Source organism: Neomonachus schauinslandi, chromosome 1, assembly GCF_002201575.2.
Source record: "Neomonachus schauinslandi chromosome 1, ASM220157v2, whole genome shotgun sequence".
Lineage (NCBI taxonomy): Eukaryota > Metazoa > Chordata > Mammalia > Carnivora > Phocidae > Neomonachus > Neomonachus schauinslandi.
Window position 1 is genome coordinate 198,394,323 of NC_058403.1, and position 57,139 is coordinate 198,451,461.

At 47.5% G+C, this 57,139-nt stretch overlaps 1 protein-coding gene across 1 annotated transcript; it reads right to left on the reverse strand.

Moving 5' to 3' along the window:
* Positions 1-4,647: 4,647 nt before the first annotated feature.
* KLHL18 (kelch like family member 18) lies at positions 4,648-52,696 on the reverse strand. The gene is made up of 10 exons (XM_021687068.1): positions 52,568-52,696; positions 23,680-23,810; positions 21,112-21,252; positions 16,934-17,132; positions 14,343-14,503; positions 12,967-13,103; positions 11,344-11,566; positions 7,672-7,776; positions 6,078-6,189; positions 4,648-5,165 (listed from the first exon to the last, which is right to left on the reverse strand). Exons 1-10 carry the CDS (start codon positions 52,694-52,696, stop codon positions 4,779-4,781), a joined length of 1,725 nt encoding a protein of 574 aa, XP_021542743.1. The 3' UTR covers positions 4,648-4,778.
* Between the last annotated feature and the right edge of the window lie 4,443 nt (positions 52,697-57,139).

The window sequence follows — 57,139 nt, forward strand, 5'->3', positions numbered from 1 at the left end:
ATTTTCAAAATGATGAAAATATTCTAAGATGGGACAGTGGTCATGGCTGCACAATTCCATTTACCAAAAATCTTTGAGCACTTAAAATGGGTGAATGTTAAGGTGCATAATGCAAATTATGCCTCAATAAAACTATTAAAAAATCAGCGATGCCAACTGGAGGAAGAGTAGAGAAGCACGATTAGGCAACCTTTGCATCTGATATACCTGAGTGTCCTCAGGTTCAAGTAACATAGTTGTTACACCTCCTCTATGTGCCCGGTGATGGGTACATGACAAAAGACACTATGTATCAGGTAAAGACAGGCAAAAAGGCCGTTCCCTGGTGGGATCCAGTGAGGATATGCATAGAGATGGGGCACCAGGCTGACCAGAGATGCTTTCCTGCAGGAGTAACATCTACACCGACACCCTGAAGAACTATTTCAGAGAGGCCAAGTGGGGACAAATGCCAGGTCACAGTGGCCTTCTATGCCATGCTACAGAGTTTGGGTTTTTATCCTGAACTGCAAAGCTTGGAAAAGAGAACAGGGAACCGGGGCTCAGCTCCGTTAGAGAGAAAAACATCTGTGTACCACTAGAGATGAAACTGGGAACAGCAAGTCTGGGCTAATCACTATGAGAACAGTTTTCGGTTGTACAATGTTACGTCATCATGAGCAGGAGTAGAGAACAGTAGTGCTCACCTTTGGGGTGAAGAGGAGTGGGCTCTGCTGTTGGTTGTGGAGAGCAATCCACGGGACCACAACAAAAGGACATGGGAAGTCAAGCAGATGAGTCTAGCTGAATAAAGCTCACAGTCCACTCTGCATGCATGGGCTCTTTGGTTCTGAGGACGAGGGTGTAGATTACAAGGAAAGAGCTGTTCTTACTTTACAGGCAAATGACCCTTCTCCCACAGCACAAAGCCCGCAGATAATCTGGCTCCCTCTGCTTTGGCACAAAGGGGCTTGCTTCTATGATGCAAGGTCCGTCACAGTACTGGGCAGCAGCCCTGCACACACCGGACACGAGGCTGGATGGACCAGACACTGCTCCTGTCCAGCGAGCTGGACTGAGTGTGGAAATCTGGTCTCAATTCTTGACAACACTACCAGTTAGCTGGTGAATCAGGTCAGCTGGCCCTTCTGAGGCTGTTTCCTTATACTAAAATGAACCATGCTAACTACCCGGTGGGGAGTCCTGAGAGGCCCTGGTGAGAATCAACAGTGTTTATGTGTGAAACATGTGCTAGTGGGATGTTATGTGGGAGAGACACACCCTTCCAAAGACTTGAAAAATAACGCTGTCATTCAGGTATAATCATCACCCAGTGGATAAGACTGATCATGGCTGACTTTTGGAAAAATGTGAATGAAGAGTTTCTTGACATTCCAAACCACAGTAACCAGCGTGCAATCTTAGGAAGGCAGCTCTGCAATGTGGCTGTATTTGGAGAAGTAGAAACTAAACACAGGAGTCGGGTTCTCTCACATTTTGAGGAGCAGACAAACCACCACGGGAATTTGCCTGCACTGCACCCCGAGCTGCACCCCAGCCCGTAGGTCCCCAAGGAGGCATCTATGAATGAATGTGTGGTTTAAGAATTTTCTAGTGACTTTTATGTGCACCGAAGTTAAGCACCTCTGGCCAAGAGTTTTAGAAAGGAGCTGGACATTTTGGTTCTAGATGGTCAACAGGCCAGCCGCATTCCATCAGGGAACTTGTGTTCTACGGCACTGAGTGAAGAAAAGGGGAAATCCAAGAGGAGTGATTTGGAAAGCAGCAAGTACGTAACATGCATGTTTTTTCACCCAAACCCGTTCTTATAAAATACACACACGTCTCTCCGAAGACTGCTTTTGCTATACATCTGGCTCCTCTCTTATTTTCACAGGAATATTTTACTTTGTACAATGTATTTTTTCACTGGAAGGCAATAAAAAGATGATTTACTTCTCATATTTAAAAAATAAAACAAGAAAGGATAAGATATTAGGAGTGTACTCTTTATTTCTCTTTGGTCTCTTAACACAAAAGACATGCGTTCTATAAATAAAAGGAAGATTTGCTGGGGGACAATGACTTTGGGGGGGTGGGAGGAGCAGAATTTCTACCTACGCCCAGCTCTGTGGCCGAGTCAAAAGGCTGGTCTTCAGCTCCCATCCTGGCTTTGATCTCAGGTGAAACCCGGAAGACAAGGCTGTGTGTGTTATCTGGGAAGGGGAATGGCCCAGGACAGCAGTCCTGTGCTCAGAGCTGGTCCACTGAGCACGACATCTCCCCCACCCACTGGTTATACCCTTTTCACAGTATCCTTGGGTGAGAACTCTCCTTTTCACAGGGCTCCTGGAAAGGCTCGAACACCAAAGAGCCAGCCCAGCCATTTGCAAACATCCCCCTCGGACTGAGGAGCCGACTGCTGAAGACTGTGAAAATGCTGGTGTTGGCCCGCTTGTGCTGAGCCCCCCCAGATCAAAACACTGGCCTCAGGTGCGGCGGCGTAACTTCCACACCAGGAGGTGGCAGCGGACTTAGGAAGGTTACTACGAGAGCAGCAGATCATGAGGGAAATGATCTATCAGCCTCAATGGCAAAGTCTGTGCCACCGTCCTGAGGACCTGGGAGGCCCAATCGTTAGCCCACTGACTGATCCTTAACCCCTCCATGACCTAGGCTGGCCAGGACTGCTTCTAGTTCACAGAAGGGCTTATAACAAGACGGGCATGGACACACTTCTCTCTAACAGGAAACACAGACCCCACCGCCTTCCGAGTCTACCTCTGTAGGCAAACCGAGAGGGAGTGAGAAATGCTAGGGCTCCACCACGAGCCCAGGCTCAACTGCATCAGATTGTTGAGTCTTTTAAAATAAAAACATAATTTTCAAGTGCTTGTAGCAGAGGCCCAGCTCCTAAGTGGCAGCTAACAAAGGTACTTCCCTCCGGATACATGGCGATTGCACACACTCGTAAACCTTGTGGTACTGGGGTGGGAAAGACGTCTCAGGCTCCACACTGTGCCTTTCTGAACATGCTTCCAGGACACCCCAGGCAGGCAGCAAGGGACAGGAGACCAGCCAGGTGGAGAAGGGGGCCCTAAGACCGAGTCTTGCATGAAAGGAACTGTATCCTCTTTGAGTCTGTACTGGAAGCATTTTAGAAAACCAGATTTTGGCAGCAGCTGTTGAAGGACAGCCCCACTGCCCAGTGCACTGGTAACAGAAGTGTCCTCCTGTTCGGGTCCCGCTGTGCGACATTGAGATCCCATCCAGGGAAGAGGAAGGAGCATGGAGTCTCTTCAAGAGGTCATTTGCTAATATTGGAGGAAGAAATACAAAATCTGTTCTTTGCAGCAGCAAGAGATTCTTTCGGCCTCAAGTTCTCTGCCATAAAGTCAGCTTTGCTCGAATTTAAGGCCCACCTTGCTGATCGTTCTACTGAGGGCTGGAGGGAGGCCAGGCCCCTGGAATTGGCGAGGGGATGGAGAAGCAGTGGACTGGCAGGGTAGACGAGGTTACTGGACCAAGCCAGCCATGGCTGGTGGAAGGACCATGTCCCTGGTTAGGTTCTAGAGGTACCAACGGTCAATGTACCCTAGAAGCATCACAATGAGGAAAATGATCCAAGAATGACAGATGGGCGAGAATCTGGCCGGACCTGCTGTTTCCTTGCTGGTCAGGTGAGGAATGAAAGTGGGGGTGGGGAATCTGAGTGAGCGCCCTGGTGGCCGTGGGAGGTAACCACAGGGGCACCCGGAGCCTCCAGTGACCGGCTGGGAACTCCCACCTAGAAGAGCGGCCCGCCGTAACTCAGCCCACTCGCTAAGCCTACGGTTAAAAAAAGTCCTCTGATGGCGGGTGTGAATACAAACCCCGTGAGCACCTTGCTAGAGGACCAGTTGAGAGTGCACTGATCCCGGACACGCGAGGGCTCAGAGGCGACCCCGAGTGCTGTGCGAGGCCTCAGGACCCTGGGACCCGAACGTGGGAGCAGACGCCGCCTTTCTCGTGGTGGGCGGTTTGCCACTGAAACACTGAAACACGCCTTTAGTGTCTTTGAACGTTTTCTTCTCCCAAAGAATGTTCACTTAAAAAAAAAGTACTTTTCTTTCCAGTTTCTTTCAAGTGTTTCTTTGTTTCAATTTCGGTCTGTTTCTTTCAAGTATCTTTTTTTCCTTCTTCTTCTGTTACTCCTCAACAAGATGAAAAGACCTCACTGAAATCCCAAAAGTCTACACGGGAAGAGCTTCTGTTCTCCCTGGTTGCCCAGCGTGAGGACCAAGTCCTCTGTGCCCTTGGATGGAAGAGGGAGGTGCACGGCGCTGTGGGGGCACCACCACGGACAACGAGGACACCCCGAGCGCGTCCTTCCTCCCCCAGCCGCACCCCCGCTGCCACCAGGCTGGGTCATGGCAGCCACCCCATTGCAGACTGGCCACACACGGCTGGAGAGCAGCAGGCGAGGAGGAGCGTCAGACGGCAGGCCTTCTGCAGGTGGCAGGTGGGAGGTGGGCTTGGATGGAGCCTGTGTACGTGAGGACCAGCAAAGCAGTCCCGTGTCACCAGCTGCGGAACCCAGAGGGGCTCTGCCCCACGCGGTGCCCCTTGGTGACCTAGGCTTGAAGGTCCCGAGCGCAGCGCGGTGAGGGAGGATGTAAGCACCTGGAAAAGCTGTACCCCCAGTGAGCTCACATTCACCCCATCTTCTGGTCTCCCACCTCTCCCAAGAGGGCCTGTCCCTGGAAGGGAGTGCCTATGTTTGTACCAGATCCCTACCCCGCCACAGCCCCCCCTCTGCCTTAGATGGTGAGGAGAGGGATGCAGCCCACACCAACCCCTCCCTCGTGACATGCCATGGGGGCCATAAACGTCCAGCAGTCCGTCTCTGGGTCATACATCTCCACCGAGCTGAGGTTCGACTGTCCGTCATAGCCCCCCACGGCGTAGAGGCGCCCACAGCTGGCCACCAGGGAGACCCGGCTCCGGCGTGTGTGCATGGGGACGATCAGGCACCACTGGTCGGCCACGGAGCTGTACATCTCCGCGATGCTGAGGAAGCCAGAGCCGTCGTAGCCCCCACAGACGAACATCTTGCTTCCCAGGGAGGCGGCTCCGTGCCGACAGCGCTTGTTGAGCATGCCGGCGGCTGGGTGCCAGGTGGCCGTGTGGTGGTTGTAGTGCTCCACCTGCAGCAGGGAGAGAGGCACAGGTCCGGCGGGCGGAGCCAAAGCTCGGCCGCTCGGGGGCTCGCGGCGCACGGCGGCCCACGCGAGTCAGACTCCAGCGAGAGCCCCACGTTCCGCAGCGGCACACCTGCTCTCGGGCTGATTGAGGGACCCCGCCCACTCTGACCTCTCTGTTCTTCGTCCCAGGAAACAAAGGCGTTGCCCGAGGATGCACTGCTATAGAGTGGCAGAGGCGGGAGGAGAGCAGGGTCTCCTGAAATCTGTCCAGAGCGCGGCACTGACTGATGCCATGGATCTACCACCAGATGGCGGTTGAGGTTTTTTAAAGAATAAATGCAATTTCCAACAAATTATCCAGAATACAACTATTTGCAAATTCGCACTGTCTATAGTTGAGCTTACTCTGCGCAGGGATTTTGCCAGCTCTCATGCAGCGTTCAGCGGAGAACTGAGCGGGGCGGGGTGAGGGTGGCATGGCTATACTCTACCCCTCCTCTGTGCCCACTGGCTCCAGTCTGGGAAGAATCTCCGAGCACGTGGCAGATGGCCTGAAACCTCTTTAGATGACGCGTTGTCCAGTTATGGCAAGGCTGAAGTTTCTTCGGAAGAACTGCCTTTCAAAATTATACTCAAAGGTGGGGGCGGTGCCTGAGTGGCTCAGCTGGTTAAGTGTCTGACTCTTGATTTCAGCTTAGGTCAAGATCTTAGGGTTGTGAGACTGAGCCTTGTGTTGGGCTCCACATTCGGTGGGGTGTCTGCTTCTCTCCTTCTCCCTCTCCCCCTGCCCCTCACTCACCCCACTTGTGCTCTCTCTCTCTCTCTCCAAAATAAATACATCTTTCCTTAAAAACAAAACTATTCTCCAAGATGGAAGGAGTGAGTGCCCTTAGCCCCGGGGGAGCCCAGACTCACGCTGCTGAAGATCTGCAGACCGTCGTGGCCACCCGACACATATATCCTGCCCTCAAACACCGTCACCCCAGCAGCACTGCGACTTGAGCTCATCGGGGTCACCACTGTCCACCTGCAGGAAAGAGCCAGAGGAGGGAGCCATGAGATGCAGAGCTGCCGTCCTCCCAGGACAGCTCAGGAGGGGCGGGGCAAACCGTGCAGTGTTCCTTCTCATCCTGGACAATCTCCCCACCTCTGTAGGCACTCAAAATTAGCATGTCCTAAACAAGGCTCCTCTCTCTTACAGACGTGCTCCTACCCGGTCCTGTGGATGGGACCACTGGCCATCTAGTTGTCCTACTCAGATTCAGTGTTTTCATGGCCTCTCTTCTCCCTCATCTTCAACATTCCTGTGGTCATCAAGTCCGCCTGGCCTGCCTTCTAGTCATTGCCTGCTCCAATCCCACTACCTCTGGCCTAGCTCGGGCCTCCCCCCGGGACAGCCTGCCGCAGCCTCTGCACAGGCCACCCGGCTTTCAGACCCTGCCCATCCCGACCCCGTGCAGCACGCCCCTCAGGGGGCTCCTCACTGTTTCCTCCAAGGCAGAGTCCGAGTTCCCTATGTGGTTCTTTATCTCTCAGGCCTCATCTATTTCCACTTTCACCTCCTGCCATGTGCCACCCACACTGACTCCTCACGAGCACTTTCCTTCTTCTGGGCCTCTCCTCGTGCTGTCTCCCTGCCTATGATGCGCATCTCCCACTATCTGTGATGGGTCACCTCTCAGAAGTCTTCCCTGCCACCCTGCCTCTCCCTGCCAGCTGTGGTAAAGATGAAGGTGCTCCCCACCCTGCACCCAAGAGCTCCAGACAGAGGCCCCCAGGGTAGGACAATCACGATGTACCCGCGGCCCCAGCGGACCAGCTGCTACTTAAGCATCTCAGACACCCAGCTTGATACACAGTCAGTTGGTTAAGTGAATGGAATGTTGGCTGAAAAGCATTCTGATGAATCCATTCAATGAACTGGCTTATGAGAAGATTCAAATACTGAAATGAAAAATTTGGGCTAACCTTGCCAGCTGTTTTCCAAAGAGTATTCCACAAAATAAGATGGTGACAGGCATTATGTCACCGGAGAATTTTTCAGTCCTTAAAATGTTACTATGTTTGATGGAAATTAAGAACTCTGGCAGTACGGACATCAATGTCTTCCAAGCTTACCCAACCACGTAACATTTCTTGCCTCTCTAAATCACATCCTACCCAAATCATACCTCTCCTACTTTGGAAAGTGTTGTTCATTTATTTCTCATCCCTTTCCACCTGCACTCCCATTAAAGTGGGCTGATTTAACAAAGAGGTACAGAGCATTAAATAAACATCTCCAACTACCTAGGTAGACTACTATTTATTTTTAAAATTTATTCAATCCTTCATCCATTGAACCAAAAGTTATTAAATACCTATTATACGCAAGGTACGACAGGGGCTGAAACGGTGAGTAAGATACTCTCTATCCTTGAGAAGTTTAAATAAAACACTGCTGTTGTTCTCATTCTCATACTGTCTGTTTAACCAGTTCCAGTTTTCCCAGGGGAGCTGGAGTCCTTACTTGTCTGTCTCAGGTGAGTAGGTCTCCACAGAGCTGAGAGAAGAGTTGCCATCATAGCCCCCACAGACGTAGATCTGCCCATCCAGCACGACTGTCCCCATGGCGCTGAAAAAGACAGAGCTGTCATGCAGCCGGGCCTCAGACCTCCTAGGCCAGCCTTGCACGCTCCCTGGGAGATCCACCTGACCACCAGCTGCCTCTTTCTAGAGCAGACCCAAGCCCCACGTGTGAGACTAAGTGTAAAAGTAAGGAGAAAGCAGCTGCTCTGCAGTGCCCCCTGCCGGGGTTCCCTCGGGGGGCCCCCTCTCCACCCTAGCTGTGTCTGAAACGCTCACCTTCCACCTGGCTGTGCTCAAGGTGTCATTATGTCAAAGTCCTCTCCTGCTCACAAAGCCATCCCGGACCCCTCAGCAAGAATCAGTCCCTCCTGGCCCCACGCTGCCAGAGCAGCTTCTTTATCCCAGCACTTGTCGTCATCGTGGTCACTCATTCACCCCTCAGATCCCATGAGGCACTCAGGAGGAGGTGTGCCGTCCCAGGCCCTAGATCCACAGTGCCGAGGCGAGCCGAAGCTCCTGCCCACCGGGGCTCGTTCTGGCACCTGGGGGTGTCGGGAAGCCACCTGTCGCCTCGTAACAAGTGGGGACCTCCTGGAAGACAGGGGTCTTCCTCCATGTGACTCTGACCATGCTTCGTGTCGTGCTTTGTACGGGTTTGTTGTGTTAGCCTGATTTCCCTATTTAATTCACTGTGAAGTTTGACAGATGTCTTTTCTTTTTTCTTTTTTTTTTTTTAAAGATTTTATTTATTTATTTGAGAGAGAGAGAATGAGAGACAGAGAGCATGAGAGGGAGGAAGGTCAGAGGGAGAAGCAGACCCCCTGCTGAGCAGGGAGCCCGATGCGGGACTCGATCCCGGGACTCCAGGATCATGACCTGAGCCGAAGGCAGTCGCTTAACCAACTGAGCCACCCAGGCGCCCGACAGATGTCTTTTCATGACAGATGTGGCTCGACGGCCCCTACTTCGCTCCGTGGGTGATGCTATGCTCCCGCTGTGCACTGATGGAGGTCCTCTGCGCTTGCCATTTGCCCCCCTCACCCCACCCACCAAGGAAGCAGCACCATCTTCATGGCACAGATGAGCAGCTGCAGCTGGGGAGGTTGGGTCCTTCTCCGGGCTGCCTGAGAGGCAGGCCTTGGATTTAAATGAGACGAGCTGACTCCCATGCTGCCCACCGTGCCCCCCTCTCCTCAGATCAAAGACCCCACAGTCCGGCATAATCGTATAATCTGTTCTACACCATGCCTCATGAGAAATTAAACATGCCTGCCAGGCTGCCCAATTCACTGTTCTCAAATCTGATGCTGAAGAGTCAAAATGAATCTGGGTGGCCGACAAACAGGAAAATAAAATATACCAGGCTTACTGCCACCTTTCAAATGTACACAGCAAACCAAACTGATCTGTGCAATGTCCCTTTAGGGACACCGTAACAGATCCCCTCAACTGGCCCAGAAGAGGAAAAGGACTTTGGCCTCAGGCAAGGACTGTGGGAAGACCACAAATTCACTAGACACTGTCACTATCCTTCCAGAAGTGGACAGAAGTAACAACACAGGAGTTCAACAACAATACGAGAGAGAAGAGATGCCACAAAACTGAGTGAGGTTAACTATTAACTAAGTGGTAAAGGCCAGTGTGAAGAGGGGAGGGGGCCTGGCATGGAACACTGCAGGCAAGGGGAAGGATGATGGCAGGAAGGAGCTTGTCAGCACGGGCATGACAGAGAGCCATGTGGGACGGCAGGAGAGAAGTGACTCAGAACATTGTTCGGCAGCCTGTAATTTCAAAGGGATGAAATGGAGCTGGGTCCATGCTACTAATAACAGGGCATTAACCACAGTGAGGGAAGGGGGTGCCCAGAGGACTTTCCTCCCAGACAACACTCCAAACTCTGTGACATCAAAGCAAGGAAGTTGCCCAGAGCAGACACCCCAGGAAGAACAACGGGTTGCAGTGAAAGCAAAAAGGGCACTCATGGCTGGAGAAATGGAGTAATGAGTCATCCGAGGCCACAGAAGGTTGCAAGGCACCCAAGGAGCAGAAAAGGGAAGCTCTGAGGTAGGGAGAGGGGCGGGGGAAGGAACCACAAGACTGTTAGCTCAGGGAAGAGCAGATCATGTATACAAATTCTTTTCTTCCCAAACGAACCTACTGTGACCCTTTGTGAATCTAGTCTTATTGGTACGTACAAAGGCAGACTCCTCCTGGCCCGAGGCCACACACTAACACTGCAGAACGTGGTCTGTGTACCTCCTGGCCTGACACTTCTTCTTCCTCGCCACACAGGCAGTTGCTTGATCTTACACACAGAAAACCCACAGCGGATCCAGACAAAGGGGCCTGTCAGGCAAATGCCTGGGCCACAGAATTTACAAAACAGAAAGGCCCTCGAAGAGCATCTGCCCCAGTGGTTTTCAAACTGCCCCTTTCAAAAACAACTCATGTAACTTTCCCCCTAAAGTTGGGCATCTGTGAAGGAAGCTCAATTCGTGAGAGAGAAATGCAGAACTGTTCTGGTTATAGGGGTACAGACCACTTCCTCTCCTCTGTCAGCCCCGGAAGAGAAAGCTGAGCGCCACTTGAAACTGCTGATCCAGCGTGGCCCCACTGAGGGCAGAAGAAGAGAAGACCTTGTCCAGCGATCCCCCCCGCTCCAGAGCCCAGCCGTGCACATGCTCCACACATGTCTGACGGAAGGGAAGACTCAAGCACTTCAGCACTGAGAAGGCTGAATGGAGGCGCCATTCGGATGCCCTCTAACTCTTCTTCAGGAAATCTGAGCAGGCAAGGGATGGAGGAGACAAGTATCTGAGTGTGTTAAGAGACATAAACTTGGGGGTGCCTGGGTGGCTCAGTCGTTAAGTGCCTGCCTTCGGCTCAGGTCATGATACCAGCGTCCTGGGATCGAGCCCGCATCGGGCTCCCTGCTCCACGGGAAGCCTGCTTCTCCCTCTTTCACTCCCCCTGCTTGTGTTCCCTCTCTCGCTGTGTCTCTCTCTGTCAAATAAATAAATAAAATCTTTAAAAAAAAAGAGCCATAAACTTGGTCCACCGATGTGCTCACATCTGGTGGGGGGAGAGGGGGTGACTGAAGTGAAGCATGTTGCTATGGCTCACATACTCCCAGGGTGGCAGAAGCACATGTGTGGCAGAGATCCGGGGGGTGGCGTGGGGGTGGGGAAGAGAGTATAAAGGACAACACTTCTCATGTCCTTTCATCACTAATAAAGTTAAATCCTCCTTATTCTTCAAGTTTCAACTTTAATCCCACCTCTTCCCTGAAATCTTCCAGATGTTTCCATCCAGTTTCTTTGCCTTCTAGAATCTTCCGTAACATACGTTTTCCATTCTTATCTGATACTTAAATAACAATACAACTTCCACATGTCCATGTCTCATCTCCCCAAGCTCCTCAAAGGACAAGGCAAGGATTTTACTTTTGAGCAGACGGGGCTGAACTCCCGGGAGTGGCAGTGGCTGGCCTGACTGCAGGAAATTCCCAGGCCGGCTTGTGTTTTGTATTATTATGTGCCCCTGCCTGTCTAGTGTGGCGCTCCCCAGATGCTCAGTGTGTATGCTCAGGCTGCACGAGTGGCTTCCAGAATACCTTCTCTTGCTATTCATGCTCCGCACTCTGGTCCACGTGTCCGTCTCTGGGTTGTAGACCTCCACAGTGCTTAGCCGTAGTTGGCCATCATAACCCCCGATGGCATAGAGAAGCCCGTTCACCACAGCCACACCGACGCGGCTGCGGGCTGTTGTCATGGGATGGCACTTCTCCCAGCGATTGGCGATGGGGTCGAACACTTCCACCACATTCAGGGAATCACCTGCATAAAAATTTGCTACTCAAATTAAAACAAATGAGACCACGTGTTTAGATCACAGCTGTTGGGCATTGATTACATGGAATGTTCGACTTGACTCTATCGGTTCTTCCCACAGAAATACTCAAGCCAGATGGGCCCACTAAGATGCTTCAGCCGTGCTAACCTCAAACTGAATTCTTCAAGGAAAATCAGAATCAGACAGGAGGCATTCACTTTCTAGAGGGCAGTTTTAAACTGCAATGAGGTATGCCGCCCACTTAAGGCCAAAGCCGAAGGGAGATGGAACACTATTTCCCCAGTGCAGGAGGCACGCCCACAGGGAAGGGCATGGATCCCCCCGCCGACTTTCACTTACTAGCGTGTGACCCTGGGCAAGGTGCTTTGTATCCCCATCTTCTGTTCTCACATGTGACATGGAGATAATCTCTATGGCAGAGTTGTCGTCAGGATTAAACGACAGAATAGGCAAAGCAACTAGCATAGTTCTAGAACACACTAAGTGCCAAATAAATAGTAGTTACAGTAGCCAGGAATGATGATTCCAACCCTACCATTTACAACAGGGTTTTTTTTTTTTTTTTTTTGATCAAATAAAATAATCCCCCCTCCCTGTTTTATTCTATTGTGGGGCACTTCGCACCTACCACACTTCAGTGTTTACTAGCTGAGGACACCCCCTTTCCAGGACACATGGTTAACAAGCATATGGTAAACAGACTGGTAAACAGACCCATCTCTCATTAAGCTTCCATTAAAAATGAGACTGCCCAGGACTGCCCACCACCTGCCCCCCTCCATGAGCCTGGACTAACCCAGAGAAAAAGCCGGCCTTCACGTGGGAGGTGACTCCACCCTTTGCCATTATGCCACCAAGATTCAGGAGTCCACACTGTCCTCCCCATGAAATCTCCACTGCTCTGCAGTGGTGCCTGGGCGGCCAGGAGGGCAGGGGGCCTCATGAGCTTGCCTGAAAACTTGGCTGGGTAAGAGCTGCCGAGAACATGCCGACTCTAAAGCATGTGTGCACTGCGTGGGAGGCAGCAGGTGGAGAGAAAGCAGTATTATGGATAGTGATAACCGTGTATTTGGAGAATTTTCCTTCTTATGGTGACGACATACAGTCTAACCCCAGAGATCCATATGACCAAACGTGATTAGCCTGGTAACAGCTGGGTCCTGGACTGCATTCTCTCCAGGGCTGGTATTTAGCTCTGATATTCTGATTTGATGGTATTCATACCTGACATGCTTTCACTGCATAGCATAATAGCTGTATCAAATCAAGAGGGACCAGGGTGTGACACACAAAGGAGGGGACCAGAGGACCAGGTCAGGTTGTTTGGTGCCTTTTTATCCACAAAATCCCAGACAGGGCCCTGCAAAGGGGAGGTGCAAGATACCTGCTGAGTTGAGGCCCCCCACGGCATAGATAAGGCCCGTGATGGACGTGCAGCAGCGAGGCCGAGTTCTGAAAGCCGGCAGGTGGGGCCGGCGCTCCGGCATGAGGTGATAGTCCTTTGCTTCGTCTACCAGGTCCCTGGAATAAGGTGTCGCATGTTACGACAAGGAGGTATTCTCCCCACGTGGTCTACATTTGTATTTCTGAGTCTGGCTGCCCCACCCCCAACTGGAAGGGAAACATGGGAGGAAAAGCCTTCTGGAAGGTTTGGTCTTGAACCCAAGTGAGTCCAGGGGGAACCACACACAGCTACTGAAACATGCTCAGGATCGGAGGGGCAGATGAGCAGAGCCCACCTCAGCTAGAGTAATCAGAATGAGTATCTTCTAACAGGCACACACCTAGCAGGAGGAGAACAGGGTGGTGGCTACAACAGCTGGTGTTGGGGAGGTTCGACAAGCAGCCTGCACCCTGTCACCACTGAGACCCAGCTCTTTCTTCCATCTGGCCCACACCCTGCAATGCACCATTTCTCACCCAGACCGTGGCAGCAGAAGCTGACTGCTGCTGACGGATGGCCCTGCCTCCAGTCCTGCCTCTCCAGTCCTCCAATTCACCCTCCACACTACAGCCCAAGCTGTCTAAGAACCTTTGATAGCTACCCACTGCCTACAGAATGAAGTTCAAACTCCAAAAGCCCCCTTGAGACTGCTTGTCACGGGGTCCCCCTACCTGCAGCCGCACCTCCACCCCCTCCTGCCACACACCTTCATACAGCTCACACACAGCCACTGACTTCCTCTGAACCTGCTGTGAATATGGTAAGCCGTTTGGAGGAAGGTGAACATTTTCCTTTGCTGTTCTACTTTTATAATGATCCTCCTATACGGCTACCGCCTTCTGAGCTGTTTTGGGAGCTCTGCTGTGCCGCGTCATCACTGATTTACCCTGGGTAAAAGTTTCCCATGCTGGTAAACATGTCCCCCCTTGCCCATCACTGTGGACGGGCCCAAACCCACCTGAGGCCCAGTGCACTGACTAATGTTTACTGGAGAGGACAAGGAGCCCCAGGGAGTCACCACTAAGTCAGCTCCTGGAGAAGCTAGGAATCCTCAGGGAGTGTAGGGAAGGAAGCCCCTTCTGCCTCGATGCTCCCTCATGGCATACTTCTTTGCCCAAGGGGTCAGACTCGGGCTCTTCCAGGCTCTAGACACAAGGCAGATCAATCTGCGTGCCGTGAATTAGGACTGACCACTCCAAATCCTTCTGCCCCTGAGCTGGAACACAAACAGCCTAAGTGGCCAAGTTCTCTTCTCTGCCTGCCCGCCCCCCCCCCACCCCCCCGGCAGCGTCCTGTGCAGGCCGGCCCTCGCTCACCTGCATTTGTGGCAGGAACGCACCAGGTCATCCTGCTGCACGCGGTCTGACAGGAACTGGGGCCGGCAGAGGGGCAGGCGGATATTGGACAACAGCTCGGGCAGGCAGGGCCCCCTCTGCTCCCGGTCATATCTGACCCAGGCCAACGCAGCTTCAAAGACCTGCCATGGCAGAGAGTGCAAGCCGTGTAGTTACTCCTCACTCCCAGGGGCCACGTCCCCGGGCCCCCCAGTCTCAATCCCTCCACTCCCTATACTGAGGCAGTCCCTCGGGCCCATACATCTTTCCTCCTACTTATCTCCTGAAGTCACTGCTTTCTGGAAACTTCCCCAAGCTGCCCCATTTGGCCCAGCCTCTTGAAAGACAAGCCTCAGTGACTATTAACAGCTTCCTGGCTTTCATCACGTCCTCCTAGTGAAAAGCTGCCCTTGGTTCCTTACTCCTTTGTGCATCTCCCCACACTGTCCACTTGTCTTCCCTCCTCAACCCCTCTACCCTCTGTTCTCGCAGGCTGGGCAGTTCTCTGTGCACACTGTCCCTTTCACCTTGAAGGTCCCTCATATCCTCCTCTTCATCTAAACCCACCCCCCTTTCCTTAAGGCCTGGTTCCAGATCGATGTTCTCTGGAGCTTGGCCAAAGGCTCCAGCCACAAGGGTACATCCCTTTAAAACCTGGGATCCAATGTATAACCGGTAAGTGAGCTGCCCCAGGTCATATTCATTAGTGGGAGAGCTTGGGACAGGGCTCGCTCTTAGGACGGGGCTCTTCCCTGCACCTGGAGTGCCCACATGACCACACTCAGGGCCCCCTTTACTACTGCTCTTCGGACATTAGGGAAATGAGCTGAGTTGGGACTAACCTCCCAACAGCTTGCCTCCCCTGGGGCTCCTCCTGCGGAAGCAGAGCTTCATGGCAGGCCAGGACTCCACACTGCAAGCATCCCAAGCTGCTCTGCCTGGGGCCTTGGATAGGTTTCCCAGCGACTGGACCAGCAGAGGCCTTGCCGCAGAGGAGCTCCCGGCATCTGCAGGGCCAGGTCCGAGCGTCTCACCCCTGCACCGAAGCCCTTCGCTGTCCAGCCCTGGCCACCCTCTGCTCCAAGTAACGTCTCACGGTCCTCTTCATGTGTCTGCGCCACACCTCTGCTGACCAAAGGGATCGCCTTTGCTCCTCTCTGACTGCTAACACCCTGCACTCTCATTTATTCACACTCTTCTTGACCACCCCCGGGAAGAGGTCTTCTTTGTCCTTCGAGGACCCTAGTCATTCAAAGGCTTTGCCTCTTCAATCAGTTTCAGTCTGCCGGTGCTGACCACCACCTCCAGTCCTTTCCCCTCAGTAACTGATGCCAACAGGCCTTTGACCCTACTCCCGCTCTCCCAACCTCGCGCTCAGGGTCCCTCTGGCCCGCCTCCTCCCTGCCGTCTCACCCAGCATGGGCTCCGCGGCTTCTGAGGTGGGTGCCCTCAGTGCCCATGCTGTGCGCCTTCCTCCCTTAATCACGCCCACCTCGAAAAAGTCTCTACCCTGGTGAGGTCCAGCTCTGTAAGTTCATCCCCACCTGTACTCTGCACCTGCGCTAGCATATGCAGCTGACAGAGCTGGCTGGTCCTTTCTTCTCTTTTTTTTAATTTTTAAGTTTATCTATTCTTTTTAGTAATTTCTACACCCAACATGGGGATCAGACTCACAACTCCAAGATCGAGTCACATGCTCCTCCGACAGCCAGCCAGGCATCCCCTGGTGGGTCCATTCTAACTTTGTGGTCGCTAATCTCGTCAGGCCCTGCTTCCCACCAAGCCCCTCTTCCTTTCCCTGGTATCATCCATTTCCTCTCCCGCTTCCAGAGGGCTGGCTCACGACTTTTCATCTCTCCTCACATTTCTCACCCTCCTCCCGATCCTCATTCTCAGGTAAGAAAATAGACACATGCCAGAAGAGAATGTCAGTAGAATTTGCCAGCATGTCCCTTCCCACCCTGCGCCTCCCTGTGCCCCTGGCTGTGGAGGTTCTCCCTCCTGCGGGGATGGACAGGAGTGGCTGGTGCTCCCAGCAGGGACATCCCGTGCCCTCAAGCCGGCCTCCGCTTCCTCCAGAATGTCATGTCAGCAGCCATTCTCCCTTTCCTCCTGCATCACTGACTCTTCCCTCTCTTCTGGAAAATTCCCACCAGTAGTCAAATGTACTGCCATTTTTCTCACCTTAAAAAACAAACCAACCAACCCCTTCCAACTTCATATTCCTCCCCAGTGATTGCCCCAGTGCTCTGCTCTCCTTTAGAATAAGACTCTTTGAAAGCGTTATCTATGCTAATTTCCAGTTCGAGGCAGCATTACTTCTAATAGTAAATACTGGAAATCACCCAACATCTAAGAATAAGGGGTGCAATGTTGATAAAATCCACTGGATGTTAGACACTGAAATGGATACAAAGTTCTCATGAAACAGGCACACAGTATAATGAAACAAACCCATAATAAACAAACTGCACATACATGGTCTTCATGAAAAAAAAAAAAAATAGAAAACAAAGATTAGAAAGAGGAGGAGCCCCCGAGTCCCCTGCGGATGGCTACCGCGCTCTACAGACCTGCTCCTCTGACTTTACATTCAGCTCATCCCGAGACACCAGCTCGAGCACGTCTTCCAAGGGCAGGGCCAGGAATTCTTCTGACATGGACACCTCCACAAAGTGCTGGTGGATGAAGCTGTTGGCCGCGTCGTACAGCACGGCGCACATCATGGTCTCAGCAAACTGGCGGACACCCAGGCAATTTTTGGGGTGGAGACTTTTGGCGTAAGAAAAGATGAAAAGAAAAAATGTAGAGGAAGAATGGTATGTTTGGTCATTCTCAGGTTGGTTCTAGGGAGAGCTACAGAATGGAGAAAACCCTGCTTTGCTCTCAGCTTGGCTGCAAACTCCGTGCATGATTCCAGGTACGCTGCTCAGGGACTCAATTGTGAAGGTTTAAAATGAAGACCCTGCCTGTTGGACCTAGTGTTCAGTGTGTGTTTTTAGTAATTTAGCCCTCTGGGAGCAGGAGAGGAAATGGATGAGTTGGTGGGACGAGTTCTCTGGCAAGTCTGGGAAGCAGCTCTGAGGACAGAAGAATAGGAGAACACATACTGTTTGCTTTCCTTCAGCCGTTGACATTCTTGGTCGAACATCTACCTGTTCCCCACGTGGGCACTGAAGTTTAAATCATGCGGAGAGATGACTTCTCTAACATCAGGACCCTTATGCTTCATCTTCTGTAAAAAGCAAGAAGCTCTTTGGTCTAACTGGACTCCCAGGAACAAGAGCGGTAGCTACCACTCGCTCAGCACCATCAATGCGTCCAGTACTTTGCCAGTGAGAATCTTTTCAACAGCACTGCACAGTAGTCGTTACTTCCACTTTTAGATGGAAAACTGAGGCTCAGAGAAACTAAGACATGTGCTCCCAGCCCTCTACAAGCAAGTGGTGGTGTGGAGACTGAACCCCGTGTGCGTTCCCACGACCCGGAGGCAGACCTGCCCTCCTTGGGGCCGTCTGGGTAAATCCGGGCCCTGCGTCACACCAGGTGACATGGGAGGGTTCCTCAGGTGTCCGTAACAGCCTCACCTGGAAAAAGGTGAGGACAAGAGCTAGCCAGCTCCTATAGCTGTGGCCACGATTAAGCAAGAATGTGGCAAAAGCACTCAGCATGGTGCCTGGCGTGAAGTCAGCTGCTGTCTTAATTTTCATCGTGGTCGTTTTTCTTACTACTATTGCATCTGACAAAATCCCAAATGCGCCCAACGTGGTTCTGAAATCTTGGTGACAGCAAGAGATTCTGGGGTTGGAGCTTTTCTTATTTTGACTTTGTGACTGATAATCCGTGGAGGGAGAAGGTATTTATCAGATGGAAACTGCACAGGTTTTCTTTATTAGACTGCTTGCTTTCCTTTCCCGCCATGTTGTTTAAAGTTATAGGCAGAGTTATACTCACTAGCCAACAATCACCACTGTCCCCCAGCAGCAGACCTGAAGGGCAGAGTCTCCCAGGAGCCTGCCTTTGGGATAATCTAAATTCCACAAGCTGTTGCTTCCCTTCCAGCCTGAACGGGCTCTGTCCATGGCTTTAGAAATCTATGTGCATTTCCACAAAGGCCAGGGAAGCATGAGCACTGACTAACACTTAGGCAAGGCCGCATGGCCAGTCAGGGACACAGCGCTCAAGGTCAGAATGTCGGCTCAGTCATCAAATACCACCTTTCTCCTGGAGCACTTACAGGGACTGAATGAGACTTGTTTACAGGCCTTTACACACATATGGCAGATATGAGGCTCAACCTTCCCTGGGCCTCTACACCATGTGATTCACTGATTGCAACCACAGCGACATCAACTCAAGATGCCATGGACTGGGAACTGGATAGAGTCCAAAGACGTGGGCCAGGATGGTCAATATAGCTGCCTGGAGCACATTTCCATCTGCTGACTCTCAGGTTAGGACTCCTGTACCTCGCCTTTGGCTGTCTTTGACTGGCTTGGTATAATAAGGAGAGCAAAACACACCTTCACTGAACTGGGCTTCTGTGTCAAAGAGGATGGGATGTGGGAAGCCTGCTTGTGAGACAGCCGTGGGGGAAGGAGGAGGGAGGGCTACCATGCAGGAGAGGGCCCCGTTCAGGAGCCAAGCCGGGGGAAGATAAGAGGGAAAATGAACCCAAAGGGCAGAGAGAGACCCACATCTTCCATTAGCCACCTCACAACTGGCAACCACCTTCTTGACTTTGTCAGCAGGGAGGCCACAATAAGATGTAATGCTTTATCAGATGCAGGAAGCAGTGACCTGAAGTAAATAAGTCATTGGGTTGGTTCACTGATGTATCTGATGTTCTGATTCAATTCTGAGAGAAGAGTTTTGGAAAATACATAGCTCCAGTGCTCACCTAAAAACAAGGAGGCCCATACATCTGAAGGCTTGGAAAGGGGCCACAAGAAAAATATCAACCCCAACCTCATGGAAAACTCTGAGAGCTTTACAGCTTCTCTGTGCTCTGGAAAGTCCTGTCTTTCCCACTACCACTCAGAATGGTTTCTCTCAAGTCATTAGTAATCACAGCTTGACAACGAAGGGCCCACATGCTTGTCTTTGAATACGGGCACATGGGAAGGGGGCAGGTGGGACCCCCTAACACACTCCGCAGCCAGGCTCAGGGAGAACCACTCCAAGGAAGAGAGGCAGTGATGGTAACTACTGGAAAGAAAAGAGAAAGCAGGTCAAGCCTCTGGGGCCCGTGGGAAGGAATAAAGACAGGAATAAGGTGTGAAGTGAGGCTTCAGAAGGGATCTTGCAGGGCTGAATGGGAGAATGTCAAGGACAGACTCATAATGTCAGGCTTTGTGCTTAAGTGCATCTTCCTAAAATGTCACTGATGCATGTAAAAACTCCACTGGTCTAAAAATCACTTTTCTAAGCATCTTTTGGGTGACACTCCTTTGTAAAGAGGCTAGGTCCAGTATGGAGAGTGATGACCTCAAAAGCCCCCCTAGGTGGAGCTGTTGTCCCCTTGCGAGAGTGGCCAACTTAATCCTTTCCAGAATGCCTACTTAATCATTCTGAGCTCCGTGGAGACAGAGAGAGAAACCAAGTCTGGTCTGTATCCTTAAGCAGCTCACAAGTGAGTAGGAAAGCCAGTGTGCCTCACATCCCCCCACATGCATCCCTCCAGCCTGACCCAGAAGGCATCCCAGCGTAGGGTCAAGCCAGGCTCTGGGGCTACACTGTCCTTATGTGGTCTCACCTGTAAAACCTGAAACAGGACCTACGATGAAACCACTCACCCTGCACCCAGCGGCGTGCCCTGCATGCTAAGCATCATTACCATGGTTATTAAGACTAGCTGCACACACAGCAGTGCTCAGTGATGTCCATGAGCACCACAGGGGCAGGATGGGGACAGCAGGTGGGGTCCACAGAGCTGCTGAGTGAGCTGGATTTGTGGAGCCGGAATGGGAGAGGGAGAGGTCAGCTCTAAGAGGAAATGAGGTTCAGGAGGGCAGATCTGAGACAGGAAGAATGCTGGTCTTCAGGCCAGGGACCTTGTGATCGCAGTAGCTCAGGTGGAGACCAGGCCTCGTAGAGCACCACAGACAGAGATTGTGTGCAGCCCAGCACTAACCTGCACCCCCAAGTCTCTAGTGCTCAAGAGGCAGCTTTGACCTTATGGCTAAGAGCTCCCCTTCTTGAGGGGGAGAAGGAGCCTTCTTATCAGCTCAGTCATCAAAGGGGCATTGCTGAACGCTGGACCTAGGTAGGGATATACTCCATGGTCCTTACCCTAAGAGAGCATACAGTGATTGCGTTCAGGGGCCTGAGGGGGGACACAGAGTTCCAGGAGGTGAAATTTGGGTGGGCCCCTAAAGAGCTGAAGGAAAAAGAAGTCAAGACATTCCAGGAGGGGGAAGGATCTACACAAAGATGGAGACAGGCTATGGAACAGTGAGGCAGTACAGAATCCATCGGTTTGGTGAGCACAGTCAGCTAAGTTAGCACTGGTCAAACTGGAGGACCAGAAGAGGTACATGTCAGGCCAGGAGAGAGCACAGGCAGGGGTCTGTAAATATGTTCCTCAAAGGTTCACCCCAAAGAACTGGGCACTGCTCAACAGCGATTTGAAGAGTCAGCTCCCTGGCTCACTCCCTTCATAAAACTCAGTATGCCCAGAGTGAGCGAATCGGCAGGGGTTCCAGGAACGACCTGGGCGCGCTCCCGCCATGGGCCGAGTCCAGGGCCTCACCGTTCTCGAAGGAACGTGCAGCAGGCGTCCTTGATGCTCTGCAGCTGCAGGAAGCTCGCCCCCATCAGCAACGACTGCACGTTCTGCTGGTCAATGGCAAGGTGGCCGTTGTAGGCAAAGTTGATCAGAGCTTCCAGGGCGCTAGAGAAAGGAGAGAAAAGATCGGCTTCAGAGACTCTGACCCTCACTGAGCTGACATGACTACCTGGGGAATGCGTGGGCCCTGCTCTAAAACCCATTTAGCCCATGCCCTTCGAGAATCTGTATGACAGGAATAATGACTTCACCAGAGTTGAAGAGTCATTCTACTTCTTAAGCTGTCTTTACTGCCCAAATAATCTTATTACAGAAAATTTTAAAAAGAGAAAGCAAGTACCCACAATCTCACTACTAAATGAGTCAACAGTGGTTACTTTTTTGGGTTCATTTTTAGTCTCTATTTGCCTGCATGCATAAATGGATAGGGATATAATCACATAATACTTACTGATTCCTTTCCCACGTTGCTACACTGTCTTCATATTTATCATTTTTAGTGGCTGCTATATAGTATTTCAACATGTAAACATAAATTACATGCTAAGTTAGCATGTACATTACACCTACATTACATGTAGATGCCGTAATTTATTTCCTTTATTGGTAGGCCTCATAGCTAATAACATCTTATTGCCATCATAAATAGCATTTTTTTTTATTTCTTTGGGATACATTTCCAGAATGAGATGCCGACAAATTTTTCTGCCTCCCACTGGGAAAGAACTCCAAGTTCTGTCTCAGGGCTGCATGTGGTCTGGCCCCTCTCCGGCTCTCTGACCTCATCACCTTCCACTCTTAACCCTCACTCTAGCCCAACATGCCGAACACACCCTCACTGCAGGGCCTTTTTGTACAGTCTGCTCCGTTTGGATGGCTTTGTCACCAGACGGCTCACTTCCTCACTTCGATTAAGGTCTCGGCTCAAATGTCACCTCATCACAGAGGCCTTCCCTGATCACCCTGGTATGACACAGACCCCCACCATCGCTCACTTTACTGTTCTCGCCTCGCTTTCACTTGCCAGCCCTACCATGCACGTGTGTGGTTATGGTTGTGGCCAGATCCCCACGACTAGAAAGCTGGCACAATTAGAGGCGCTGTTTTCTTAGTGCTACAGCTCAGTGCCTACGGCAGCACACATGGCAGGTGCCCAGTCTACCTCTGTTAAATGAAGCACTTGGACTGTGCATGGCAATGAGCACAGCTCCTTCAGATACAGACCTCAGAGAAGAGAGCGTACAAGTGCCCTTGCAGACCCACTTCTGTGTCTTTCCTTATAAGTAGCTGGCCTGAGATTTCTACCTTGCAGTGGGTATATAAATCCTCTCCACGTGTGGGGCAGATCACTCTCAATCATCCAGAGGGTACTACGGTTTCCTGGCTCCTTTAGCCCTCGTTTCCACCACTCTGAGATTAAGAAGGTAGGCAACAAATGACAGGTTACTGGGTGAGGTTGCCGACTCACTGCTTTGTTCACTGTTTCTCCTGCAACAAGAATGTCACTGCCCCGAGTCACCCCGTGTGTCTTGTTTGCTACTGCATCCCCAGCCCTCAGAACAGTGCCACACACATAGCAGGGACACAGTGGACCCTTGGATACAGCCTAGGTTATAAACATGCAGCTCAGTTCACAGACTTGCAGCAAAATCAAACACAGAATGTCACATAAACATCCTTCTCCCTTTCAAGGCCCAAAAAGGCATACTATGGAATATGTTTATATAAAGTCTTCATATAGTCATTAGGAAGGTATTTCCACGAAGAGGGTCCAGTAGTAAGTGACTTTACATGTCAGGACAACATTAAGGAAATGCCTGAATGACATGATTTCAGCAGTTATGGTACTGCCTCCTGCCCCTAAAATTCAACTAGGGCAGAATTTTGTAGCCTCGGCAGGACTGATATTTGAGACCAATAACTGCTAGGGAGGGCTGTCTTGGACACTGAAAGGCATTTAGATGGGATAACTTTTGGGCTTGGCCTCTTTGGGCTTCAATTTTCTCAACCATCCAATAACCACGATTTTGCCCATCTTCTGAATCTGTGTTGTCCCATATAGTAGCTACCAGCCACACATGGCTATTTAAAATTATGTTAAAATTAATTAAAATTAAGTAAAATGTAGAATTCAATTCTTTAATCCCACCAGTTAAAATCCAAGTGCTCAGCAGCTACATTTGGCTAGTGGCTACCATCCTGCAGAGTACAAACACAACATTCCCATCAGCGCAGAAGTTTGAACGGATGACACTGTTCTAGACTGACGGGGAGAGTATGGAATGAAGACACTTATTTGGAAAACTATTTTGCCAGCTATAATGGTTAGCACAGAAAAGTGCAGAGGATACCCTTTCACCGCCTTTGTACCCAGTCCTCGTTATAAAAAATATCTTGGACGCTAGTCCCTATTAAACGTGTTACTTTAATAGTGCTGTGTCCCGCCACGGGCCCGCCAACAGCACCACACACGGGGCTGAAGCTGCGCCTGGAAACCCGCAGACTGAGAGACCCAGTGGAGGAATTGAGTACCTGGGGTCCATTCCTTGCATTACAATCTCATCCTGCTTGCACTCCATCATGTCATTTGTAAACATAGCGTGGAAGTACGGGATTGAGGCTGCTAAGACGATCCGGTGGGCACTGAATTTGTGGTCCCCAATCTGTGGGCAAAGTGAAACATAAAGAGAGATACTGAGGAAGGCAAATACAAAACCCAACCGGCCCCTTCCCCGGCTTAAGCCTCTGCCCGTTGCAATGGTACTGGAGGCATCCCGGTACATGACAGCTGGGCTTATCATGGAGACCCCGAGAGCTTCAATTCCACATACTCAGTTGCAGTGGAAGAATGTAAACAACAGTTTCATGAGGCATTAAAATGGTTAAAAAAAAAATGGAAGCCCGAATGCTTCCAGTGGTAGTTTTTCCTTCTATGGTAGTTGCACTGCCTTGTTCCCGACTCCCCGCCAACTCAGAGACCTGACTGTCTAACACATTATCCTGATCCCAGTTTTACTGAAGCCAGATGGAGGAGACAAACTGTCCAAGAATGCTGGAGCTCCTGACAGTAGGCTCCTCAAGAGTAGATACACAGCGACAGGTAGAGATAAGGAGAAACAAAACCAGACTTGAATAGGGGAACGCGTGGGGATGAAGGACAGAGCAGGCATGGTGGGCACAAGTCTAATCACATGGGTGCCCCCTCTGGCAACCAGGCCCATGTTGAAAGCTATCCAGGGGTCCACAGAAAGTCACCTTATTAGCATAAACTCAGGTGTGGTTGAAAGAGGTTTGTTATGAATAACAAAGGACACTCCTCTCAGGAAATTCCAAGGTTTTGTTTTTTTTTTTTAAGATTTTATTTATTTATTTATTCATGAGAGAGAGAGAGAGAGAGAGAGAGAGAGGCAGAGGGAGAAGCAGGCTCCCAAGGAGCAGGGAGCCCGATGCGGGACTCGATCTCAGGACCCTGAGATCATGACCTGAGCCGAAGGCAGACGCTTAACCATCTGAGCCACCCAGGCGCCCCAAATTCCAAGGTTTTAGAAGCTCTTGTGTCAGGAACTGGGAGCAAAGACTGAATATTATAATAAAAGATGCTCTTATCACCCCTACCACTCAGGAAATTCCAAGGGTTTTAGAAGCTCTGTGCCAGGAACAAGGGAAAAAGACCAAATACATATTCTTTTTTTTTTTTTAAGAACTTTTTTTTTTTTTAAGATTTTATTTATTTATTTGAGAGAGAGAGGGAGAGAGAGCACAAGCAGGGGGAGGGGCAGAGGCAGAGGGAGAAGCAGACACCCCGCTGAGCAGGGAGCCCAACACAGGGCTCAATCCCACGACCCTGGGATCATGACCTGAGCTAAAGGCAGGAGTTTAACTGATTGAGCCACCCAGGTGCCCCCCAAATACACACTCATTATATCACACCATCATAGGGCATATGCACAATATGTCTGAATGTGTCTTTGTTAGCCTTCAACTTGGGTGATAGTTTAGCTGGCTATAAAATTCTAAGTTGGGAATATTTTTTCTATCAGAATTCTGAAGGTATTGCTCCATTGTCTTCTACTTTGTTGCTTTTGAGAAATTTAATGCCCTTCTGAACACTAACCCTTAGTATGTGACTATTCACTCTAGAAGCTTTTAGTGCTTTCTCTTTATCCTCAGAGTTCTGAATTCTCACAGGGTTATACCTTGGTGTTGGTGTCCTTTCATGCATCATGCTGCCTCAATCTACAGACTTTATTTCAGTTCTGGGAATACCTTTCCATCCTATTTCTTTGATAATTTCCTCCTCTCTATTGTCTATTTTTCCTCTTCTGAAATTTCCATGAGTCAAGTGTTAGGCCTCTTAGAATGATCTTGCATTTTTTCACCTGTTCCCCATTTCCCACCTCTTTCATTTGGTCTATCTCCTGGGAATCTTCTTCAACTTTATCTTTCAATATTTCTGTGTTGTAGCTTTTTATAAGGCTATGGTATTTTAATTTCCAAGAGGTCTTTCTTGTTTTCTGAAGGTCCCCCACCCCACTTTTTATTGAAAGAATCTTATTCATCTTTCATGAATGCTGTATTTTCTTTAACCTCTCTCAAGATATTATAGTTAAATTTTTTCTTCTTTTTCTCCTCCTCCTCCCTGCTTTTACTATTTCCTCTGAGTTTTTTCCCTCATTTGCTTTGGTCTCTGTCTTTTATGCTAGAGGCTTGCTTTAAATGTCTTGTGATGGGCGCCTGGATGGCTCAGTTGGTTAAGCGTCTGCCTTGGGCTTGGGTCATGATCTCAGGGTCCTGGGATCGAGCCCCGCATCAGGCTCTCTGCTCAGCAAGGAGTCTGTTCTCCCTCTCCCGCTCCCCCTGCTTGTGTTCCCTGTCAAATAAATAAATAAAATCTTTAAAAAAATAAAAATAAATGCCTCGTGACACCTGGCTATCTGCTTATATTTTTAGATTGAAAGTTTTATGTGGGGGTGGCTAGGCTCATCAACTGGTGGACCTCACATCAGGGTGATCAAGCAAGAACCTGCCATTTTATTGAGGACTGCTAAAGGTAGTATCTTTAGGACTTTTTCTCTGGGGCAAACTTTATCAGAGACAGATCTTCCAATCTCTTGCATGGGAGTGTCTGCCTGTAGGTATTCTGGAAACTGGGTGAGAGAGGGGGATAATCCTACCATTCACTATTTAGACCTTTGCCTTAAAGCCCTTAGGTTCAGTTTTGCTCCATATTCCATCCCCTCTTCTGTGTTTGGTATGCCCCTGGTTCAATGTGGAAGACTAAAACTCCTGTCTCCTGGGAAAGTGGGGGAGGAGCTGCAGGCAACTAATTGCTTTTCATACAGACTTTCAACTAATCTTCCTGTTTTCAGTATTTTGCTTCTCCAATTTTGGAACTATTCCAGGGTTCTGCATTACAAATCCTCTTTCTTCTTTATTTCTCCCCCAGCAGGCACTTTCAGTTCCTCTGGCTCTCTAAGTTCATCATACTTCAGACTTTCTGGTTTCAACATTCCATTGATCTCTCATTTGCTGATATCTCTTCTCCCTCTTACTATCATTTTAATGGTATTACAGCCAGGCACAGGGGTTCAATTAGTTGTGTTAAATCGCCACGTATTTATTTTTCATCTGGAAAGTAAACAGAAGACAAAAGAACAAAACTGTATGTGCATAAACTAGGTGACCTGGTTTCCCCAAAAAGCTCAGCTAAAGAGAAGACAGGCCTATCTTGGGATATGCTAGCCAGATTACAACTGAATTCTGTGTTCTGTTAAAAGGAAGAACAAATCTGTCTTTATCTACAAGAGGGAGACCAAGATGGGAAAAGGTCTGGAAGCTACATTTTACCAAGGAATGGTTAAGGATAGCTCATTTGTAAAACATAATTTGGGGGGGGGGGACAGAGTAGCTGTCCTCCAACCCTAGAAGGGCCATTACATGGATGAGGGCAGATCTAGAAGTGACAGGGGGGCAGGCTTTAGTTTTATTATAAAGAATAAGAGCCTATCACCTAAGAATGTTTAGGGGAGTCCTTCACCAGTTCCAAAATTTTAAGGGACCTTCCAATTCTACAATCATAGGATACCACATTTTTGTGAAAAGCTTTAAAAAACCCAAATACTCTCATTTATAATCTCAGTTCAAAAAGTCACTTAAAAAAAGAGATGATCATTTATTGAGTTCCTTTTTGCTAAGTACCTGTTACGCATTCTTTTCTCATTTTAGTCCTCACGGCAACCTTCTACATTAAGTAGCTGCTGCGAATTTCATTTTGTAGAAAAGGAAACCAAGATTTAGAAGTTACGTAACTTGCCTTTTATGTAAAAGAGAAGGAATTCTGCTTAAGCTGTTTACTAGTGGATCTTGAGAGGGACCCAGTAAATAACAGACCTCCTCCCAGCTTAAGTTCTCAGCCAAGTGGGAAATTTTTGAAATAATAAAAAACCTACACATGATAAAAATTATATAGAATTAAACACACACAGACACACCAGTGAATAAAAGTAAAGCTGGGGAAATCTGAGTAAGAGTGGCGGATTAAATCAGTATCAATATCCTTGTTGTGATGTTGTACTACAGTTTTGTAAGCTATTACCATAGGGGAAACTGGGCAAAGGGTACAAAGGATCTCACTGCTATTATTTCAAATAACCATATGCGAATCTACAATTATCTCAAAATTAAAAGTTCACTTAAAAAAAGGGACAGAGGTCCCTGGGTGGCTCAGTTGGTTGAGTATCTGACTCTTGGTTTCGGCCCAGGCCGTGATTTCAGGGTTGTGAGATTAGGCCCCGTAATGAGCACAGAGTATGCTTGAGATTCTCTCTCTCTCTCCTTCTGCCCCTCCCACTTGTGTGCTCTCTCTCTAAAAAAAATAAATCTTTAAAAAACATAAATAAAAAATAAATTTAAAAAGGGACAAAGCAAATGGGAAATAAAAACATTCTTTTATTACTGATAAGTCTAATACTGTAAATTAAGGCCTACATAGGAGGACAAGTGTGTTCCCTATTTTAACATCTTGAATTACACAGACCCAAGCAAAGGCCACTTTCTCCACTGATCTGCAATTATACTGTTACCTCAAATCTCCCCACTTCTCCATTCCTAAGGTGGCAAAGAAATGTGAAATAGTGCAACAGAATTTACAAAAAAATAATCAGCAACATATAACTGGTTGGTCAGAAAGGCAATACTATTTGGCATACATCCCTACCTTTAATCACATTTTGCTATGCCCACTCTCAGACAATACTTGTTTAAAAGTATTACCAACAGGGGCGACTGGGTGGCTCAGAGAGTTAAGCGGCCGCCTTGGGCTCAGGTCATGATCCCAGGGTCCTGGGATCAAGCCCCATGTCGGGCTCCCTGCTTAGCAGGGACCCTGCTTCTCCCTCTTGCTCTGCCTACTTGTGCTCTCTCTCTGTCAAATAAATAGTTTTTTTTTTTTTTTTAAGTATTACTAATAGAATGGAATCAGACTATAAATTTAAAGTATTGGAAAGAGTCAGATTCCTCTTTAAAAAAAAAAAGGGCGGGGGGCGGCGCCTGGGTGTCTCATTCATTAAGCGTCTGCCTTTGGCTCAGGTCATAATCCCAGGGTCCTGGGATAGAGCCCCGCATCGAGCTCCCTGCTCCACGGGAGGCCTGCTTCTCCCTCTCCCACTCCCCCTGCTTGTGCTCCCTCTCTCGCTGTGTCTCTCTGTGTCAAATAAATAAAATAAAATCTTAAAAAAAAAAAAAAGTCAGGTTCCAAGTGCAAGCTAGGGCAGAAGGAAAGAAGTGAATCTGTGGTATAATGAAACACTCTGAGCTGAAAGAATTAAACTCATGACCACATATGGAAGCTGCCTGGGCTGGATTAGTATATCAGGTCTCTGTGCACACAGCACACACCTAGTGCCCATTCTCACACTACCACTTAATAAGCGTGTGTATCGGCACCAGCCACGTAACCACTGTGGGATGATATGCAATGACTAGCATCTACAAAGCAAATTAGGGGCAATCACAGGACTTCCTGGGTACATAAACACCTCCAAATTTGCTTCTAAGGAAAAAAAAAAAATCCATTCCAACTGAGAGCCCAAACAACTTCCACTTAAAACTGCAGCAAAGACTCAGCACTCATGCCACTTGGCTTCTACAAACAGTGGATGCAGAACCTCTTTCTAAGCAGGGGCTCTGCACAGTAGGATCTGGAGAAGAGACTGAAGCATTCCTGGTCACCTATAGGATTCCTCCATATATTTTTTAAATTATGAAGCCCCTGTAGCTTTAATGTCTCTTAACAGCTTTGTTCGGAAAATTAAGAGCTAATGGAGTTATACGAAGGGGAGGAAGATAAGGTTTAAAAGTCAATGGGTAGCTTAAATCCACATGTGCTGCAACTTCTCTATACTTGGTTTTAAAAATCATGGAACACACTATTCCTTCGATGAATGTTAAAAATCAAAGTGGCCTCCATGATGTAAGGATAGATATGAAAAGGAAAGTAATGTGATGTGAAGCTGGAAAAGTAGACACGGCACTCAGGAATTCTACATTTTACTTTAAGATTATTAGGAAACCAGACAAAAGTACTAAGGAAGGGTCTCTAAAGCGATGGGGTCACTCTCTGCAGGGAGAACATGAACTGGGAGTTGCCATTCACTTTGATCAGAAATGACAGAGAGGGGCTGTTGGGGGTAGAAGATCCAGTCAAGTTTTGTACAAGATGCCACCGAGTGCCTGGGAGGCATCCAAACAGAGATACTGTGTAGGAAGTGGATGGGTACGTCTGGAACACAGAGAAATGGAGTCTAGGCTCAAATGACACTTTTGGGAGTCATCAGTGTAGAGACAAGAAGAGGTCACTGAGGGAGGGAGCTCAGAGCCCGAAGAGGGTGTAAGACAGCCTTGAGGAACTCTAACATTTAAAGCTCATCTAGAAGAAGATGCTTCTGCAATGCAGCAGAAGGAAAGTACAGAAAGGAAGAGAAAATGAGAAAAGAAGCAAGGAGATGCCTGGAGGAAGACAAGGGCGTGGGAGCCGTGGTGGTGAACACGGAAGCTAGAAGGCCCACACGAGCAAGCACCAGCAAGGTCACCTTTTACAGGCCTCCTCCCCCCTTAGCTTCCCAACTTAGGAGATCATTCCTATTCCTCTGACTTCTCAAGAGTTTTTGAGAAGATCACATATAAAGGAGTATGAAACTGGTTGACATGAATGTCATTTGACCAAATCACCACAGTCACCCCAAATTCCTGAAGTTCCAGTGGAAAAAAACTATGGTCCTGTGCAGACCACGCTGATGTTGCTGCCAATCCTGGGTCTTGTTTGGAGGGATGGATCTGTGCTGATCTGTCCCAGCTTGGCCACCAATGGGATAGGACTCAAGGGCACATTTACAAACCCGAGGTGCTCCACAATGGTACACAGATGAATAAATAACCGGATGGATGGGCTCTAGAGAAGACTGAAGCTACTTAGCTTTTTCTGAGTGGGGCCTCCTAATTGCAATGTTGGGCTTATGAAATTAAGTGATATATAATACACATGAAAATACTCTAGCACAGTGTCAGGCACTTAGCAGAGATTTAACAAAAGTTATTGTTTTGCATTCAGCTGAGAGCCACAGCCCTATTTAGTCTCCTGTGAGACTAAGATATAAATAACTGAAATCCTCACGAGTTCAGTCAGATTCACAGAGATTAAAACTCTTGAGTTTCAGAGCCAGCTCTACTACAGATATAAGGGAGCTGCCCAATTACTATGCTTTGTTTCCAGGTTGGACTGGATTTCCAGGTAGGATTATTACTTATGGTGGTATAGCAAGGAATATAGTAAAAAAAATTTAAGATTCTCAAGAGAAGCACTATAAATACTGGTAAACGGTACTGTGATCAACCATGCTATCAGACAATACTAGAAAGCACAGCATTAAATGTCAAAACATGTGCCCATCTCTTTTATCTGCTCATCCCAAGGGATACAGCACAAGCCATATGGTACATACATATCGCACCAGCTTCCAGGCCAGCTGTTCTTTCTGTAATAATCCAGGCAAATCTCTTCCCTCCACCCCTGAACCTCAGTTTCTTCATCTGTAACTAAGGGGCTCTAACTGGATCAGGTTTCTCACCAGTTAGTCATTGTATTAATAACAGTAGTCTAACACGAATTCAGTAAAGTTTTTCTTTTTGATCATGATGGCATCTACATACATATGAAAAGCAATTATACACACATCTTAAAGGCATCATTTCTCTGGCCAACAGATCGGAGCACGTGTGGATATGAGGGCCCCTAGTAATAACTCAGAAACCTCTGTAGGTTCTCCAAGGCTCCTCCTGGTTAGTAGAGTTCGAGACTATAGCAAAAGGAACCATAAATCCTGAGCACCTCATCATCCACCTAAGTTTTGACTTGCCTTAACACACACGTACATGCATGTGCGCACGCATGCACGCACACCCAGCTTCCATGTTCTTCCTTGGGGAAATTTTCCATTCACAGCACTGCTTTGGTGGTATCTTTAGATCAACAGGGATGGTGTAGCATGACACCACAAATTCTGTTCCCTATCAACAGGCAGGTGGGGCTCAAGATTCAACCAGCTGCTTATTCAAGCAGGAAAAGCAGCAGGGCAAAATCTGAGTTGGGAGTAATCTGAGACAGGTGTTCCCAAAGAAAGCAAAAGATATGCCCAGAATAGATTTCTCTTTGATGGAAAACATTTTGATACTATTGCTCCTACCTTCAAGCATCTCACAATGAACAAAAATAAAACACTAAGTGAACAGTTAAGTGCCCAGCCTGTACAGACAGATTACCCTTGGGATAAGTGGGATATAAGACTAAGCTTTCAGGCAGTCACAAGAGATGCTGAAAGTGCATAATGGTAATCCATAATTTTACTGAGACACAAATTTGAATCACAAAGGCTATGAAGCCGGTGTGTGCGAGAATGTGTCTATGAAATGGAGATGTAGTAGGGATGGGTTAATCTCTAAACTTCCTTTAGCCTAGAAAATCAATAATTATAAATCTTTTAAGACAGACAGCATAGGGGCACCTGGGTGGCTCAGTCGTTAAGCGCCTGCCTTCAGCTCAGGTCATGATCCCAGGGTCCTGGATCGAGCCCCGCATCGGGCTCCCTGCTCGGCGGGAAGCCCGCTTCTCCCTCTCCCACTCCCCCTGCTTGTGTTCCCTCTCTCGCTGTGCCTCTCTCTGTCAAATAAATAAATAAAATCTTTAAAAAAAAAAAAAAAAAAGACAGCATATCATTGTAGATAAGTACTCTGGGGGCGCCTGGGTGGCTCAGTTGGTTAAGCGTCTGCCTTTGGCTCAGGTCATGATCTCGGGGTCCTGGGATTGAGACCAGCATCGAGCTCCCTGCTGAGTAGGGAGCCTGCTTCTCCCTCTGCCTACCACTTCCCCTGCTTATGTTTTCTCTGTCAAATAAATAAATAAAATCTTACAAAAAAAAAAAGAACAAGTATGGCTGGCACTAGATGACCTGGGTTCAAATCTAGGTTCTGCTGTTTGCTAGCTGTGTGACTATGGGCCAGTTATTCAACCTCTCTGTGCCTCAATTCACACATCTGCAAAATGGGGTTAAACAGTACCTCTCTCATGGGGTTATTGTGAGGATTAAGTTAGCTAACATCTGTAAGGCATTTAAAACAGCGCACAGCACATATTGAGTGCAATATAACTGCTTGTTAAATAAATAAAATGTCCTCAAATTTAAAACTTTATAGATTTTTTTTTTTTAAGATTTTATTTATTCACTTGAGACACAGAGATACAGAGAGGGAGAGAGAGAGCATGAGCAGGGAGAGAGGCAGAGGGAGAGGGAGAAGCAGGCTCTCCGCTGAGCCAGGAGCCTGATGTGGGGCTCGATCCCAGGACCCTGGGATCATGACCTGAGCTGAAGGCAGACGCTTAACCATCTGAGCCACCCAGGCGCCCCTATAGAAGTTATTTTTAAGACCTTTAGAGAAGGGGTCAGCAAATACAGTCTATGGGCCCAAATCCGGCCTGCCTCTTGTTTTTGTGTGGCCCATGAGCTAAGTGTAGTTTTCACATTTTTATATATATTTTGGGGGGGAGGGGGAGTCAAAAGAAGACTAATACTTCATGACATGTAAAAATCAAATGAAATCCAAATTTTGGTGTCCACATACAAAATTTTATTGGAACACAGACATGTCCATACCATGGCAAATCTGAGTAGCTGTGACAGTGATCAATGGCCTGCAAAGCCAAAAATAGTTACCACCTGCTGACCTCTGCTCTAGAGTCACAGGGAACATATTATGAAGAGGGATGTGAATACATTCTCTAGAAAGATGCTGATCACTTATTTAAGACCCCTGCAACCCACTTCACACCTGATCTGCTGGTATTCACAACTCCTCCTGCTGAACTAGTATGAACTGTTGGCACTTTGTGGAATCCACCACCGAGATAAACAGTGTCTTCTACAAAATGCTCCTTTTAAAAAGGAAATGAGCTAAGCCCGAAATAGAGGCATTCACACTCGAGCCATTAATGGCCTGTATGGGCCCTGCCCACCACCAATGTGTCTTTTTTTTAAACTTCAGTTTCTTAACCATAGTTACACAATTATTCTCTCTTTCTGCCCCCCACCCCCACCCCTACACCCACGGAGTTTCACTGCTAATTAGGCTCAGCAACAAAGCAGCCTTGTCCATCCGAAATGTCAGAGGTGGACTGCATGGAGATGCCTCGAAGCACCTGCTTTCCTACCTCAGGTATCAATCAACACCTTACTCAGCAAGCGCCAAGCACAAAGCCAGCTCAAGCCAGCACTCCACCCCCCAAAGAAAATGTTACTCAGATGTTAGACGAGTAGGGCTATTCCATGCTAGAGATGTCAAGCCACAGTCATACGCACTGCATTTTTCTGTTCTTACCCACTTCGGTGGACTCCAGAGTCCCTGAGGGGAATAAGGGTCTTATACATCCCTTATATAGCTCAGTAAATAGTCACTGAAATTAAAATATCAACTCTACCCTCAATTCAGCCCAGAAAGTCAACAATTTCCTGTGAAAATAAATTCACCCTGAAGAAGAATGGCAGTTTCACTGAAGGTTATAGTCAGAATGGACATCAGGCTCTCTTGGTTAAATTTAGAAAAGCATATAGAAGATTAAGCAGGGGGGCCTTATGATTTCCTACCCATGTCTTCAAATTTTTCTTACATACATAAATAGGTATAGTAAATCTTCAAATAACCGTAACACTTGAGGGCTACTACCATGACATTCTATCACTTACCATTAACTAGATATGGCTCTCTAAATTGCTATATAATATAGATAAAGCTATTAACTATACATTAACAATGTACCGTGCATTAACTATCAATTATCTATAATGTAATGATGATGATCCATTACTGAACTATTTTAGGTTACTTGAAGGTTAACAGAAAACACTTGTGGTTCAACACATGCCACTAAAAACCTTCCAAAAACACGACTAGCTATAGACTCCATCTCACCTCAGCTCTGTCTAGTGCTCCTTACCTTCTTCTGGGATCTTCTATCTTCATTCCAACCACACTACATAACACATGATCTAAGCCCTACCAATGAGACCCTTCCTCATGACTTTTCAAATGAGAAAGAAGGACAATCCCCCCAGGATAGCAAGGAGCCATCAGATGCTCCACCACCACCATGTATGAAAAAACAGTTTGCAGTGGGAGGAGGGTGTTGACCATGGAGGGTAAGTGTCTTAGCAGCATTTCAGTCCCTGGCCCATCATCAACACTGTCTTTTCTCCAGTTTGATTACATGAACCAATAAATGGTTGGTCTTGCTGAAGGCAGTTCTGCTATTAAGAGCCAGAGTTCTGAGCACCATAGTCCAGAGAAAGCCCTGGGGGAAATCAGAAAAGAGGGACCTTCCTTCCTGGCTTTAGTAGATGGGCTACATCTAAAGGTGGCTTTTAGGGGTGCCTGGGTGGCTCAGTTGGTTGGGCGGCTGCCTTCAGCTCAGGTCATGATCCCAGAGTCCTGGGATCGAGCCCCACGTCGGGCTCCCTGCTCCGTGGAGAGCCTGCTTCTCCCTCTCCCTCTGCCTGCGTCTCTGCCTACTTGTGCTCTCTCTCTCTGTCAAATAAATAAATAAAATCTTAAAAAAAAAAAAGGAAAAAGGTGGCTTTAGCTCTGAATGGGCCCTTGTGGTGCCTCAAGGCCCCCATTCTGCTCACCAGGCAGGTCTTAAAGAATTATAACACTCGAAACAGTGAAGAGGTCATTTCTCCCCAAACTGATGGGCAGATTTGATGCAACTCCTATCAAAACCATAGCAAGATTATTTTTATAGATACAGTCAAGATTCTTCGGGCCAAGGAACTAAAATAGCTGAAATAATTTTGAGTAATAAAGTACAAATGGCCAATAAGCACATGAAAAGATGTTTAATATCATTAGTCATCAGGGAAATGCAAATCAAAACTGCAGTAAGATACTACTTTACACAGACCATAGCTAGTTATTAGCAAAAAAACCAAACCAAAACAACAACAAAAAAACCCAGAAAAAAACAAGTGTTGGTGAAGATGGGGAGAAACTAGAAGCCTTGTGCATTGCTTGCACTGCTGGTGGGAATATAAAATGGTGCAGCCACTGCAGAAAAGTTTGGAGGTTCCTCAAAAAGTTAAACATAGGATAATAATATGACACAGTAATTCTGCTCCTAGGTATATACCCAAAAGAATTGAAAGCAGTCTTGAAGAGGTATTTGTGTGTTCACATGTTTACAGCAGCATTATTCACGGTAGCTAAAAGGTGGAAACAACCCAGGCGCCCATCAAAAGATGAATGGATATACAAAATGTGATATATGCACAGTAGAATACTATGTAGCCTTAAAAAGAAATGACATCAAGAGAATGAGAAGATAAGCCACAGACGGGGAGGAAATTTTTGCAAAAGACATATCTGATAAAGGGCTGTTACTTAAAACATACAAAGAACTCTTAAAACCTAATAAGAAGACAAGTGAATTTTATTTTATTTTTTTAAAGATTTTATTTATTTGACAGAGAGAGACACAGCAAGAGAGGGAACACAAGCAGGGCGAGTGGGAGAGGGAGAAGCAGGCTTCCCGCGGAGCAGGGAGCCCGATGTGGGGCTCGATCCCAGGACCCTGAGATCAGGACCTGAGCCAAAGGCAGACGCTTAACGACTGAGCCACCCAGGCGCCCCGACAAGTGAATTTTAAAAATGGGCAAAAGACTAATAGATATCTCAGCAAAGAAGATACACAAATGGTAAATAAGTATATGAAAAAATGTTCCATACCATGTCATGGGGAAATGCAAATTAAAACAAGGTATCTCCATGCATCTATTAGAATGGCCAAAGTCCAAAACACTGACAACACCAAATGCTGACAAAGCTGTGGAGTCGGGAACTCTCACTGATTGCTGGTTGGGAATGCAAAATGGTACAGCCACTCTGGAAGACAGTTTGGCATTTTCTTACAAAGTAAACATATTCTTAGCATACAACCTAGCAATCACACTCCCTGAGATTTTCCCAAAGGAGTTAAAAACCTATGTCCACACAAAAACCTGCACATGAATGTTTATAGCAGCTCTATCCATAACTGCTAAAAGTTAAAAGCAACCAAGATGCCCTTCAGGACCTGAATGGGTAAATAAGCTGTGGTCCATCCAGACAATGGAATATTATTCAGCACAAAAAAGAAATGAGCTATCAAACCATGACAGACATGGAGGAACCTTAAATGTATATTACTAAGTGAAAGAAGCCAATCTGAAAAGGCTACATACTGCGTGATTTCAACATTCAGCAAAAGGCAAACTATGGAGACAACGAAAGGATCAGTGGTTGCCAGGGGTTGGGGGGAGGGAAGGATGAACAGGTGGAGCACAGATGAGTTTTAAGGCAGTGAAACTATTCTGTATGATACAATAATGGTGCTTACATGTCACCATACATGCCAAAAAACACAGAACATATGACACTAACAGTGAACCCTAATGTAAACTATAAGCTTCAGGTGATGATGATGTGTTCATGTGAGTTTGATATTAACAAATGTACCATTCTGGTGCAGGCACTGATAGTGGGGTTACGGGGTTTATGGGAAGTCTCTGCATCTTCTGCTCAATTTTCCTGTGAACCTAAAACTACTCTAAAAAATAAAGGCTTTTTTTCTTTTAATTTCATTAAACTCTACCCCCAGCGTGGGGCTCGAACTCATGACCCCAAGATCAAGAGTCACATGCTCTACCAACTGAGCCAGCCAGGCGCCCTAAGCCTATTTTTTTTTTTTTTAAAGGAATGAAATTCTAATACATACTACAATGTGGATGAACCTTGAAAACATTATAGTAAGTGAAATCAACCAGACACAAAAGACCAATATTGTATATGATTCTTCTTATAGGAAGGGTCTAGAATAGGCAAAATCAGAGATAGGAAAGAGGCTACAAGGGGCCAGGGGAAGGGGCGATGGAGAATTATTCCTCAATGGTTATAGGGTTCTGCTTTGGGTGATGAAAAAGTTTTGTAATAGACTTTGTGGGTGATGGTTACACAACATTGTAAATGCATTTAATTCAGCCAGGGAGACTAAAGGACTCCATAAAAATCTGCTTTTTGCTCCTTTTCTTTAGAATAGATAATATTTAAGGAAGGACCAGGTGAGAATGACCGGAAGCCATCATATGCACATTTCAGACCACCTTGGCTCTGGATATCTAGATGCCCAGGCCCTAGGGCTCCAAGCAGCACTTGGGCCCTCATCCTTGTTCCAAACAGTTCCTGGATGCCTGAGGGGACACATACACCAGACCACCTTCTTCAATAAAAACCCCCAGACCCCAAAGAAAGATGAGTCTCCCAGACACTCTATCTGTACCTGCAATAAATTCCCCTTTTACCTCCTGCTGGCCTGTGTTTGATTTCCATTCATCCTCTGGGTCCCCAGACCCAGCTTGCTGGCATCATCATGACAACTGAATTATACACTTAAAAATGGTTTAAAAGGTAAATAGTAATAATAATAATAATTTAAATAGTGTAATGGAAAAATAAAGTGGGAGGCATCAGTCTCCCCATTTCAAGATTTACTATATAGCCAGCATAAACGAAACTGCATGGTACTGGTACAGGGATAGGGACCTCGACCAAAGGAACAGAACCAAGAGCCCAGAAGTAACCCCACACCAGTATGACCAACTGATTTTTTTTTTTTAAGATTTTATTTATTTATCTGAGAGAGAGAGAATGAGAGAGAGCACATGAGAGGGGGGAGGGTCTGAGGGAGAAGCAGACTCCCTGCTGAGCAGGGAGCCCGATGTGGGACTCGATCCAGGGACTCCAGGATCATGACCTGAGCCGAAGGCAGTCGCTTAACCAACTGAGCCACCCAGGCGCCCCAGGAAACCTCAATTTTTGCGGGTGAGGCCTTCAACAATTATATGAGGCCTACCCCATTACGGAAGGTAATCTACTTTACTCAAAGTATACTAATTTAAACGTTAACTACATCTAAAAAATACCTTCACAAGCAACATCTAGACTGGTGTTTGACCAAACAACTGGGCACCATTGCCTAGTCAACTTGATCCATAAAATTAACCACTGTTATTCATACATGCTGATAGGAATTTAAAATGGTACAGCCACTGTGGAAACCAGTTTGGCAATGTCTGCTAAAACTAAAAATCAGGGGTGCCTGGGTGGTGCAGCTGGTTAAGTCTCCGACTCTTGGTTTCGGCTCAGGTCATGATCTCATGGTCATGGGCTCCAGACCCATGTCGGGCTCTGCGCTCAGGGTGGAGTCTGCTTGAGATTCTCTCTCTCCCTCTCCCTCGGTCCCTCCCACTCGTGCTCTCTCTCTCAAATAAATAAATAAAATCTTAAAAACAAAACCAACTAAAAATCAAATTACTGGATGACCCAGCAATTGTGCTCTTGGGCAATTGTGATCTTGGGGAGAGAAATGAAAACCTATCTTCATGCAAAATCCAGTAAATGAATGTTCATAGCAGTCTTATTTGTAGCCCCAGACTGGAAGGAACCTAAATGTCTTTCAATGAGTAAATGGTTAAACAAAATCCATACCCTGGCATACTACTTGGAAATATTAAGGAAAAAACTATCAATACATTTAACAACTTGGATGGCTCTCAAAGGCATTCTGCTGAGTAGAGAAAGCCAATCTCGAAAGGTCACATACTTTATGATTCCATTTATATAGCATTCTTGAAATGAGAGACGGAGAACAAATGGGTGGCTGCCAGAGACAAGGGATGGAGGGTGGAAGGGGAATGGGTGTGATTATAAGGGGGCAGCACAAGGGAAATCTTTGTGGTTATGGAATAGTTCTATATTGTGGAGATCATTCTGAATGTGGAGGTCACGGGTAACCTTGACAAGTGCAAATGGTGGTGGCCTGCCGTAACTAACTTACCCATCTTACTAAAACATGAGACCCACTAAGGGAGCAATCTTTGTATGTTTCCTGGAATAGTCTAGCAAAGAACATGCAGTATTTGTTGAATGAATCAAATTTCTGAATGAATCAATCCAAAATACAACTGTCACGTTAGTCCCCATTTTGTTGGGCTCCCCACTGCTTACAAGTCAGATCCAAATCCTAAACTGGCTTACATCTACCCCAACAGTTTTATCCCCCATCATGCCTTTCTTCTTGGTTGTTGGTAATTCCCCTAAATCACCCTATTTCCTCTACTTGGATGCTCATCCAGGAAAATCCAGCTCAAATGCTCCCTCTTCTGAGGGGCTTCCCAGACTCCCAGGCAGTCTGCTCTCCATCCTGTAGCGCCTGGTACAAGCCTCCAGCGTATATTGTAGCATATATTATATGGTCCCTAATGAATGTCTCCCTCTCCAGGATGTATGTTTTCCCCCACAGAAAGGAAAGGCTATGCCCTAGCACTTAACACAGTGCCTCATTGCCAAGGGTACTTAATGAATCCTAGAGCCCATTTCATCTAAGAGATAGCTCTCAGTCTTTCATCTGAGATACAAACACATAACAAAACTTCTGATGAGTTTCATCTCTTCTCTTTAACCTTTATCTTCTGGCTCAGGACTGACAGAGCTGGTGGGAGGAAGACACTGAAGCATCAAGAGGGTTACTATCTAATCTTATGTGGAAATTCAGTTAGCTGAAGTAAGAGGCTCAAGAAAAAGATGGTAAGGTTTAGGGACGACTTGAGGAGGACTTGGCGTCTGGGCTGACAGTGCATTCCCAACAGCAGAAGAAATAAACAAGCCACACTATGGTTGCCTTGTTCAGGTGCATTTCCATCAAGGTGGCATATAAGGAAAAGTGGAGCGTCCTTTCATCTTGAATGCTGGATGGCCTGCCCACAGCCCACAATATGGGCAAAGGGAAGCTAGTCCAGTCCCTCACCAAAAGCAGAAATGATGAGTCTCACAGACCCATGGGGTTGAGAAGCAGACAGCAAGTATAATAAAACACACTGGGTTCAGTCTAGAGTTTTGATGGCATTTTAAAGCACACTGTGTGAAACCCTCTATTGATGGAGCTTTAAATCTCTCTGCTTTAGGGGGCCCCACTGGGTAAGTGACTCTGGAAAGGGGTGAGGGAGGAAGTGGCTGACCAGCTAGGACTAAAAAAAAGATGTGGGCCATGGTCTCATACAGAGCGAGTGACGAGCCAGGTAAAACATTCAGGCCTGTCCCACCCCTCCCAAACCCTTCCCCTGCCTCCCACCCATGTCCAGCAAGGTAGAATGTGAGAAGGGAGGGAGACAGGAGGGCAGAGTCCATAGAAACCACTGAACAGCTAACTGTCCTAGCAGCATGTGATTTACAGATGTTCCTTACCAGTCCGGACTCCACACCACAAGAATTCAAGTTCAGGGGAGCCTGAGTGGCTCAGTCGTTAAGCGTCTGCCTTCAGCTCAGGTCATGGTCCCAGGGTCCTGGGATCGAGCCCCGCATCGGGCTCCCTGCTCAGCAGAAGTCTGCTTCTCCCTCCCCCACTCCCCCTGCTTGTGTTCCCTCTCTCGCTGTGTCTCTCTCTGTCAAATAAATAAATAAAATCTTTAAAAAAAAAAAAAAAAAAAGAATTCAAGTTCAGTCTATACTCACCCACCTCCCCAATCACACCTTCCACCTCAATCTCTTACTTGTTCAAGAAACAACCTGGGGCGCCTGGGTGGCTCAGTTGGTTAAGCGACTGCCTTCGGCTCAGGTCATGATCCTGGAGTCCCTGGATCGAGTCACGCATCGGGCTCCCTGCTCGGCAGGGAGTCTGCTTCGTCCTCTGACCCTATCCCCTCTCATGTGTTCTCTCTCTCTCATTCTCTCTCAAATAAATAAATAAAATCTTTAAAAAAAAAAAAAAGAGACATCCTGTGTGTGCACTTTCATGCCTGAGCCCTTGAACTGGCTCTCCCCAGCCTGGAATGCCTCCTCCCACGGTGTCTGTTTGTCAAAGTCCTATTCATCCTTCAAGGCACCAATCAGACACCATCCTCTGCACGAAACCATCACAGATCCTGTGAACTGGAAATAACTGTTCCCTTAGGCCTCCGGTAATAGCTGTGCAGCTACAGAACGTGTCACACCCTGCCCGTCTCATAATTAATAACGTGCATCCCTCTCCCCCATCGATTGATCTTTAAATGCCAAAGATAGGGGTCGATGCCCACTCCACAGCAGGCTGCCTCCTGCACCTAGCAAGGCTCCATGCAGTTATGCACTTCATTAACAGGCTGACTGAAGGAGCATCTCAAACATAATACCAGGGGCCCTTTCAGGTAATACAGCCAACATTTTTGAGCACCTGAAACATGCCAAGAACTGTGCTGGATAATAGATGCCTCACAGGCCGCAGGAGCTCGACATCTGGACAGGAAGAGTGATCACGCAGGCACATCTACACTGTGTTCAGTACGGTAAGGGGAGTGGGTGCAAAGTGTGAAGGCAATGCTTCTCAAATCTTCGTGTGCATAGGGTGGAAGAGTCACCAGATTCTGGTTCAGTAGGTCTGACGTGGGTCCAGAGAGTCTGCATTCCAAATGGGCTCTAAGGTGACACGGACAATACTAAGTAACGAGGGGTTAAGGTCCAAAGGAAGAGGGAAAGATTGAGTGCACCTGAAAGGATATGAGAAGACTCTTAGGGATTTCACACACCCGCCCCCCACCATAAGAGGACAGGGCCAAAGAAAGAAGACGGCTCGGGTCTGTGCTTCCTAGAAACAGACAGGCGTGCAGCGTGCGACCACAAGACAATGCTGAACAGACACAATGCAAAGTGCCTCAGGAGAATAGAGGAAGGAGTGTCTGGCCACTTCTTTCCCCCTGAGAAAAAAGTAGATGTGAAAGGAGCCTTGGAGCACGGGTAAGATTGCTGGCACAGGGGCGCCTGGGTGGCTCAGTCGTTGAGCGTCTGCCTTCGGCTCAGGTCATGATCTCAGGGTCCTGGGATCGAGCCCCGCATCGGGCTCCCTGCTCGGTGGGAAGCCTGCTTCTCCCTCTCCCACTCCCCCTGCTTGTGTTCCCTCTCTCGCGGTCTCTCTCTGTCAAATAAACAAATTTTTTTTTTTTTAAAGATTTTATTTATTTTTTTGACAGAGAGAGACATAGCGAGAGCAGGAACACAAGCAGGGGGAGTGGGAGAGGGAGAAGCAGGCTTCCCGCAGAGCAGGGAGCCCGATGTGGGACTCGATCCCAGGACCCTGGGATCATGACCTGAGCCGAAGGCAGACGCTTAACGACTGAGCCACCCAGGCGCCCCAAGAAACAAAATCTTAAAAAAAAAAAAAAAAAGATTGCTGGCATAGGTGAGCGATGCTCCAAGCCAGAGCAATGCTAGAGCCACGGCTCAGAAGTTGGAGACGACACGTCATGAAGACACAGCCAGCAAGAGGAGCCTCTAGGCAACTAGGGGAGAACAGAGAGGGGGCCCAGTCTGGAGGATCCTGAATATCAAGAACACGGCCTGTGGTCCTGGAAAAGTCAACCAGGAGTGGCGGTCAGCACCAACAGGACACGCTTAAGCTTCTCTCTCTTACATCTCACAGATGCAGTGACGCAGTGATGGATTTCTGCAAGCAGCTTAGAATAATCAGAGATGCGGTTAAATCAGCAGCCTTTCCTTTAATCCTTCCGAAAACCAGTCCCCCGCTCCAGCGCTCCAGCCACCTACCACCCAGCCACCTACTGCCCGGCGGCTCTCCCCAGATGTCCTGCCCACTTAAAGGGACAGCCTATGGGCAGGGGAAATATGACAAGCTATCCCAAACATGAGTAGGAGCACCTTTTAAACCACCAAGAGTTGAGCAGCCCTGGTCTATTTCCTGCTTGCCTGGCAAGTCTCTCACCTCTGATTTTCTCTGTGGTGCAAACAGCAGTGACTTCAAGAACAAGCCAGAACTGGTCTCTCTAGCTCTGGCCATTAGCACCATGTCTCCTGTGAAAAGTCCAGGTGAAATTCTGTGTTCTCGGGCGCCTGGGTGGCTCAGTCGTTAAGCGTCTGCCTTCGGCTCAGGTCAGATCCCAGGGTCCTGGGATCAAGTCCCACATTGGGCTCCCTGCTCTGCGGGAAGCCTGCTTCTCCCTCTCCCACTCCCCCTGCTTGTGTTCCTGCTCTCGCTATCTCTCTCTCTGTCAAATAAATAAATAAAATCTTAAAAAAAAAAAAAAGAAATTCTGTGTTCTCTTCACGAACACCGGAAAATGCACCCTACCTTTCTTATGTTATGCCTCAAGCACCTGCTCTGATTTTTCACTCATAAACAAATAAATGAGTAATGACTGTCTAGCTTCATTCGTTCATTCACTTATTCAATTCAACAAGTATTCACTGAGCCACACAAGGAACTGTGCTGGGCCTGGGGGTCTACCTCTTCAACCTCATGTCCTTCCACTTTTCTCCCAGGTCACTTGGCTCCTATCACACCAGCTGCCTGATGCTTCCCAAAACACCAAGTATGCTCCTGCCTCAGGGTTCTGTGCTCACTATTCCCTCTACCTATAACACTTTCCCTCAGATACGCTCATGGGTCGTTCCCTCATTTCATTCAGATCTCTACTCAGAGAGGCTGGTTCTGGTCCCTCTAACAAAAATAACACTCTAAGTCTCCTTATCCTGCTTTATTTTTCTTCATGGCACTAATCATCACTGGACATTTTATCTGTATTTGTTTATTGTCTGCCACTCTATCCCCCACCACAACGGAAGCTCACGCTCAGAGGCGTTGCCTATCCTGCTCACAGCCGTGTGCCCAGCACGTGGAACAGTGCTTGGCACATGGAAGGTGCTGACCTATCTGCTGAGTACCCTGGGGAATGACAATGAAATGGGAAGCCATTCAGAGCCGGAGAACTACAGGATCGGACCAGAGCCTGGGGAAAAACAGTCCGGTAGCTGCACGAGGACCATCCCCTAAAGTGTCTGTAAGAATTCTCTCAATACGCTACTTAAGAAATCCTGGGTTAGGGAAAAGATGAAGAGGATCTGAATTAGAACAGTGGTTTACTAAGGGCCTGTTATATAGACATGTCAATGAATAATTCAGTCACAGCCCCTGCTCTCATGGAGTTATGATACTCTAAATAATTATGTCATTGTCATTGTGATTAATGCCACAAAACACACAGAAAAGAGACAGGACGAGCCAAAGCCAATTCCAGAGTTTCAATCCTGACTACATGGATGGTGTGCCATCCATACACAAAGTGAAAAAAAGCAGCCATGGCTTAGGAGGGAAAGAGCCTTCATTTGAGACATAAATTAGCATGAGGATCAACAGGACAAATGAAATGCAGGTCTAGTATTTAGGAGCAAAATAAGCAAAACAAACATAGATTTGAAAGCCATTTGTAATTTATAGAGTATGCCAACAAACCTTTGCTTGGAAGACATGTCAGCAGTGTTTTGCTGGTCCTCAGGATAGCTCTGTCAAGGTTATGGGACACTTAGACTTTACAAATCAGCACAGGAAAAATAAGCTTACGACATGTGTGCATCACTTAAATATGTATCTCTTAGAAATCGATTCCTTTTAAGTGACCATTGGAAGTGTGGCTACAGGGCTGAGCTGATGACATCTGGCTCTCAAGAGCTGAGGCAGCGCACTACAAAAGCGAGAGAACAGGGACGATTACTCCTTAGTATCCCATGTTTTTCATCAGTGGGTTTGGACACAGAACCAGCTTCTGTTTTTAGGGTCTCTGCAATCAGAGCACTATAAGCAATCTCACTTGCCCATCTTGAGATTAGCTCTTTAAAAAATGGTGGTAACATATACATAACATAAATTTACCATTTTACCCATTTTCCAGCATATAGTTCAGTGGCATCAAGTACATTCACACTGTTGCGCAACCATCCCCACCATCTGTCTCCAGAACTTTTTCATCTTCACAAACTAAAACTCTGTCCCCATTAAACACTAACTCTCCATTCCCTCCTCCTCCCAGTCCCTGAGCAACCACCATTCTACTTTCTTTGTGTACTCTGGTTACTTCCTTTAAGTGGACTCATAGAGTGTCTGTCCCTTTATGACTGGCTTATTTCACTCAGCATAAAGTCTTTAAGGTTCATCCACGTTGTAGCAGATGTCAGAATTTCTTTCATTTTTTTTCAATCAAGTGGGCTCCACACCCAACGTGCGGTTCGAACTCATGATCCTGAGATCAAGGCCGGTGCCCCTCTACTGACTGAGCCAGCGAGGCACCCCGAATTTCATGTTTAAGGCTGCATAATATTCCAATGTATGCATTTCAACAAAATGGGAGTACATTTTGTTTATCCAGTCAACTGTCCGTAGTCGGTACAGCTTGGGTTCCTTCTACCTTTTGGCTATGGTGAGTAATTCTGCTGTGAATAGATAAAATTCCTATTCTTGAGCTCATTTTTTGAAAAGCATTTTTGTATTCTGATCAGATATGCAGCATACTCTGCCCAGACATACTGGGCCATATGTGAACTCTCTACTTTGCCTGCCAGAAGCCCCAACTCTGGCCCTTACCTTCACGGCCCTGAACACAGCCGGTCAGGTCCACTGGAACACAGGAGCCAACACGGTCTCCTCTGGCCTGCCATTCTGCAAGCAGCTAAGCATCCTCAGCTTCAACTGAGACAGAAAGGGAGCATGGTGTCTTTAGTTAATGCTTTGGAAACAGTCTGCTTCAAGCTCCAGCAGAGCTACAAGACTTCTAAAGATGAGATGCAAAATTTAGCAGTAACTTCTCCTATGTCAGTTATTCACAGTCACCAACCAGGATAGTCCCATGATCACCTGCAGTGAGCTGGAAAAAGACAGTTCTTCACTTCTGGTTCATCTGTACTCTTTAACGAGAGATGCTTCCAACTGCCAGATACTGTGCTGGAACGACAGAAGTGTATGCTGGGGCCATAAAGCAAGTGTAACCTACTTCAAAAGCCTTAAACTTGACAGAGGCCATATCACTATACAACAGGAGTCCACCAGCCAGAGCCAACGGGTTTGGCCTACACCTGTTTTTGTGGATCAAGTTTTAATGGGACAAAGCCATACCGATTCATGTATGTGTTACGTACGGCTGCTCTGGTGCCACAACATCTGAGCTGAGCAGTTACAACTGAAACTGTACGACCCACAAATCCTACAGTATTTACTATCTGGCTCTTTACGGAAAATGCCTGCCAACTCCTGGTTCACACATCTTGGTTCATTCTCTTCTCCCCAGCTGGAAACGAGTGCTGATGCGGTCAGCTGTTCACGTGGAAGAGGCCTTCCTAAACTGTGGGGAAACTGGCTGGCTCTGTACCAAAGAGGCAACAGGAATGCCGACACTCGACAAATCAAAAGTAGGGCAGGAGATGCCAGGCTTGCAATGTAGAAGGGGCTAGGAACACACCTTTAGAAAAACGTGATCTCATTTTCCATCAACCAGCCTCTAAGTTGAACCAGGTGTGGCCAAGGGGCAAACAATGGAGTCTCATGTACAAAACAATAAAGGAACTACCTGCCGTGAGAAATATCCCCGAATACAGGCTTCTTATATTCACGCAGAAGCCTCAGGGTGAACCCCATGAATGCTGCCTGGGTGGCAACTGATTTTCCAGGATGCCTCCAACTCCCTTTCCCTACCCACACATCAGGCAGCAGCAAGCTCTCTCATCCTCTGATTGGTATCCGAATGTAACAGCACGACCCACAACATAACTTGAGAAAGAAAGAGCAAAACTGACTTTTCGATGAATATGAATTCATATCCTAAGTGCTCCTGTCAAGGAGCACATTCTTCTTCTTGGTTCTAACTGTTCACTAAAAAGACGCAAGGCTGGAAATGAACACAAACGCCCGGGAAGAGTCAGTAGAAAACACCAGGGAATGAACACTATTCAGAAACACAAGTTTTCCAATGCGGTACCATTTCAAAATCAAGAGAGTCCAGAATTGAATTGTGCAAAAGACTAGCCAATAAAGTCTGCATCTTTCTTCTCTCCTGAAATAGAGCCATTAATGGTGTTGCATCTGGACATACACATCGCTGTCCTCTATGCCCGAAAATGACACTGCAGATGGCTTGTGTTCCCTGCTCTGCTTCATAACATCAGCAGGGCAGGTGAGTAATCGGACAGAGGATGCAAAAGCATTCCTTCCACCAACAAACAGCTATGCTGGATCCCAGATAATATAGCTTTGTGCCTTGGGCAATCCCCTAATATCTCTAAGCCTCAGGGTTTTTTAATCTTTAAAATGAATGGCTTTGATAGAGGACCTCTATGGCTCCTTTTCATAGGAGTCTCCCAGCTCTATAATTATACCTGTGTAACTCACTACACCACACAGAACATAAAAATGGCATGCACCAGCAAGTCCTTACTTCACTTCCTGATATCCTTTTCCACACACTCTTTCGTCACCAAATCAGTGTGAGAGCAAATGAGGCAAGATTCTAGACTCAAATGTGTGGCTCTTGAAGCCAGTTTCAATGAGGATTGTGTACCCGGATTTAGTGGGTCATAAGGAAATATTCTAATACTGTGCCTTTTACCCATGGAAAAGGCATTTCCTTCTGGAGGATAAATTCTCAGATCTGGGTTCAAAATCTTAGCAGGGGCCTTGGGAAAATGCTAGAAGGCCGATGCCAGCAAATCGATGAAGTTCATTAGTGTTTGCATAAGAGAGAGAGAGTAGGAAGCTCCTCTGCTAAGCTTATGGGTCAGCGAATAATATGCAGGTTTGGTGACCCCATTCTTCTCTCACAAATAAAGAAAAAGGAGAATGTGAGGTGAGGGGAGAATAGAAAAATGTTAAAGTGGTGGGTCTAGATCTTATAAATAACAAACTGTGGTGAACACTTATTGAATCTGGGGAGTCTGCCTAACTCGCTGGACCCCGTGAACCTGATAGATGCGGCCTGAGCACTGGGCAACTGGTAGCCCAGAGGAAAGGAGAGGAAACCAGCTGATGAGAAGAGGGGATGAGAACCACAAGGGATGCAAACCTCTCTGCCCAGACCAAGCCTGATGCTATAGGTTGCCAAGAAGTCTTGCACTGCTATCCTCCTAACCTTTAAGATAAAATGATTTGTCATGTAGACGGACCATGGGCTTTTTCTGATAGGAAAAAGATACTCAGCTGGATTCATAACCCATGAACCAGAGACGGGCCTTGGGAATTGCTCTTAAGACTGAACACAAAATTTTGCATGTATGTTAAGTATGTGCATTTTTCTGGGGAGAGGGTTCATTTTCAGTTTTTTAAAAAAGGTTCAAGTCAACATAGACATAGAATGTGATTTTTAAAATCCAGTATTATTACCCTTTCTGTTCTGCCTCTTCTTAATTATCCAACAGGTGCCCAAGGAATTTAAATTTCAAATATTTCCAAAAACAAAATTAAGTAAGGTTTAAGAGTTGGCAGTGAATTTCGAGAATGCGTCATACCTGCTAACGCTAACTTTCACACACTCCCTAAAGCTCGGGAAGACAGAAAAGATGATCTGTTGTTAAGGATGAGTACAACTGACCTGAAATAGATTAATTCACACGGTAGCAGCTGGAATCAGTTCCGTCACTCCCAGTGATAGAAGAGGCCACAGGAGAGCACGAAAGAACATTTGAGCAGGAGAACAGAGACCAGGAGTCCAGTCTCTAGTCCTAGCCCCACCTAACTCCATCTCTGACTTTGAACGAGTCCCTTCCTCTGGGCTTGGGTTCTCATCTGTAAAATGCAGGTTACTGAAGCAGAGCAGTGGTCTGCAAACTCTTTTAAGACAATGAACATTATGTTTAGATAAAATCATCCAGAATTCATCAGAAGCTAAAACAAATTCAAAATGGCAGGTTGAACATACCCATTTATTTCTCCTCTCTCTAGAAACCCCATCATTATTATTCATAAAAATGTCATTATTCATAAATACCTGCTGCGACTGAGCATTTACTACATGATTGTTTTAAGTGCATTAACTAATGGAATCCCTAACATTCTTATTAGGGAGGTGATGATGCCCATCTTACAGATGAAGGAACTGAGTCCCCAGCGTTTAAGGAACTCTTAAGCATTTAACCAAACTCCAAGTTTCCACAGCTAATAAGTGGCAGAACCAGGATTCCAACCCAGGCAGTCTGGCTTGAGTCTATGCTATACCACCTCTCAGACTGACAATTAAGGAATAGCAAAGCTCCCAAGGAAAAAGAAGCAGAAACAAAGAGAGCAGATCAAAAATATCACCAAACTTTGGAAGATGAGTAGTGACGGACTTCGATGCAGAACACTGAGTGCTGCACATGACAAGCCACTTCGGAGTCCCTTCCAAACCTCAACTGTTGGAGACTCAGGTTTCCTCTGAAGGTGTGAGCATAAGGGAGGCTGAAGTCAGGCAGTACTGGTCAGTACCCCAGCAGAAGACTGGAGGTTTATCATCTGGACAGGATGAACTATAGACTCTAGACCCTGGGCAACCAGGGAACCAACCACTGAAGACAAGGAAGTGGCACCATTCAGGGGATTAAATGAAAGTCTGCATACAGAAGCAAGAGCCCCCAGTCCCCTCCCATCATAAGGTTCCTAGAATGATAACAGCCAATCTTATTCCACTCAGGCAGAAGCCTGAATGAAGGTCCATGGACTCTGAACATACCGCATTGAAAAGGGCAGGTCCATCACCCTACAGTTTTGGCTCTCAGAATGTGGCCCCAGGCCAGGAGTAGCATTACTGGGGAATTTGTCAGAAATGTAAATTCTCAGGCCCATGCCAGACGTACTGAATAAAAAATTCTGGAGTGAGGTCCATCAGCCAGTGTGTGAACAGGCCACCAGGTGATTCTAATACTTGGTAAAGATTGAGAAGCACTGCCCTAGCCCACTAGTCAATAAATCCATCTCACACCAAAGAGCTTCCAACTGACTTTTCAGTACCTATTTATTTGGAAGACACTCCGGAAACATCAGAAGTTTCAGGAAAGACTCTATCCTGAGAGAAAGAGAGAGAGAGAGACCAAAACAGATTTCACAGAGCAGCTCTAGTGAAGGGGGGTGAAATGAAAGACAGCCTGGTTTGTTTGGCCTCTCCCTGGCCCCCACCATCACACTGCCGTGAGCTACTCCTCAGGCTGTACAGAAGAGTTAGAAAACCAATGAAGCAAACGCTCTCTAGGTCCTGTCCAGCTCTACCTGTCCCTTTATACCAGTCCTTATGTCCCAGATGCTTAAAACACAGCAATTTAGACAGACACTCTCAGTTGGAACTACCTCTGATAATTTTCTTGTCCCTTTGAATGAACAAAAAGCAGTGTAATGGGAAAAAAAATCATACAAGCATTGTTATGCTAAAGGGTTGTTATATTCTGTATTTGCATTAAATGCATAGGCAAAACACACTGCTTCAATCTATGTAGGAAATATCTGTAACCATCCCCCTCTATCATACCCTTTTTGCTTCTCTGTCTCACAAGCTTTCCCTGGCTCACCCTTACAGCCTAAATCTTAACCCCCAAATTCTCCCCTATTACTGCTTTTCACCAGTCTCTACTCACTCCAAGTGTTACTGCCACAACCAGATCATTCTTCTGCTTACAAACCTCTAGTAGCCGCGACATCTTCTACCATGTTATCACCATGGACAAAAATCCCTCATTTATATTTACTTCCTCTGCCTCCTTTAGTCCAGCTCATTTTTCTCAAACCCCTTGGTTCCCCGCTGAAGACCCTTTTCCTCTCAGGCCCCTCACTCCTCTCCTAGAAAACCAACCTCCTTCGGAGGATGAAAAACTTAAGCCAGGCATCATGCAAAGAATACTACAAATTTTCTCACTGAATCCTCACACTAATACTGAGAATTAGAAATCATCCCCGTTTTTAAATTTGGAAACCTGAAGCTTAGAGAGATTAAGAAACTTGCCCAAGGTTATCACTAGGATTTTAATCCAAATCCTTCCATCTCCACACACTTAAGCATTCTACTCTCCTGTCTCCAGAGGTCTGACTCAAATACGGGAAGAAGAAAAGTTTCCTTAATTCTGTAGAAAACAAGCAGGGCGAAAAGATCTCTGCATGTGTATATATATTTCATGTGGTCCTCCACAGATGCTGAGAGCCTTCCAGCCAAAGCCCAACAGGGAACACAATTCACAGCAGCACCTTCCCACGTGGAGGGCTCCAGAGGGCTCAGGATTTAGGCCAAGGAGCAGCACAGCATGCCTCTCCAGCAGGAACGGATGCAATGCACGGGAGGAAGCCTGGCTCTTGGGCCCAGGATGCCAGTAGGGAACAGGTGGTTAAGGAATCCCTCTCCTCCCCACGAAGACCCAATCCATCCTCCGAGACCTTTGTGGAGGTGGTGGTGGTGGTGCACCTTTCAGTGGGGGGGGCAGAGTAAATGCCCACCTCAAAAGATATCCAGATCCGATTTTAAAAGCTCTTAAGAAACAAGGTAGTAATCTAACAATCAAGGGCAAGCAATGACTCCTAAGAAGAAGCCTGCGCCTTACGACGGCACAGCTAACTTCGAGGGGCACAAAGAAATGTCTACGGTGACAAGAGAGGGTGCTTCACTGGTGCCCATCAGAATGTAGAGGCGGCCACCGCCCCCTCCTCTCCAGAGGGGTTGCAAGTCCATTTTCTCCCGTCTGTGTGACAGAAAAGGGAGGCGGGCACCCCAGTGTCTCCCACCCCGAGGGCCTCAGCGGCGCTCCTCTCAGCCTGTCCTTCTAAGGGCTGAGAAGCTGTCCCTGTCCGTCTCCCCACTCAGCCCCAATTCCCCTCTCCCACTCCGCAACTCTCTCTCCCCTACTCGGTCTCCCTCCAACCCCCTTGCCCCGCCGCTCTGCCCGCTAGACCTCTCTTCCCCTACCCCCCGCCCCTCTTTCCTCCCCACTCGGTTCCTTATCCCTCAGTCCCACGCTGCCCAGCCCTCGGTACCTTGAGCGTCACGTCGCACAGCTTGCCTTGCCGCCGGATCTCCTCCATGACGCCGTAGCCGCGACTAGGCAACTCGGACACGGAGAAGTGCACCAGGTCCTCCAGCTCCTCCGCGCCGTCCTCCACCATCTTCCCCGGCCACCGCGACTGCGCAGGCCTGGCCGGCCGGCTCGATATTAAACGGGGCGGGGCGAGGGCCCGCGCGGTCCGCCGCCCGGAGCGCGGGGCTGGAAGCAGACGGGCCTGCGCGGCTGCCGTAGTCTCAGGCTGCTCTGCGCCGGAAGCCCCGCTGCCCCGTTTCCTGGTGCGAGCCTAGCCTTCGTTCCCTCGCCGTCCCGACCGTGTTTTCGCGCGTGCAGCTGCCGCAGTCTTTCTAGATTAACCGGTCCCATCTCCCGTCTTCCCGATTCAGCCCTGGCCTTAATCGTTTCTCGACCCAGGCCGCGGACTTCATTTCCGCCACTACCCCGATACTTCCGGGATCTGCGGAAACGGCCCGTTGCCATGGCGGCTATGTACACAGTTCTGCAGCGGCGAGTGCGGGCTTGCAGTCGCTGCACAGGCAGCGGAAGGCGGCGGAAGGGCCACTGCCTCCGGAGCGGTGAACAGGGGCCACGCTCCGCCCGGGTGAGGAGAAGCAAGGCTCGAGAGGGGCGGGCAGCGACTAGGATCCGAACACCGCTCCACCCGGGAGTTCCCCGGCTTAGCTCGCTGATCTGTGAAACCCGAGCGGAAGAGAGGGCGCGGCATCGTGGGGGCCCTTTCCGGCTGGCTGCGACTTAGGGTCTTCGAATCTAACGTTCCCTGGCCGCACGAGGGCTCTGCGTCGCTGCCTAGGTTGAGAGGGCCCGAAGTGGGGAACCATAGGTCTGGACAGTTTTCGAACTGGAGGGGGCTTCAGGATCGCCAGGTCGACCCGCTCGCTTTACAGATGAGGAAACCGCTCCAGAGAGGGACAGGAATGGTCCCAAGGCCAACTGCCTCCCACAATCCACAAAGGGGTCCGGTATGTTGGGTGAGGAAAAGGGAGAAAGCCAGTTCTGCCTGGAATCGAGGCCTGGTGCGTTTGGACCCTGTTGTTTTGGGGTTCATATGCTGCCGCCGCTCTGATAACTATGAGGGTGTTCCGTATGAGAGCGCCTGGTCTGGGCAGGAGCGCTGGAAGCTAGGGACTCGTCCCAGCAGACGCCTCCTCTCCTTTTATCCAGCCTTCAGGGGTGCTTGGTAGCAGTTCTTTTCATTTCCACCCTTAAAATAAATAAGGAAACCACGTGCCTTTCAGAGAGGTCTCCTGGTGACCACTCAGAGGTTCACTTATTTACACCAGAACTATCTAAGGGTGGTGCCCATGAGAAAGGAGCATTCCCCACATAGTAGTGACGCGGGAAAAAACACTGCTAAAAAAGAGGGCATGATGAGGGGCTGAATATGGCTTCTTGCAACTGGTGCCTGGAAACTAGGTGTCCTCCTGGAAGGGCTGTGGGCTCAGGGATTGGAGGTGGTGTGAGAGGGGAGTGACATATGCCCCTTGGGACTCTCTCAGTAGTGACGGAAGATGGACCCACATGTGGAGATTCAGCTGTCCTCTGACTTCCAGCCATGACCATCACTACCAACCACCATTTCTTGAGTTCCTGCTCTGTGCTGGGCACTGTTCTGGACACTGAGGGGGGATTCAAAAGAGATAAAGCACAGTTCAATCCCTCAAGCAACTTGTAATTTAATTTGGGAGCAGAAACCCACTCAAATGATGCAGCGTAAGAATGGTAACAAGCATTATTTCAGTAAGTGCAAGATGGCATGGGGTCTCTCTAAATATCTGGGTGTTGAGTGCCTGCTGAATAGTGCCTTACAGGAGGAGTTAAGAGAGAAGGCTTGCGGGGGGGCCTGGCTGGCTCAGTCCTTAGAGCATGCGACTCGATCTCAGGGTTGGGAGTTCAAGCCCCATGTTGGGTGTAGAGATTACTTAAAAAAATAAAATCTTAAATAAAAAAAAAAATAGAGAAGGCTTGCCTTAGGTGGGTATAGGTCCTGGCATACTTGGAGCCATGGATGTGAGTATGGGGCGGGCCTTGGGAAGATCGGGGGACTGCAGGCGCATGTGCATGTTGGCAAGTTGCAGGCCCCAGTCTGAGGGGAGGGCATGCTTGGGCTTTCCTATGCTCTTCTTGTGCTGGGTGGGTGGGGCTTCCAGGAGGGAGGCCTGAGCACCTGCCACCTGGGCTGGTTCCATTCAGAGGGCACCCAGGGCAGGAGGCTGGGCCCTCAGACTGGTGTGAGCAATGGTTCCCAGAGCTTTAGAGATTGAGGGTAAGTTTGCTTGTGTCAAAACACACCTTCCTCCACTCTCCACTCCTCAATAGCCTAGATCAAAGTGAACGTGAAGCTGAGATTTTTCTCTTCAGTTTCCTCAATTTGGGATCCATGTTAGAGCCATCTGTGGCTTTGTATCTCTCAAGCTCAATTTTGCAGACAAAAATTTTAGGACCGAAATTGGATAAGCCATTACCCCTGATCACCTTTCAGATCCATTTTCTAAAAATTAAAAGGTCTGAATTGTCCCCTAGGGGCTGGGAAAAGACTTCCATGAAATAATTACTTGAGGAATGTAGCAAGTGGACACAGGTCTACAGTAGGCAAATATGAAAGTGACATGTTTGCTTATTTGATTTGACATCTGAAGGCCTTGTAACAGGTTAGAGTTTCATTTGTCGACATCATTGAAATTGTAAACGAAGGGCAGGGCCTATCTATTTATTTTGCTTCTGTAGCAATACTTAATGCCATTGATGACAGTTAATATAATTGTAATAGGAAATCATTGCAAGTTGTATTTAGAAATGTAGAGGGACATTAATATTTTCAAAATCTGTAATCTTTTTTATCAGGTAACATTCAATGAACCTCTCTTAGATAATACATGTAAAAGGTTAATATTCTTTATTTAATGTGCTTTTTAAAAAAAGTGAAATAATTAGGGGCACCTGGGTGATTCGGTTGGGCGTCTGCCTTCGGTTCAGGTCAGGATCTTGGGGTCCTGGGATCAAGCCCCACATCAGGCTCTCTGCTGGGTGGGGAGTCTGCTACTCCCTCCCACTCTCCCTCAGTGCTCTCTCTCAAATAAATAAATGAAAGTCTTTAAAAAAAAAAGTGAAATAATTAGGGGCGCCTGGGTGGCTCAGTCGTTAAGCGTTGGCCTTCAGCTCGTGTAATTCAGAGAAGAAATCCCTGTCATGCATGACTTTTTCTTTACAGTAAAGGTCTTAACAATTAGTTTTTAAAAAATATTAAGCCTCGTATCAGCTTATTTGTTAGAGTTCTTCGCAATAGCTCAAGCAAGCTATTTTTTCCTTAACCACCATGCTGTTGCTATTTGCCAATTTGAATATGAAATTGAATCAGTTCCCTATGTGTCTCATGTTTCCCTAACTCCTCATAAATTGAACAAATTCCTTTGCTGGTTGTTTTTTTGTGTTTTGTTTGTTTGTTTGTTTTGTTTTTCAGAAATACCTAGGGGATTTCTTTGGCTTCAACTCCTCTTTCCTGCCCCATGAAGGTACAGGTTATTTTAGTGGCAAATGCCTCGTTTCTTATTGAACTGGTTTAACCCTGAGAGGGAGGTCAGAAGGGAAGCATACCATGCAGCACACATCTAGACCCTTGGGCCTTGTCTCTATTCCAAGTGTGTTTTGTACATTTGGAGCATGAACTCTATAAATGAGTTTTTAACATTCTTTATATGCATAGTTCCATAAAAGTGAAATTATCGAAATGTGAGAGCCCAGTGTTAGGAGTACACGACCATAGGCTACTTGATGATATTGTTCCCATTATTTGAAAAAGAAGGAAAGAAAAAATATTAGATCAATATTAGGAAAACTTATATGTAAAGTTAGAAATGTTTCCTCTTTGAACAACTTAAAATTGTGTCATGTTAATTTCCCTAATAGTTTCGAACAATGAAGTTTAATATATTTTCATAGACTTTCATCTTGTTTTCTAGTATTACTTAACTAGGTTTAATGTAATTGATGATGATTAGAGATTGATTTTTCCTTAGCTTTTCTTAGAGCTCTTGACATTTTTTCTCAATATTTAATCCTTTGTCATCAGTACATAAGAGGCACCTGAAGAGCTAAGTTTTAAGTTCCCCTCAAAGCAATAAAAATAGCACAATCATTCCTTCTGCTTAAAAACCCTCTTTGCTTCTCTATGTCGATGCTGGAACCCAAATTTTCTGTCTAATTAGTATTAAATATTTTTACATCGTCATTCTCAGGAGAGGGCCTCGTGTGATTTCGCCAATGAGACTGATTTCCAATGAAATAGGAGATTTATTAGTTATCATTTGGTTGTGTAATTCAATTTTTAAAAAAAAATTTAAAGATTTTATTTATTTGGGACAGAGAGAGCGCATGCGAGTCGGGGGAGGAGCAGAGGGAGAGGGAAAGAATTCCAAGCAAACTCCTCGCCGAGGGTGGAGCCAGTTGTGGGGCTCGATCTCACAACCCTGAGATCATGACCTGAGCCGAAACCAAGAGTTGGACCCTTAACCAACTGAGCCACCCAGGT

Bases quoted from the DNA above. Each gene is read 5' to 3' on its own strand.
- KLHL18 (XM_021687068.1), bottom strand. From the start codon at position 52,696: ATGGTGGAGGACGGCGCGGAGGAGCTGGAGGACCTGGTGCACTTCTCC. The intron at 13,104-14,342 runs GTGAGCGAGGGC...ACCTTATTCCAG, and splicing joins CGTTCCTGCCACAAATGCAG to GGACCTGGTAGACGAAGCAA. The intron at 6,190-7,671 runs GTAAGGACTCCA...TCTTTCCTGCAG, and splicing joins TACTCACCTGAGACAGACAA to GTGGACAGTGGTGACCCCGA.